Raw genomic sequence first — 53304 nt, forward strand, 5'->3', positions numbered from 1 at the left:
GAAAACACCGAGAAGAGAAGATTTGAAATCCACATTTTTGTTAATGATGAATGAAAGGTAAGTCAGGACGTCTTGTCCAAAATAAATTCTAAGCCCAATCAGGCAACTTAGATAACACTTTCAGTGTGTTTCATTAAAGAAATTCAAAAGAAGAAAAAGTTTAAGTACATCCCAGCAAACCAATTCAGTCTGGTGCACCATTCAAAAATGCAGTACAAACATTGCTAAAAAAAAAAAAAAAAAAAAAAAAAAAAAAATCTGAAATAAAGTAAGGCTGAGTCTGAAATAGCCACTTAAGCAAACTAAATTCAAAATGAATACTAAAACTAACTTAATACAGCAATTTAAAATGAATACTACAAGTATAACATGCCTCTAAATGAGACAACAGTTCCATTCACATTGAATTGCCACCCAAGTGTGCTATAATTAATCTTAGATTAATTTTTTTAGTGCACTAATTTGCAGTGTAGTTAATTAATCTAATTAATGCACTAAAGTGACAGCCCTAAATATGGACAATTGTTACTTACCTGATTAAACTTTAAACAATAAATATTTGTTTTCTTTGTCTCAGCAATGGTCTTATGTAAAGTAATTAAAGCTGCAGCTCCACACTCAGTGTTGTGAGTCATAATGTGGTACTTAAGTCTTGTTTATCTAATATGAACAATGTGACTGAATGTGTGTGTGTGTGATCGGTTTATGTGGTTTCTTTCTTCTCATTCATTTTGTTTGCCATTTATGGTTTTATTTGCTTTCCCTCCCTTTGTTTCTATTTGTTCCCATATGAGTACCGTATGTGGTAATCAGCATGAACAACTGGAGCTAAACGCTGTCCTGAAACTGATCAGGGAAGATGTGAACAGTGATGAGTCAGACCACCTGTTCACCTGTTTCCTCTCATAGGAAAAGTTTAATCAAAAGAAGCTGCTTGTTAAGCTCCTTGCTGGTTTGTTTGTGTTCTCTGAACTCTGCATACGGGTTCAAGATGATTTTTCCAAGCTGGACAGGTAACAAACACAAGTGACAGGAGGAGCTGTAAATGCTGTAAATTATTTATTCTTGGTTTGTTTATTCTTCTAATATTTGGTGTGGACAACATTTCCTCTAGTACTCTGGCAAAAATAAATAAATTAATAACATTTCCTCACAGGGAAAATATGAGAGTCAGTCAGCCTCAAGCCAAACATTTTTTTTTTTAATGCATTGCTATACGATGAATTGTTATTGCATTAAAATAAGATGCAAGCTCGTCTGCAGATCCAGAAGGGAGACAAATGCTTCCCTTTTTGTTTTCACGTGATTTTTCTCTGACATTTCTCTGATTGCAGAGCACAGTGATCTCATATTATACTCATTCAGACTGCTGCCAGGGAAAAATGGTTTGGTCTGAATGGAACCACTGTTCTGTTCGGCTCAGTTCTGTTCTCGCTGGACGTCTCCACAGGACTCACGGATGCTGGATTCAGAGCTACTTTTGTGGCTTTTGACTCGGCTCCAAGGTGCGGTCAGGAGGTATTTCCCCTCTTTTCCGTTCCTCCGTCTGATGTGCGCTGCAGACACATGCACAGACTGTCCCTGCACTCCCCTGTCCGTGCCGCCACACACCTTCCCTCGCCGTCTCATTCATGTTGACACAAACAGCATGTCCAGCTCACAAACACAAGTTGTTTTTTATTTCTTTTTTTCCACATAACAGAGGCATTCACAGCCTGGAGGGAGCGCTGGCTGTCTGTCAGTATTACACTCAGGGCCGTGAAGCTCAAAAAGCTTACAGCTCTCAGGAATAGCCATAGCGACATGTTACACCTTTGTAAACTCGCAGGGCACTCTGACATCGCTATGCTTATAAACAACTAAAAGCTCTGCATGATGAAGTCAAGCGGGTCATTAGAAGGTCACCGCCCGTACTTCCTCATAAAGCGTCTTGCATTTGCACTATTTCTGCTCCATTTCTTTGGTGCATATGGGGGTTTGCCCATATGCACAACTATTATTAACTTTTTTATGGGTTCCTAAAGTATTTGGGCGATGGCTTTCCAGACGAAGGAAAAGAGGAGGGGAAACCTCTCAGGAAATACTCTTATCATTTGTGGGAATAATTTCTATTCTTTCCATATACTGATTTGTGGTTCTTCACCAGCAGATCATAAAAACCCAAAAAACACACAGTGAGTTCGGCCTGTTGAGAACAGTCTGTAATTAAACAACAATAATATCAGAGCTGGAGCTTCACTGGAGCTCATGTTAGAGGAGATTCTGAACCAAAGCTGCATAATAGGACCACAGTCAAAGCTAGAAAATCCCTCCTCAGTTCTGGTTTCAGTGCATTTCAAAGAGAATTTTACATGTTCTCCTTGTGGGGGATTAGTTTCCTTCGTAGTTGAGACGTTCTTGATCGCCTCCAGGCAGGGCCGGCCCGGGCTTCTCCAGCGCCCTAGGCCAGCCCGACACGAGCGCCCCGTGCCGAAGTGCGGTGCTCACACGGACCATCAGAGCAGTGCTCACACGGAGCGTCGGGGCGCCCCCCTGTACGGCCACGCCCCCCCCCCCCGCCCCCCCCCCCCCCGCCCCCCCCCCCCCCAGTACGTGGCGCCCCAGGCAGGAAACTGCTTCGCCTGTAGGACGGACCGGCCCTGCCTCCAGGACTCAAATTTGAAGCACTAAATAGAGTGGACCTCTAACTTTTAAGTGAGGGGGACTTCTAACGTTCACATTAAGATCTACCTACAAGCTAAAAGAAGTTATCAGTCCAGCTCAAACAACAAACCCCAACAATCTTATCTCAGGTGTTTCCTGTTACTCAGATCTTCTGGTTGAACCGGAACACATATGACAGAAAGTGTTTTGTGGTCTCTACAGATGAATGGATGGATGGCTTTACCCTTTTACATCCACAGACTCAAGAGGCAGGAAGAAAAGATGAGAGACAAAAATATTCTGCTAAAGCACATCAAACATTGTAAAAGTTGTGGTAATTAGTCAGATACCTGATGTTTTTGATACTCACGCCACCTTAGTTTTTTCATTCTTTTTCTTGTTTTGTGGTTTTTTTTGGGGGGTGGGATTTGAACAATTAACATCTGATTCCTCAGCAATCATAATTTAAAGGTCTTTCATTGTGTTATGTAACAGTGATTGTGAAATCACATTTGGCCATTAGAAATCAGAATATTCCAGAGACATCTGCCCTGTGCAGACTGACCGTGCTGTAAATTCATCACCCTCAGACAATGAGGGGAGATCTGGCTTTGGAGAAGATTCATATCAGATGGTTCTGGGATTTTCCCAGTCCTGCACCTGTAAGAGTCTTAAACTTGTGTTACAAAAGTTTGATGTATTTTCTTAATCAGGTCCAGCATTCTGCTTGATCAGTCTTTAAGAAAGCAGTTTTTATGGCTGTTGTGTGCAAAGATGCTCGCCTCTGCAGGAGACTGAAACACTCTGGCACCGAATTTCAAGATCTCAGTATCCGTCCAACCACTCTCATCAAGTTTTTTTTTCATCCTCCCTCAGTTCCCACAGTCACTGAGAATGGCCTCGATTTTTTTTCTTTTTTTTTACAGATTGTTGATTTAGTGCCTTTTTCACACCAGATGAGGAACACATGTATTTGACTTTTAGTTCCTGTGTTTCCCTTTGCATGTATCTTTTCATGAAAGAACAGTTGTGGAAAATGGGACAATTCGCTTTTGTACTAACTTGAAGGATACAAATAAACAACCATAAAGAAATCTGGACTGCTGCCTGAGTTAGACCATGCATTTGTAAACAACTGTGAAATGCTGACGAAAACCCTTCTAACTGATTTATGTTCCTGTGCAGGGGTTTACTTGGGAGAAATGGCTAATGTCATTGATAAGTTTTTATACTTTTTTTCATTACATTGATCTCCACAACGCATTAGGCTTTTACACCCTGAGGAATCAGACACCATGCTGGTTCCTCTTGATCTTATCTCCACCGTCAACCACGATGCATTCTGTCATACTTCTTCTACAGAATGAACCCTGCTTTTCTATTTCTCGTTCTCATTTGCTAAAAAAACCCCCACAAATGTACATGGTGCCTATACAAATATATTCAATTTATGTGACAGTGCAAGTTCCAGTCCTGCGGCTCCCTGCGTTCTATCTTGGCTACGCTGAATGTGTTCTGGAGCAGAGTTATGCAAGTCTGTGTTCTAATCCAGCTCCAAAATGTCTTTTAAGTAAGCAGGACCAGCTTATGCTCCCCCCCCCATGCCAGCCTCGTGGCTTTTCTTCCTGCCAACCATCAGTAACTATTTTCCTGTTTGGCAATAAAAGTGAAGACAAAAACCTCTGCTGGTCTCTTTAAACCCGACGAGTCTGAAGCTACATGAAGTGATTATACAATATAAAACTTGACACAACTTTAGGGAACATAATGGAGTGTTTTGAAATAGAGACCTCTGCAGATTTTTTGGGACAGCTGTCTTAGTACATAACAAACTCCTTCATAATGAAAATATGAGAAGACGGAACAGAACAGGGGGGCAGCGTGCCGACAGAGGCAGGGAGGAAATGGATGACTGCAGGTCAGACGCCTGCTGGGAGGCTACTGGTGCTGCTTCTATAAAAAAATACAGAGCTCTACCAGCTTACCTTAAAATGCTCAATGTGGATAAAAGCCTATTTTTCTTCATGATGGCAGCAATGGACCTTGCGACCTTGAGGGTATACAGTGCGTGACTGCTGTTTATTTTTAATTAGAGTCGGTCTGGAGGGATGGAAAAGTAATGAAAATCCCCCCCAGGCTTTTTCTAAGACACTCTGTGTCTCAGCTGAAGCTCCATGCTCTCTGGCTGGCAGTAGCGGCTGTATTTTGGTCTGCTAGCAGCTTCCCACAGGGTGTTTTCACACCTGCTGTGTGTAGGTTGACCCAGTTGAGTGTGTACCAGTGTGTACACCATCTCCTTCATGTTCTCACAAAGAGGGCAGCCATAGTTTGATAAGCTGTGCGTTGTGGCTCACTCTGTGACTGTAATCAAACATGGTGAAGACAAAACGGAGCCGTCCACTGCGTAGTTGGAGCCTCGACCTCACTCAGAGAAGTTAGGCTTCGATCACTCCGTGGAACCGACCACCAAATAGTATGAAAAAAGTAATGTATTTTTGCATGCTGATATATTTTTTTGTTGCAGTTTCTCTTCCAGTTATAAAGTCACAGCACCCTACAACACTAAACTACACATGTGGGAAACGGAATGAATATATACAGTACTTACTATTGTCATGTTGCTCATATGGCTGCGATGTTTGGTTTTGATTTAGATTTCGATACCGGTGGTCCAAGTGAGGATTAGGTTACATGTTGCTGACTTATTGAAAGAACATGGGAGAAAACAGCCTGTATATTTCAGGCTTGTCGTTTCCTTCAGCACCATGTGGTTCCAGTGGCCTGATGTATGTTGTGTTCATATTTTCCATGTGGTCTCAGTATGTTCTTCGGTTCAAAGGTGCTTTAAGTTCAGGCTTCAAGCCATATAGTTTATCTGAATTTCCCTTAAATCTTTGTTCATTTCTAGCTTTATCTGTGCGTCTGTTTCTGATCAAACTCCGGCCCCGAGACTTGAAACTATTATAATGCATTATCTGAAATAATCAAAGTACTCTTCTGCAAACTATCCCCACTGTTCTCTCCAGATGAGAAAAGCCGCCCCCCCCCCCCCCCCCCCCCCCCCCCCCCCCCCCCCAACAGTTAAAAGACAATGTAAGTCAGTGGCAGAAATCATCTGTCATCTTCAGTTATCCGCAAAAACAAGAGTGAGAAGGAAAAAAAAAACGGTGAGCCACGTCACACCCAGCGGTGCTAAATTAAAGAGGCAGACAGCTGACCGGGCTGCTGAGCTGGCTTCCTCTCATATGTGTGGAAGAAAGCACAAGAAACTGAAAAAGGGGGATGAGCACAATAACGCACAAAAGGGGGACTTTCCACTTCTCAAAGCGAGAAGCAGCTGGGCCCGACGTCCCCGCAGGGAGAGCGGAAAGAAACTGTTTACCTCTGGTGGGTTTCTGACCAGAAAATGTATGGTTTTTATTTTTAGAAGTCACAGTCTTGCTGTAAAAGTTTGTTTGGATATGTACCTCGCACTATATTACACAAAAATGAAAAGACAAAGAAGTGTGGAAATGTGTACTTATTGACAGGATCTGACCTGTCTGGCATATATACACTGGCTCCAGATGAGAAACGCATACAGGTACACACACTTCTTTTTTTCAGATTGGTCCTGCAGCAGCACAGATGGAAACTGTTTTCTGTGTTTAGCAGAAAGCTTGGCTGGAAGAACGACAATAAAAATCAATACCATCCCATTCCCCTGCAAGGTTCCTGAGGTTTTCTTCCTGTAGACAAGATAAAGCGAATCCCAGGAGTGTTATTTACCATTCAGAACTCAAGGCCAATGCATTACGTTTTTACTAGTGTACTTAAACTTTGAAGTTTGAAGGTACATTATATGTGCCTTTTCCGTCTCACGGGATAATAAGAACACAAACAATGGAAGTATTTTTTTCTTTCTGTCTTCTTTTTTATGTGCACAATAATTTATGTAAATTTCTATTACTTTCTACTGTTAATAAATCTAGCAGTCATTATAACTGTTAATATAAAACTTCACTGAACCAAATGTTATCAAAGAAATTGCTTCCCACACCCCGGTTACTCATGACGGCGCCAATATTCTCGACATTTCAGTGTTATTCTTGTAAGCAAAATGCGAGCGTGCTCGTTGTCATGTGATCCACTCGTTTGATGGCTCAACTGGTCCATTTCCAGTGCCAGAGTTGGAACTTCAATCCCCCCATCTCGTCCTGTCCACGCGCCAATGGGGTCCTTGGGGGAGACACTGAACCCCGAGTTGCTCCCAGTGGTGTGCAGCTGCTACTGTTGGCGGACGAGACGTGTGAGTAAAGACCCAAATATGCTCAACGCTAAATACACGGAAGAGTACGGACGGAGCCGTCTGCTGGGAGTTTCCAGGGAGGGTGCGGATGGGGAGCAAATGGGGGACCAGGACCAGATAAAACCTCCTGACAGAACAGGGAAAACAACATCAAAGAGGAAACACTCCACACAATTTACCAAAAAGTATGCAATATACAAAAGAAAAAGCTAAACAGCATAGAACAGCCTGCAGTGTCACATTTATGGGAAACTGGAGAAAACTGGAAACACAGAAGGCTAATCATGCGGTAAAACCACAAAATAAATTCTCAGATGGTTCAAAGGTTACAAAGGCTCATTATTTTGTTTAAAGGGAACCCTGTAACTTCATCCCAACATCACTCCCTTATCAACGATCACAGTCGTATTCGTCGCTGCAGTTGATGCAGAAAGTATCACTCCTTGTCAGGTGTTTCCGCGATTCATCATTTTTTATTTACTTTTTCAGAATAGCCACAGTTTTACTTGTATTTGTGAGAGAACAAGCAAACAGTCCAGTGTAACACACATGTTATCAGATCGTGACACAGGATGAATGATGAGGATTTTCTCCTGAGTAGTTAAACAGTCGGTGAGTCCAGAACTCTGGTGGGTTTTTTTCCCCCTCAAGCCTCACCTGGTGTTTCACCGCGGTTTATACAAATAATGAAAGGATTTCAGTCTCTTTTCTCACAAACACTCCAATGATTTTATCTAAATGAGCTCGCCCTTTGAGTCAGACTGACTTGAAACAGAAAATCTGCCACTTTTACACCTCCCTTTTTTTTTTTTTTTTTTCAACTGTCTAAATGCCGCCACTGACAGCTCAGCTCAGGGCCGGACGGCCATGCTTCCAGCCCCCCCCCCCCCCCCCCCCCCCTCTCCACTCTGTGCTCTCTAGGGTGCCAACTGCTGTTCTCATATTTCATGCAAACACACTCACTTGCTACCCCTTTCACACAGGAGATCTTGCACACACACACACACACACACACACACACACACACACACACACACACACACGCACACAGTAGAACTAGTAAACCACTTTCAGGATGATTCATTCCCTCGATCATTAGTCATTCTTACCCATTAACTTCAAGCAGACTTTGTCTCAGACATCAAAGATATATGAGACGTTTTGATTTTGGACCCCACGAAGTCAGCAAAAAACAATCGCACATGTCATTTCTGCTTAGAAACACACTCACTTCCTGCAGATTCCACCAACGTCATGAACTCCTGCTCGTCTAACTCCGGCCGTCACGACGACCTTAACCTAACCCCACCCTTAATGTCACATCAACATATCTTGGCGCTTGCTTTTTGTCTCCATATGGAATGCAAGTCAACATATTTTGAACCGGTAAACAGATTGAGGTTCCCATGGCAGCGGTGAATGCGCGCTCGATGAACCTCCAGTTCCAGGCACAGATTCACAAACCGTGCAAACAGGACCGCGGCAGTGCGCTCGCAAATTCACACACAATGTTTGTCTTTCGCTCACACGCTCTCACATTCGCACACCGTCGCAGACTCGCAGCGAGCCCTCATTAGCCTCTTGACCACGCTTCATGAAACGCTGAAGCGCAGATCCATTCTCCCCAAAATTCTGCTCTTTGTTTCTTAGCAACATCATCTAAACTAAGTGGCTCTCACTAAGCAGTGACTCATTATTTTTCATGAAATATTTAATGTTCTTTGGTTTCGAGGCTCGTAACTTTTGTGGAGCGGCAGAAAGTGAGACACGGTTTTTCAATTCCAACTGTAACTTTACGACATGGAAAAATCTCACAACAATATATTAGTCGGGAGAAAGAAAACACTCCCGGGAGCAGAAAAACAAGTCCGTGTGGCCTCATGATGGCTGTGATGTTCTGCAGCGCCACAGCAACCGGGACACAACATATCAGCGGGGTGAGGATCCACCTCGCAGCGACACTGGACACTACAGCTGGCTGAACAGCGAGGGACGTTCTCTATAGGAGTCTGGCTGAGGCCGTGCTAATGCAGAGGCACCCCGGGGAGAGTCGGCTTCCCGCTTGGCTCCCCGTGCGGCTGCTGCCGAGCCTCCATTGTGGCAGGTTTTCCTCACAAGTGGAAGAAGACAGAAGCGATCCAAAAAGGCCGGGCCTGGCAGCGAGTGCGCGGCCAGGATTAATCGGCAGTCATCTCCTGAACTGAAAATAGCCGAGCTTGCAAGCTGGCAAAATTGAAGCCGCTTGTCCGCGGCGTACTGATTGGCGGCGATGCTGTAAAACTGTCAGCCCCAAGATTAAGAGACAACAGATTTTCGCTATTACGCCAGTGTTGCTGTCCAAATGCGATAGCTACGGGGTGTACTTTTTTTTTTTACGACTTTTTAGCTACTAGCAAATGTAGCAGCTAATTAGTAACGATGGTCGTGCCGCTAGTCGGTAGTAACTTTATTCTAAATGCATTTAACAACAAAATATGTTGTTATTGGAAGTTAGAACCAGATTACGAGCAGAAGCGTCAGTCACGTCTTCATTTAAAGGCCACATACAGCCCACTTTCATCTCCTCTTCGAGTGGGCCGCACTGGTAAAGAAGTGCCATCATAAGCTTTAAATTTAAACCTAAAATGTTTCCTTAGCTGCAGAGCGGTGTGTACGTGATGAAAATATATTTTTTTTTTTTCGTGAAACCAATTAATTACTACTGAAAATGACTACAATCTGTGTATAGATCCGATTTTAATGATACCGTTTGGTGAAACGTCTGAAAAACTTCACTTTTTCATTACGCATGTTTTTACAAGCTAACCTACATATCTCACCTCAGGGTAGTGTTGTTATGGCTATGTTGAAAAATTAGCACAAAAAAAAAAAATCTAACTTTCCTATGAAATGTTTCTCATTTGCTTGCTGGTTTGTCAGGCTGGGTTGGAGCCTCTTGCAGGTCGTTTTTGGCCCATGATCCTTGTGTTTGACGCCTCTGAGTTAAAAACTTTCAATTGAAAAAAAAAAAGTTTAGCAAGTCTTCTTTGAGCCTGGAACTGTTGCACCTGTTACTCATGGGTTTTTTTGTATTTTTTTTTCTCACTTCAGCTTTGGTTTGATAATCCTAAATTGCTGGAGTTAAAAAATGTATTTTTGCAAAGTCATACTACTTTAGTTTTTTTCTTAATTAGAATTTCTTCTTAACACCAACAACAGCAAAACAACACTGGTAAAACTGGTGTGACTCTACAACTATTCCTTTGAGGACTTGATAATGTTTTGACATTTTTTTCAAGAATCAAGTGCTCTGTTACTGCATGTGTTTGTTCTTATTATTGTAATCTATGTAGAATGAATGTAGAAAACATCAAATGTTATTATATTATGGCATCTTCCGTCAAAGCTTTTTAGTGTATTGATGATAGGATTTTTCTCAATAAAGCCTTACTGATGCTGCCATTGTGACAACAAACTTACTACATAATGATTTAGCACAGATTTGCAGAAAAACAAGCTAAACTTTTCTTCACCCGTTAGTCGAGGGTGGTTCTCTCAGTCTTTACGGTTTATGATGTGATCACAGTCGTCACATTGTATTTGTTTAGGTTCTGATCCTCAATAAAAACCATCATTGTTATCAACACATCCACACTTTGTTATTAGCTGTTAACAAAAAGATTCTTGGTACCAGTTGACCACCACGCAGATGCTCTCATAAAGCAAATGCCGACTTGCCCAATAAATCTGTTCTCACTCGCTTTAATTCACACAGAGCTGAGGAGCGGCCGCCGGCCCCCGGCCCCCGGCTCAGTCATGTAAATGCAGCGAGCACCGCGGAGGTCAAACTCCTCAGATACTTGAGGCTGGACGAAACATTTACGCTAATGAGGAACCCTATCGAAGAGCGTCCATGTTGGTCGGGCCATGACAGTGATTCACAGCCCCGTCTTTTTAGGCTCAGCTGCCGCCCGTTCCCAGAGACCACCCTGATCCCAGGCCAGACCCCCGCTTCCCTCCGCGACCTCCGGGTGCAGCTCCTTTGGATTTGGGGCCCTGAGAGAGTGCCTGTTGCACGGTCACTCTTAAACCTTCCTGCTATCTTGTGTCAGAATAGCTCGCAGGTTGTTGCCCACCCCCCCTCACTCTATCAGTTCCAGTTGGGAGTGCGAGCCCCCCCATCCAATGGCCTTTTGTTAATGCAGTGCCGTGTGAGAGCAGCTGCCACCACAGCCTGTTGCTGAGCAGATAAAGGACGGGGCGAGCATAAACACTGTACAGAGATTGGGCTGAGGGGGCTTTGATGGCTGCGATGGACGCATAGCTGCAGCGGCGGTGGTCTTATCTGGAGTGGGACGCCATGCCGTGACCTAAAGCTGACCCGGCCTCGTCTCGTTTAAACCCGAGCTCGAGTGTGGTACACTTGTCATTCTGCGAGATTCCTCGCAGTCTTCAGGTGTGGAGATTTACGGCTGAAACAACAACAAGTGCATTTCCAGGAGGCTGTTTGCTTTCACCAGAGGCTCTTCGACAGAAAGGCGTAAAACTTTAGACCGTATGGGAAAACTCTCCATTAATATCAAATCAGTAACTGCAAATACACAGTGATCTGAGATCAAACAAGAACATAAACTTTGTGAAATGGAAATAGTTGCTTCCTGTGGTGAAGAATGACTTCCTTCCTATGACTAAACCTGATTCATGCATTTAATTGAAGAATATGAGAGACGATTTTTTTTTAAACGTGCTGGAGTAAAATCTGTAGCGTGACCCTTTTGAGATTTTTGTTTTAAATAGAATTGTATCATGTTCCATTTATGTCATTTTAATGCTTTTGAACAGTTTTTATTTCATGGCAATGATAGAAAGTATTAAAATACACTTTAATTACACTCTGAGAATTGAACTCAGAACTTTCAGGTACTTTGACTGTCACCTTATAGAAGATTAATCAGTGTGATTTTTTTTTTTAATATAAATAATTTGATTTGTTTTTTTTCCGTTTCGTAAATAGAGTCACAAATGTGACACCTCCACCTCCTCAGCAGACTTCAGGGTGAGGAGATAACACACACATCAATCAAAGCAGCTTGAACATGGTGTGGAAGGAAGGCTTGGGGAGGGGGGGTAGGGGGGTGGTTGGGGGCAGATCAGCCATACCAGGTGGTGCAGCTATTCCCAGAGAACCAGACTGACTGAGCACCACCAGCCTAAACAGGCAGAAAGCGCATTTTATTCATTCTCCACTTGCATTCGGGTCATCGTCGTCCACCACAAATTAAACTCCTGCGTTTTCGCTCTCTCTTTTTTTTTTTCACAGTTCATTCTGTGAGAATTTATTTTCAAACCTGGCACCGCCGGACATGTAACTGTGCACGGCCTTGCCGACACATCCCTATAAATAGTGACCACTAATCCCCAAGTCCCATTTGAGAAGTTCTACACACTGCCACAGAATGACGAGCACGTCCATTTCTCAAAAATCCAAAAACATAGAAACATCAACACAATAAAAACGTGCATTTTACTTTTAGAAGCAATTTTCGATTTACCCAGTTTGAGATTCTGCAGTTTCCTGCTTTTAAACACCGTTTGAGGTCAGTCTACCGTGGTGCCAGTTTCCTCCATGCTGCAGCGCTGCACCCTCTTGTGGGGTTGATGAATACAGCTTTTAACAGCAGACTCGTGAGGACAAGTGCAGGAGTAAGATATGGAGTCAATGAGGTCATGTTGTCAAAACTCGCGCTGGAGTGTCGTCGAGAGTTTACATCTTACTCAAGGCAGCTTGGAAAGCTGGGCGCTGCATATTGCGGTTCCACCATTATCAAGAAGAAAAAAACAGATTAATGAGAGAGGAATCAATAAAGCGGTCTTATGCGTGGATTTTCACAAATATGTTTTTTTAGAAAATGTCACTTTCTATTCCCTTTAAAGGTCTGGTTAATCGCAGCAGTTCCCAGAGTGCTCAGGGCTTCCGTCTGCATGGTGATTTATTCTTACGCGGCTCACCAGGAGGTAGCAGACACGACCAGCTCGGATGAACTAATTGCAGTTTGTTGATATAACAGAAGCCGCTGCAGTTACTCCTCACAGCGGGGCTCCGAGACGCGTAAATCACATAAATTCTACGTGATTGTCAGAGCAGCACAACTTGACGTCAGGTAGATGGGGACATAAATCGTATTTGTAATGTATCTCGGCCGCATGGCGAGGACGCATCGCGCCAGGCCTTCTCCACGCCACGGGATTATAGTCAAAAGGAAGGGCCACCGACTGAGCGGCATGTGCCCCCTGTGGGGATTTTGTAAAAGGAAACTCAAAGAGAAATGGACAGCTGAGCCAAGTGGGATGCCTTGTGTATCAACTGTTAGGTCTGTTTTCCTGTGGTTGGTGTGCGTTCGCTTACATGACTTTCAGTGGGAATTTCCGCTCCGAAAACCAAAACAGCCTTGAGCCTGCAGGGGAAAAGGAAATAAACCAAAATACAAAACATTCTGGGGCTGCAGATTAATAACAAATGATCAATTCCCTCCCCTGTTCCAGATTGATGAAACCGAGAATGAATAATGAGTGTTCTGTGTGTGAACTCATCATCATCATCATCATCATCATCAGATGCTCCGATTCCAGATTTATTCAGGACAAAGGTTTGACTGGACCGCTTGTCTTTAATAAGACTTTCTCCAACTGACCTTACAGCGCACATCAAAATATAATTATAGCATATACACACACATCAGCATTTCAAATACCTTTGAGTTCATGAAATCTCAATGCAAATGAGAAAACTGTGTCATGCTTGCACATGTCAAAATAACAGAGAGAGAAACAGTTCAGGCTGTTAAACGGTGGACTAAATCCTGGTTTATGGAGATCTGACCTTGTTTGACATCTGGTTTGATAACCGGCAACTCCACTCTACATCCAGTTCTTCATACAATCAGTCAGCAGCGCTGAGGCTTCAGCATCAGCTGACAGTGTCTTTATCCAGTCAGACGTCGTCCCTTGTGAATTAAAATCTTCGGATTTTCAGGTTAAATGTACTTGTCGCAGGCAGTTTTATACAAAACAAGTGTAATAGCCGCTTCTGTATTTAGATGATCTACTCATGTTGGATAAAACATAAAATTACTCCTTTATTACACACAGCTTTTATCCACAGACCGTTTCCTCCTTCGTCCGACACTGTCGCTTCATTTACACTATTCACAAAGAAGTACCCGGCTCAACTTAAATAACTAAAGAACAGAGAGAACAAACAGCTCTTTGTCAGCGTAGCGTAACGACCACCAAGCTGAACTGTACAACGGATGATACTGTTGAGTATTAAGGTGCAGGGATTCAGTGCCACGAGGATAACATTAATGCACCTGTGCTGCATGCGGCAACACCTTCCGTCCTGTTTTGTTTTTTGTTTTTTTTCTTCTGTCTCTTGCGCGTGTCCTGACGCTCGGTCGTCATCTTCATCTTCAGAGAGAAGCCAGTTTCCTCCTGGGAGCTCAGAAGACGTGTAGTCGATTGGCACAGGTCGCGGGGCTCGCCGTGCGAGCGTTGGCAGGGTTAGGAAAGGTCAGTGGGATAAGGCGACGAGCGCTTCGGGCCTGAAATATGTCACAGGACCTCTGCGGAGGAGAGGAAAGAGTTAAAGGTCAGGAGGGGAGATCCATGAACGCATTCCAGCAGATAAAAAGGTAGTCTGTGTGGCAGAGAGAGAGAGGGAGAGAGAGAGAAAAGAGCCAGTTTCGCTGAAGTGAGTAACGAGCGGCTCGGTAAACCTCTGACCTGTTGACGATACTAAATGTAAGAGGGTGTTTAACATGTCAGAGGCCAAGAACCCATAAACCTTCACTGTGAGGTTTGCATGCTGCACGTGAACAGATGACGGCACTCGAGGGAAGATATTTTAGCATCTCTGAGTGATACTGATCAATTTGTACACTTTAAACAGATTTCGTTATCGATGAATGGAGCAGAGTTTTTTAAGGGCTCAAATGTGAAAATATCTCCAGGTCTGCTTCTGCGGCACTTCGGGGTTCTCAAGTGTTTTAATATTAATCATGAAATGCAGTCAAGGTGTGAAACGTCTCAAAGGACTGAATTGTATAAAGATACAAATAAACATTTGAGTTGAAGCCATTTGTCACTACTTTATTCCTGTTTGATGATATTACCGATCGAATTCAGGTCAAACTGTGATGTTCGCTGCCGGAGTTAACAGAAAGCAGAGTAAAGAGCGCAATACTCATTGAAGTGAAACTTCAGGGAAAAAGTAATCATCCTCCGATTACAAACTATTTCAGACTTCTGGCAAACGGGTGAAGGTTAACGTCGAGCGGGGGGGGGGGGGGGGGCACAGGGGGTAAGGTGCTGCTGACGTGGCAGCTGGCAGGGGGAGGGGTGAGAGGTTATGGGGTGCTTAATTGCTCCGGAGTCCGATTTCTAACCCCTGGCAGCGACGCACTCGTGGATAGAGTCTCTTCATCGCCTCTGCCATTCTGGAGATTCTTCGCTGGGTCCAGGCCCAAGTCAGTGGGGCTGCTGAATAAAACCTGTCAACAGTATAAAGATATCCCGCCTCTCTTCACCCTTCCCTGCATACGGCTTCTCCGTGCTGCACCTTCCTCTCTGAGGATTCTCTCTTTACCAGAGGTGATGACCTGTAAGATGGACTTCTGCTGTAAGATGAAGAAGGACTTCAGCAGCGAGTGCTGCTGCCAAGTACAGCGGCGCTCGCCGTGGTGCTGCGTGAGACCAGTCCGAAAACCAGATTATGAGAAAAAAGGCAGCCAGTGGCCGGTTTGTTAGCGAGTCACTGATCAAACTAAACTTAAGCCGTGGGAATGGCAGCCAAAAAACAAAAAAACTGCTGTCTTCCCTGGTGGAGATGTGTGTGCTTCTTTTAAATCCTTCATACATTTTCTAAACATTTTTGGAGCTCTTTGGTATTATATAAATACCACAAGTGGTATTTATTTACTCCAGTCACCACTTTCATTTATTCTCGAACTCGTCTATCCCAGCGTGATTCATGCTCGTCAACTCTTACTTTGACTGTTCTGGTTCCAAAGCTGATCTGCTGTTTGGTCGTGTTCTGAAGTATTCTCATTTTGTTTCTGCTGATGAATTGAGTTTTGACTGCAAGAAATTAAAGTGGCTAAATCTTGGGGCGAAAACAGCATCCAGTATGTCCAATTATCATTTTATTTGACCTGCAGTGTTAAAGCTGGAGGTACATAAAAGTACATGAAACTGAACATGTAATGAAAATGTAATGTTCTTCTTTGAGCCGGGCCACATGAGTCAAAGCAGTAAAAACATTCAATTGTTCTCTGATACTTCTCTATTTCATTAAACCTGCTTTAACTTCCTTAACATGTCAGCCAGTTTCCCTGTTTTTAGGGACTTTTCAAATAAGCCTCACACCGCCTGGATGTGTCAACTTACAGTTGTTAAAAATGTCACGTTTTATTTCTTCAATTTCACATTTCATATTGTGTAAAGTACTGAAAGTTTACTGTAATAGTATGAATGCCAGAAAAAGTAAAGAAAGCTGGACTAAACTGTAACGTTTTCACTTTCTTCTATCTTTGGTACATGCCGGGAATCAGAGACAAAACTGTCAGAACAGCTTTAAAGCACATAATGTACCATTCAGGTTTCTCCACTCGATGAAAACCTCTCTAACTACTTTAATGTAAGTCAGATGTTGCCAGGGAACAAGTTTATCTTTGTGAACCGGCTGGAAGTATGTTGGGTTTTACAGGCTGGATCAATTTCTTTCCCTGTTGGGAACATTCCAGGTCAGGCCCACACTGCCGGGACATGTTAATCTTTAATACACTTTAAATATGTTTGTTTCTTGCTATTGTACTGACTGGTGTGTGTGTGTGTGTGTGTGTGTGTGAGAGGCAGTTTCAATGCGTTTACCTGCGACATGCTGAGGCTTCATCGGGCCTGCCTTTTTCATGAATGAATCCTCGCTTTCAAACGAGAGGATGGGCTCAGAGGCCATGCAGCTGTCGGACTTCTCCCGACCGCCGTTGGTGCTGTTGCCGTGGTTGAGATGGATGATGTCCTCAAAGTGGGCGGAGTCTCCTTTAGTGGACAGACCGTTTTCGTGTCTGGAAGGCTGCACTCCATTAACCACTTGGACCGAGACGCCGCTGGGGGGGACGGAGGGGAAAGCACAATGTGTTTGTACTCATGATCAGTCCCAGTGACTCAAGCAACTAATGAATCATCTCACCACCGTTAAATTACGGACGGCTTTTCAGATTTGCCCAGAAAACATGTGTTCGGATACAAAGAGTAAATATTTTAAGAAACAGAATCTTCCTCCCAGTGTTACAACTGTTTATTCTGAGCCGTAATTGTGTGGCTCCTCGTGTTTTCCATTGAGGTTTATTACAACAATGCAAACCTCCAGCAGACTGGAAGGGTTGTCAACTCCTGGCATGGCACGTACCACTCAAACTTTTTAGTGTTACTGTATCAATGTGGGGGGAAAATGGGGAGAAGCAGCTTTAGTTTTACCTTTCCTTCACATTGGCTTGTCCATTTTCTTCCTTATTATTGGGCAGGGCGACCTCTGGCTTTGGCTGATAGTCAGCAGACGCTGGAGGAAACGAGAAGTAAAACAATGTTAGCCAAGCACAGCAAGGCGGCCACAAGTCAACTTCACACCTGACCGAGCACGAGGAACCTCGGGGTGGCAAACACCAGTAACGATCAACCATGCTGTGTCAGGGTTACTTTAATGAGTTGGCGAGGGATGCCAGAGCCTTTTGGGGTATCCTTCTTGTGAAGTCCAGACCACCCCCGACTCTTACTAAGCTCCAGTGAGGACATGGCCGCGGTTGAGACTGATCTCCACACCCCAGCTAAAACGGAAACATGCCAGCCAACCACATCACTGGGTGGCTAATGTCTTCCTGCATTTGGGGAGCTGTGAGACGAACGCCATGCCTAAGATCACTTTCGTTCCATTCGTCTCACTCTTTGATTGTCTGTCGACTCTTCAAAAAATGTTCATAATAAGTCTTAGGTGCATGAGTGACTGGATTGTACTCATGGGAGAGTGTTTAATAAATGACCCACTTTTTGAATTTTGGGTAAAAACACCATTCATCTCTTGTGGCTTTTTCCACAAGCTAGTTTTACAACCCAATAAGCATGAATGACACACAGTACATACACTGATGTTGGCAAGTTCAGCTAGCTAACTTCAAAGTAATCTCATGTTTTTCTGCATATCAACCCTCTGTCACACTGTGGTCTATTAAGCAGCTCTCACATCAGTTCATTTTTGACCCACTTATACATCCAGTAGTTAAAGTTATTTAATGACGGCAGAGTAGCGAGTAGGCAGGAGTGAGAGTGAAACAGCATCACATTTATTATTCCATGTATCAAAGCGCTGCAGGCTGTGACCAGAAAGCGGCTCTTCCTCTGCAGCCTCTGAGGCCCAGAGAACACAGACCAGGTCAGCACACATGGGTCCTATTCTGCTGTGAGGAACAACTCCAGCTACAGCTGTCCAGGATATGAGGCAGAGGCATATTCTAATAACACCTTTTATTCAAAATGAGTCACTGCGACTCTGACTCACGTGGGAAATGGGAATCAAAGCACAACAAATAATGTGAGTAGAGCTCATGGTAAAGATAAAAGAAGGTGTCAAAAGGCAGCATTTAAAACAGTATGAAACGTTAGAATAAGTTCATTAGAGCCACACAAACTTTCTTGTTGCGTTTGAAGCCGGAACAGAGTCTTTAAATTGGATTCCGAAAACCAGCTGGTTACAAAACATCCCATTTGTTTTTAATGGCTGATCGATTTGACCAATTATCAACTATTTCAATTGTCCTAAAGGATTCCTGCTGTGAACCACTGTTCCGTTACTTAAGGGTGTTTTTCTCAAAAGCAGTCGTCTGTTCTGCTTACCTTTGCTGCTCTCCGCCTGTTTGTCGTTGCCGTGAGTGGGAGGGGAGGTCTTCGTCTCCTTCTGTGAAACAGCGTTTCAGGCACTTTTAGCAGAAGAAAAAATGCAGTTTTGGCTTCTTGTTTTGGTCAAAGGTGGAGAGCACATGTACCTTGTCGCCTCCATCTGTCTTGCGTGTCCTCTTCATGATCTCCTCCAGACGCTGAGGAAGCGGCACAGACAGGAATCAAACCCGAGAAAATACCGCAAATATCTAAATGCTAACAATAAAATCAGTTTGAAGGAAGGTGTCTAAATTTAATCTTCAACGGTAGCAGACAAAAACTTGCTATTGCGTAGCTTATTTAGGTGGTTTTGTTTGACTGAGTTAAACTGGGTTGGCTGGACTGAGCCCACACACTTCGACGGGCTGTTTTAACACAATCTGAGGTTTCACATTTTTTCTCTTCATTAACTCTCGTCACCAGTAAAAACGCTTTCACTTTTTTTCATAAGTCTTGGTTTGAAAAAGATTATTACACTTTGAGTAAACAGAGGCTCTCTTTCTTTCCTTTTTTTTTTTTTTTTTTTTTTTAAGGTGGAGATTGATGTCAGTAATGGTGGCCGGCCACGTGTGTATTCAGCTGCAACAACAGACTGTTGAAGGCGGAGCTGTGATGAATAAAATACAGCAGGAGTGTGCAACTCTGGAGTTTGGAGTTGGCTTTTTAACCAGACTGCAACGACTTATTGTGGCTCTCAGATAATAGCATGTACATAAAGAGTTACTCTTCTTTTTCATTTCATTGACTCCAGGTCACACGGTGTCGTCGTGGTTAGCAGTCTTCCCTGGTAGTGAGAAGGTACCCGGGTTCAGTGCAGGTTGGGCATGAGGGCCTTTCTTTGTTGAGTCTGACTTGATGCTACATATGTGGATTTTCTAGAAGTGCTGTAGTTTTCTCCCACAGTCCTAAAATATTCATTTAAGATTAAACTGTGCCTCTTTGGCCTGTGATGGACTAGCGGCCTGTCCAGGACCAAGTCTACCCCATAAACAGTCGAATACTGAAGCAGGATGGAGCAGGCAATCCTTCAAATGGACTCTTTCAGTTCAAGCTGGGAAACATGGCACAGAAACAGACGGCACATCACGCAATTTCACCTGGCTGGTGCCGCTAAGCTAAAAAGGTTTTGCATGAAATTGGGGGTCTAAAGTGTACAGATTTGATTTCACTGCTACTTTTACTGGCTCACATGCTTAATAGATGTCACAAACAACAAAATTATCATCATCTTCAAAGAGCTGAAAGGCGAAATCTATAACAAAACATCAACCCTTTTATTGTGTATTGTGTGTATTATTATGATTTTTTTTGTAGGGGGTAGTTTTGACCTGTATTTAAATACAAAGCAAAGTTTCATGGCAACTTCTTCTGCGTACAAGCGACCTCCGTTTGAGGACAGCGGCTCCACAATGGGGCAGTCTGATCCGGGCTGCAGCTGCCACTCATAAAAGTGAGGCATTCTTATCATTATTCATGCAGAACTCCACAAACTCTTGAGATCTCACACTGGGCCTGGGATCTATTTTAGTTACAAAACAGTCGCGCTGAGACTTTTTTGTTGCTGTAATAAGATGCTCTGCTGCCCCCTCGGGACATGTTTTAACCACTGGCACCTTGTTTAAGCAACAGCAGGCGTGACTCAGCCAGTTTTGGTGGAGGACTGCTAGACTGTATACACTACAATGTACAATGTGACCCACAAGCGAGTCTTCGGTACAGAGGACACGCTGTTCTTGTGGGCTGAGTCCTGCAGAGAGCCAGACTTTAGCTGGCTCAGGCGGGCCTGGCACGCCTCGATAAGACGCTTCTTCACATGGACAGAAGATGAGGGGCAGGAAACAAAGGCTTAGCCAGAATACAGAGGCATGGGCTTATGTGGGTGGCAGACTTTAGAGGCCCCAGGACGTGCACGTACGGGCACGCATGTGCAAGGAGCCGCACAGAAACCACACGAGGATGACTGGCGCATCTATCACCATTATTAGTGTTTATATATAGCGTCATGCTCACACACATCGTAAGCCCTGTTAAATTGCGGCATGCAGACAGCCGATCCAGGATAAGCCAAAAACATCATTCATCCTGGTTTCAGGGACTCAGCTTACAAGCCCGCTTTTGTCATGTGAAAAGACAGACCATAGAGAGAATATAACACCACCGCCGAATGAGCACGGCTTTTCTAACTCCACTACAGCAGTTATTTAAACCGATGCCCTGCACCACACCAATGCACCAAGAGGAAAAGTGAAATATGTATGGAAATATTCACGTATTATCATGGATTTTTAAACTGCAACAACATGCACCGAGTTCTCCTGCATTGCCTTGTTCAATTAGGGATTTATCCAATCGTAAATGCAATTTTTTTTTCATGCTAATGTTACTTTATTAGTGTTAATAAAGCTGCCGTTCACTGTTAGTCTTTTTGCATTGCATGGTTCAATTGTGGGACTCAGTGTGATGTTTTGTTCACCCAGTGGACATATGAGGATAAATAATGACTTTAAAGGAAAAACTGCAAAGTCATGACTGGTTTGGATCCTCTGATTGGCCAGTTTTGGTCTGAGGGCCACATGTTTCACAGCCCCACTTTAAAACCAACTTTATTGGTTTATGAGTAAAATATTACAACACCATATAATTCATGAATAATCACCAGATTATTGATCTTTGATTTGATATATTATGTTATACAAATAACAAAATGTTGAAAATTATAGGCCTTGAGAAACTAATATGTGTTTTTGAGAGAATAATGGTGAACCTTAGCCAAGATTATTTTTCCTGAAATTCACACAGTGAGGCCGGATTACTAACCACCACAACACCTTTTTTTTTTTTAAATTAACTTTAAATATTGGAAAGCCTAACTAGTAAATGTGTCTGACCACACATAATATTGTATTTTCAGTGTGAAACGGTGACCTGGCTGAAAAAAAAAAACAGGGAGTACAGATGTGTTGCCCTACCCGTTTCCTCTCCAGCCTCTCCTGCTCCTCCTTCTGGAAGTGCTTCTCTCTCTCCAGGCGCTGCTTTTCTGCCTCCTCCCTGGCCCGAGCCTCAGCTTCTTCTTTCTGTGAGACACACAAGTGAGAATCCAACCACAGTTTTAATGCCAGCAGGAGAGGGAAAGAAACTCCGGCCAAAACAGAATTCCTGTTACGTAACATGGGTGTGGTTGCGCTGTGCAATTATTGTTTACCACCACAGAATGGACATTTTCCTGTACATGTGAGCCAAAAAGGATCTATTTTCAACATTTACTGCCTCGTGAGGCCCATTCAAAGTGAAACACAATACGGTAGCCTTTGCATAATTACACTGGATCACATTTAACCAAACATCACGTTTAGTGAAAGGCCACAAAGGGGTGGCAACGCATCAAGATCAACACAACATTGATTAGATAAGTCAGCAGTACAGCTATAGTACAGATCTATAAGGTAAACACACATTGTAATGAATGGACACATTTTCAACCTCAGAGGAAATCTGTTTCCACTTATCAAGACTTGCTCAGCTTTACACACAAACACAGTAAGTGCCAACACTGGTGTGGTTACGCCAAAATTAAAAAGTAAAAAGAACCATAGTTTTTCCGACTATGAACCGTTTGGATAAATCTCTGCTTAAATCTGACTTACACTCTTTTCCTGAAAAAGAAAATGAAGGTATAGGTTTTTAGGACTCCTCAAATATCAGAAAATTTCTGTGTAAGGTGAAAAACTAATGAGAAAAAGCAAAATTGCTTCTTTTTTTACAGCCATGGGAGAGAGTATCTGTCGATATTTAAATATGCACATAGCATCTTTGATATTTCCCAAATTTCAACAGAGAAGTCAGAATTACTGATCACTGTGGTGTTCAACTGCAGTAGGAAGTGAATGTTGCAGCTACAGCATCGCCGTCTCATCCAGCTGAGAGGAGCAGTTCCTATGTGATGTTTCTTTCTACTGTTGTGCCATTAAAACAACAAAAAACAAATAAAAAGATGAAAAAGTATCTAATAAAAGCTTTAGTGTTTGAGGTGGGCTTTAATGGTCATGATTGTTTCATGATTTTCTGCAAATGAGGAAGGGAATCAATATGAAGGAGCAATTCCGAAACCAGTCACAAGAGGGCAATGAAGATATTTTTGCCTCCTTTTGAGGAAGCTCCTGCTCTGTCTGTTTGTGTCTATGGTTAATTAGACCTCTCCAGTGTGATACAAGTAAAGCATTTTTTAGGCTGCCTACCTGTTTCTGCAGGCGGAGGTTCTCCTCCTGCTCGGCTTTGGCTCTCTCCTGAGCCTCCTTCTCCTCCTGCAGCCGCTGTTCTTCGTCCCTCCTCCGCTGCTCCTCAGCCATGGCTCGAGCCTCCTCCTCCCTGCGCCTCCTCTCCTCAGCCTCCCGGGCTATTCGCTCCTCTCTCAGGATCCTAAACAGTTTGGAAACAATTCAAGATTTTAGTTTTTTGTGCACAAACTTACATCTAAAAACTTTAAATGAGGTTTCAAATGTATTCATATGTACTGAATTTATTCCTTGGGGATTAAAAAAGTCATAAAACAGCCACATCAGCACGTTCCACTCCAGTCAGTTCACTAAGTCTTTACATTAAAGTGTTGGAGGATGAGCTCCAAACCCACACAAACCAAAAGGTGGGAGCGCAGCACAGGAATTGACATCACTGACAGATGTGTTCAAAATTCCTCTCCTCTCCTACACAGTTCAGGGATTCAACACATCTTCGGCGGGTCAGACCACCGGGTGACCCTCTCCAGATGAATTCTGAGGCGTGTGAAAGCAAGACGAACTGACCGCTCCTTCTCCTCCTGCTCGCGGCGCTCCTGCTCCTCGCGCTCCCTCTGCTCTCGGGCCTGCCGGCGTTTCTCCGCCAGGATGCGGGCCGCCTCCTCCGGGTCGTTGGTGCCGGCCATGGGCTTGCCCGACGGGGAGGGAGCGGGCGACACCGCTCGGACAGAGGCGGCCGGATGGGCCGGCTCGGGGGAGGAAGAGGCAGCGCTGGCGGCCGTGAGCGTCGTGCTCGGTGCAGGTGCTGCTGTGGCGGTGGAGGAGGATACTGCTACGACGGGAACCACCGGAGACCCTGCGCAGGAAAAAGCACCGTCAAGCACAGACAACAAACATTACCAAAGTCCAAAGTGGCTATTTATGCTCTTACGAGTTTTAAAGCGGTGCTTTCTGAGAGCGTGCCAGGTCATCATTATTAATTGCTCTCTCAGCTGCAGATTTTCTCTTTGCATGCGCTGTCAAATAGTCTGTCTTCAGCAAATGGCAACTGTGAGCAGTCATAGCTTCATCTCAGTAATTACATAATTAGGGCTGATTAGCACAGGCTCCAAGCGCTGTGTGTGAGAAGACACAGACCATGAATCTGTGTGTGGCTCACTCCATGTGCTCCCTTTGTTTTCACAGCTAATTACGTTTGATCGTAATCTTTGCCTACTGCTTCTAGAAAGACATGAAGTCCTTCCAGAGGCAATGTCACTTTTTCCAGTGGATCCATTAGTCTGTCGAACCGCAGGAATTGACTGAGAACAGAGAATCAGACCGATAAAAATAAACTGCGACTCAGGAAGAGAGGGAATCTCCCCAAAAACCAGACATGTACTTTGGGCTGGTACAAAAGGAAATGATTTGTGTGCATTAAGAGAAGAATGATATTTTGCTTTAGAAAACTTCAATAGCATAGCAAGAATACAATTCATTTATATTTTTTAAAAAAATGTAGTGATCAGCACACCACTTCAGTTTCTACTCACTCTTTCTCTCTGGTGTGGCGGGCCTTCGGGACTCCTTCACTCTTTCCAGCGGGACAGGAGAGGAGTTCCGGTTGTCTATCCTTGCAGGGGTCCTGGCTCTTTTAGGCCGGGCTTTAGGGGTTGAGGGACTCCCGCGTGTTGACGGAGGCCTCGGGGAGGCGGCAGGGCTGGGGGAGGCCGTTCTTCCCTTAGGCGTGGCTGGGGATGCCGGCCGTTGTCTTGATAAAGGACTGGGACTGGAGGAAGTAAACAGGAAATGTAAAAGTGAGGCTTTTTTAAAAAAAAAAAAAAATCAAGCTGACCCAATTATTCATTTAAAACTGGGCTGAAATGTTTATTTAGAAAAGCAAAATGTCCTGAAAAGACCTAACTTCAGCGAACAGAACAGCACTCTAACATTGCGTCATCCCTCAGAGTGCATTATCAGTCAGCATCCCAGCAGAGCAGGCGACACTCGGAGGGGAATCATCCATTATGCTAAAGACTTTCTTTTCCTTGAGGCCTTTGGCGTCGACAGCTCTGGTCAGCACTTACTCAGATTTTTCTTGAGTAAAAGGAAAAAATGTTTTCCTTCCATTTCATTCGGGGAACATATTTATTTGGTGGATTCGGTATCAGAGGGTAAATTCCTCGCTGTATAGGTTAAAGCAGCGCATGACAACACAGGCGTAAACAATGTTGACTTGACTAGAAAGAACTTTACTGGTCAGGAAAAGAATATTTAGTGTGATTTACAAAGTGTTGAAGTAACAATTTCTAAAAAACTGTCAAAACAGTAAGTAAGCAATTTAAAATGCATTCACAGAGTGAATGCAGTTAATAGGTGGATAAATTACTACAGATAGATGCATTTACCTTGGATCAGGTCTGTGTCTCATACTGGGGAGAGACTGTCTCTTCTTCAGCACTTTCTCCTTAGTGATGGCACTTTTTTCCTTCTCGTTTTCCCGCTCTTTGTCTCTCTTTTCTTTTTTGTTCTTATCCATCTGTGGGGTAAATAATGTAGAGATTATTGTAATGTGAAAATCAGCACCTAAAATCTGGAGAACTAATCACTTCCCGTTGCCTCTAACTGCACCGAGCTGTCGTTTAATACTCAGACATACAGGTGTGGAGCTCCGTCGATGTTGACGCTGCGCGATATCCGGTGTGCTGGACGTCACCCTCCAGCGGTCAGAGCAGCGGTGGTGGGGTTGGTGGGCGCACAGGGTGAGGGGGCTGGCCGAGGCTGAGCGAGGGCAGAGAGGAGAGTCTGGAAAGGAGAACAACTTATTAATTACTTCATGTATGTGTTGTGTGACAACTGATGACAATTCATCTGAAATACAACTTACGACCGTCTTTGCCATTGCTCAGGACACTGGCAGCACTGCGGCTCCGAGCGAGGAAAGACAGTGTTGGCGTCATCAGCCGGTCGACTATGCTGCTCTCCCAGGGACTCAGAGCAAGGCTACGGGCTGCAGGCACGAGAAAACAACTTAATAAGCATCTTTTAAAAGTATATGTTTCGGACGTACAGAACTACTAAAGTTATTACGGTAAATATGTCAGATCAAAATTTAAGCCTAAACCTGAAGTACAACAGGAACCTGTCTGTCCCTTAACACACACAGATAAAGCACTGAGTGTGTGTTTGTTGCAAAATCGACGTGAAAAGAAAAGCTTGCTCATCTACCAGGCATACAAACTTGATGAATTGGACAAGATGTTATTAAGTGCTAATCATTGCCACCATAAGATTTATGAGAATAAGAAGATAGAGGGGAAAAATGAGCTTAGAGAGCGTGTCCTCGATGACCTTCAGCTGTATTATGAGTCCCATCAGAGAGAGAGAGAGAGAGAGAGAGAGAGAGAGAGAGAGAGAGAGAGAGAGAGAGGGATGAAATGCTTGTCTAGACAGTTATTTATAACCACTGCCATGAGCACAGAAGTGAAGGTAGAGGAGAGCAGAGACTCGACCGCATCTATTTGAATTAGAAATGATCTTTGTATAAAATGAGGGTGTAGGATGAGAGACGTTCACCAGACTGTTAACAGTGTGCCATAAACTCCTGGTAGAGGTGAGAGAAATACAATAGTTTTGTTTTTGTTTGTTTGTTTTTTCCTTTTTCCTCCTGCAACACAGAGGAACACTTCCTGCTCCAGGGTGTGTCCAGAATATATTATCACCTAAAAAGGCTGACTCATTTACTAAAGTCATTTTTTTTTCTTCAGACTTGGTATTTTCTTGTCCTTTATAAAAGTACACCATGACCGTGTTAACAGCAGCACCAGACAGGAGCTCTTCTTGAAAATAGAGGAAAGTTGTTGATTCAAAAAGAAGCAATCACATAGTTACCACATCACCAAACAATAAAACATTCAGGACAACAAAAGACCAAATGTATCCAGGTTGTGATGGAAATGAGCACAAAAAGACTTTTACACTGCAAACACAAAAGGAATGAAATGGCCATTAAAACACAATCAACCCACCAAAGGATAGTAGAAACCGACATCAAAATTAAAATATGATCCTGCACAGCATGTCACAAAAACCAGAAACAAAACAAAATAAAAAAAAAAAAGACCCAACCCAGAGTCTAAAGGATAAATCAAAATGGACAGAAATGGGTCAACCATCAAGCACAGGAGAGGGTCCAGGTTCACAAAAGGGAGAAACTGAAAAAACCAGACAATGATGGACGGGTTCGGAGGTGTTGGCAGAGTGATGGAACATTGAAACAGGAGCGGGGCATTCCAGATGTTGCCTTACTTCTGCTGGGGGAGTTCCAGAGGGTGGCGGAGGACTTGGAGAGACGTTTGTTTATAACAGAGTCCACGTGTTTGGGCAGGTTGACCGTTGAAAGAGAGCATCTGCCTAAGAAGTCAAAAGAGCGCCACACAGATGTTCACACAGGTCACATGGTTGAGAGGAAGAGCGGGAACTTCTGTGGCGTCACCATAATGCTTTTCTCCCAAATATAAACCAACGCTGATTGAGAAAGCAACTGCACTAATGCATGTGTAACGTGAGCCGCCTCCACCAGAGCCAATCAGTGCACTGACCTTATATATAGAAACATCCTCTGCTTTGTAGTGCAGCAACGCAACATCTGTTTACATCAGCGGGGCTTCAGGTGTTTAGACAAACATTCACCAGGCTAATTAAAAATCTGGCTTTCAAGACACTGTCGATGTTTTGTGGTCCAGTCTCTGACGTGCAGTACTGTGCACAATAATTTAAGCAGTTTTAGGTGCAGAAAACTGCTAAAGTGCTTTCCAAAATGAGTAAATAATTTATTCTTCATGCATTTAATGCAGACTGCAAAGTGAATCAGCACAAGATGATTCAGTAATTGATGTAACCGCCATTTGACTACAGGGCATCACACTTGAGCAGTTTCTGTTTTTTGAGGAAAAGGCTTGAAAAACTAACGCAGATCATCCGTCCTTCAGAATCCTCACATCAACCCACATGATACGTAGAGATATCAGCACCTTGTGGGGACCAGTCAGGTCATCACTTCCAGGACACATTGTTCTCTGCACTGAAGGCAGTTTTTTTTTTTTTTTTTTTTAATATACTGGTTGATGTTTGCTGCTGAATTAAAGGTGTGATAAGTTGCATAATATCACACCATGTAAAATGATTGCACAGCACCGTACATGAGGAAAAAAACACTTCTGGAGCACACTGATGTCTGTAAGAAAAAAGATGCAAACATCTTTGATTTTGTCTGAACAGCATGGTTTTAAATGCAAAACGGCTTGTTTTTCCAGAGACCTTCGCTATATTACGGTGAAAGATCCAAGGAACACCATATTTTCCATTTCCACATTTAGTTTCTACAGAAGTTTTTCCAGGACAAAACTGGCATCAGTTGTGTTGGTGAAATATCAATAGTAACCTGGACAACCTGTCTGGAAAAACAACAACAACCCATAATCGGAAAGTTTATACGTCACTTTTATAGCTCATAGTTCACCACACCAAAGACATTTCAATCTTACTGACACGAAAGTGAAAATAAACATGTTTTTATTGAACCTCGCAGATCTACATCTAAAACGTATTTCAGAAAGTCCACTGCAAACCACATTTACAAATCACCAAACACAGGCCGAGGAGAGTTTAATGAAATAACCAACCTAATGTGAAATTACCACTCCCATCTCAAGGCTGGCGACGGGAACAGGCTCTCCAGACAAGAGCAAAACCTTGAGTCTCAATGAGAGTCTGCATCCATCTGAATTTAAAATCCTTGTTAAAGCAAACCAAGCATGAATGTTTAAAAGCACAGAGCCAGTAAATGATGGAGTAGCTTCTTTTGAGAGCGGCCAGAACAGGTCCTCAGCAGCAGCGATTCTTTAATAACATCCTGAGCTCTGAACCCTTCACTGTTGCACATGTTTAGCCTCATCATCTGACAGACGGCAGGCTTGAGAGGAGACGAAAGAGGAGAAGATTGATTTGAGTGTCAATAACTCCGCTGGCATGTGGCAGAGCCAATTACATGACATGAGATGAAACCTGGGACACTTCATATTTAGAGCTTCCTCTCACGGGGGGGACAGCGCAGAGGACTGAAGTGTCTAAGCACTATTTACAAAGCTCAAGGAGCCATTTAAGACTCCAATTTAATTGGATCTGGAGCTGTTATTCATTCAAGTTGAGCATTTTTGCTTTTTTTCTACAACAAATTTGAATACGCTGCTAGTTGACAGAACCCTGTTGGTTGCAATGGCTGTAGAAAAGTACATTTTCACTTTGATCAATACAATCCAGTCATGAGCATAAGCTAATGACCCTTTGACCACGACTAACACAGTGATGTGTGACGCTGCAAAAAAAGGCACCGTCGATTTACTGAATATGAGACAACTGCAGGGCGGAATTCCTGAATGCATGTGCCAACATAATATGCCAACGCCAGCACTGCGTGCCTAACTAAGCCATCTACTGCGAGGTCTGGATTAAGGAGACGGCGATAGAATTAATTCTGCTATAATTAATCTGGACAAGGTGATAATACATCAATTTCATGCTGCAGTGCTGCTACAAGGGGGCCGTGATCCGCAGCTTTCAGCTCCGCTAAGATGTGTTTGGTGAGAGGATTTCAATGGGAATGCTAAAAGTTTTCCATCTTCAAATTATGTTCTGCTCTGGGAAACCAAATAGGATCCTTATATTTTATTCATTATAAACCACATTTGTCATTTATATGTTCTGTTCTGTTCTGATCCTTGAAGTTTATTCTTGATAAAAAGGGAAGTAGTTTCCTCCCACTTGCTCACATGGAATTGTTGACATTGTTGGGCTTTATTGCTATATTTTGTTTATAAGTAAAGTGGCATGACAACAATGATGTAATTGGTGCTCTATAAATAAAATATACCGAATCAAGAAGTTTTTCAAGTTTAAGACAGTGTGAGACAGTAGAGATGTGTCATTAGGCATGGATTCAGTAGGAATCTGTGTTGCTTCCTTCAAATAATATTTGTGGATTGAAAAGTAGGTTAGTAAACATGTTTTGTGATAAGATTTAAAAAATAATATTCCTGATGATTCATTCAATATAAATTGCTCATGTCAGACCTGGTTTATTGAGGCTGTGAGTAGAGGACGGGTCGGCATACTCACTTTCCTTCTGGCTGGAGTTCTGGCTCAGTGCGCCGGCCCACGACCATCTCTGCTGACGAATCTCTGCCCACGTCTTCTTGGTTGACCTGTGGATGGCTGCCTCGTAGCGTTCCTGGGGGGGAAACAAAAATCCGTCTTTCAAGCATCTGATGTCTCGGTCTGTGGAGAGGGTGGTGTCATAGCACAGAGGTTTAGGCGAGACCCTTCCAACATTCTGCTGCAGCTTTCTGTCTTTACACAAAACCTTGAATCTTTTCATTTGCAGCTGACTGTTCCGGCAAATAAAAAGGAAACAGGAAGCAATGTTTCCACTGTAGATTAATGCAATAAAAGCTTATGCACGAAACCTTTGTTTCCACCCAAACCTACTTTGTTCTTCTCCAGTTTCTGTTTCTGCCTCTCCTCCAGGGCTGCTCGTCGTTTCTCGGCCTTGATCCGCTGCTCCTCCAGTTTCCTGCGGCGCTCCTCCAGCTGCTGCTCCCTGAGCTGCCGTGCCTTCTCCTCTTTCTCCAGCCACTGGGTCTTTTTGGCAGCTAGGATCAAACAGGAAACACAGTCAGGAAAGGAAGACTTTTTCCCATGAAGCCTTGGACCAAAGAGACCCATCCTTTTTCCCTGTCCTATCACTATACCGTCAATATCTTTGTGCTTTTTATAAAAGCTGTGTCAGTTTGGAAATGACTCTGTTTAATATTAAAAGCTTAAGTTTGAGTAATGCAATAATTTAGATGCTCAAAGTAAAAATACATCAAAACCCATGCAACTCTGATGTTTACATACAATTTATTTAGCTCAGTAGCCTTTTGATTTTGAAAAAAATCAATTTAATTATTTGACATTACTACATAAAACTACATCTAAGGGAGACAATACCTCTAAAGTGACACTTTTATGTGTCACTAATCGCACGAAGCCTTCGTAAACCACACACTTTGAAATGGAAATAGTGTCTTTATCCCTGAGCCATTCAAAGAAGGCGTAAAGGAGGCCTTTGCAGCTGCCTCGCTGTGTACACAACTCGCCATATTTCTCTAAACTACAAAGTCAAAAGCTCCGTGAAGAATCGTCCTCTGAAAGAAGGCGAAGCTCAGTTCTTTAAAGCACTTGATGCAACTAAATCAACTGGTTGTGGAAAGCAGATCACGGTGATGGATAATTGCGGAGATGCTCGGGGGCAGAGAGGTTAGAACTGCCTGTGAGGTGCTCCATTTAGCTTTTTTTTCTGAGAATAAAACAAAAAAGCTAAGGAGCTGCTTGCTGGCACCTCGCACTTGCAAGAATAAGGGAGAAAATCTGTTGCAGTGCATACTGCAGCTTTGATTCGAGGGATGGCTGAGTGCTACCTTACAGTAACACGAAGCTTAAAAGGCAATGGTCGTCTCTGTTCGTGCTGCGGAAAAAAGCTTTATAATTCACCGATCCTGATGTAACGCAAACAGACGAAGAAAGGAACAGCCGTGATCGCCTATGAATATAGATGGAATACAGTTTTCCACATCCAGAACCCAGTGTTTCCTCCCTCCTCACAGCGCAGCTTCCTTAAGACACACGCTGAAAGCAAAGTGAACCCGCGTTTTCTAAACAAATCAAGTCTTTGACTGTTTCTGACTGAAACTATGAATGTGCCTTATCTAGCAGAATTTTTTCGTATTAGCTTTCTCAGAAGAAAGGTACTGATTGCCGTTTCTCACACTTTAAAATATGTCATGTATACAGCAATTTATGGCTTCTAAATAATAAAAAGATGAACAGATGTTTGAATATCTTCAGCTGACTTTGTTTTTGAAATGCATTCTTCAACTCTGTCCTGACAGTAATCAGAGCTGACAGGTAGCATCCAGACCTACTACGGTAAGATCATTAAATAGTAATCACCAAAGAGCTGCTCTGAACCAGGAACATAAAGTATTCATATGTTCCCACCAAAGGCAGACAGGGCAGGGGAGCTGAATCGGATGTTACTTCAACAGAACAGATCTAACAGGATGAAAGCTTCAATATGCAGAAATCTGTTTGTGCCTCTACTGCTCGAAGCACGGCCAGTGATGAAGAGTGATCGAACTCGCTTTTAAGCCGATATCGTAAACACGAGCTTTGGGAAGGTCTCTTCTCTTATCCCAGTCTGAGAGTATTAGATCAGACCCGCACCATCTGGCCGGCCCCAGTGATCGCCCAATTACAGTGATCCACATGACCGAGTGTGTCACATTCATCTCGCCGCCGCTGAACACACAGCGCAGCAGGACTGAAAGGACATGCAGGATAACAGCTAGTTAAAAACAAACCTATGCCGCGTGAGGATAAACACTGAGGTCAAGAATTTAATCAGATTTTTTTTTTTCTTTCGAGAAATACCAAGTGATTTGAAGCACAAGCTGCACAAGAAGAGTTTCTATATAAACAACTCGGCTATGCCTGTAAACAAGAGACACATATTCAGTCATTTACACATTGCATGTTTCAAGCAATGCGTTAGTTTGGTTGTCTGTTCAGGAAAATGTCTTTAAAAATAACAGGAATAAAGACAACAACTACTTCAAAAAGCCTTCAGTTTCACCAGTAATATTGTAATCAAAGAGTCCTGCTGTGCTTTGTGGTTGAAACATGCTATCTTAAATCTCAAGAGCCACAGAGTTTTGCTGCATCAGCAGCTGGAAGATGTGGCGAACAGAGTTCAAATGTGGGGCAAGTCACATTTTATACACCAACATTCAACCTTCATACATGAATGATGGACAGATGGTTGATTTTGAGCTAAATGATTTTGGTGAAAAGTACATTGATGAAGTTTTAGAGAGTGGAAAGGCTACAATTAGTTAAACTTGTCCACAAAAAAAAAAAAGAGACAAGAACCACATTGAAAAAAAAGACGGGAGAAGGCATCATGTTGATTAAATGAATCAGATTTAGGGCTGGGCAATAAGACCAAAACTCAGTATTCAAACTCTTAAACGTAAAGGTACGTCAGGTATCTCTAGTGATAGTGAAAATGTACATGTAGGTGTGGAATATGCTTTGAAAACATGTCAATACTTAATTACATGTTAATTATAAAGACTGATATGAAGCAGTGTATCACTGTTTGTGTTGATGTCCATATTTATATTTGGTATATTACCCAGCTCCTGTTCATCTACCAAACCATATTAGGTGAAAACAAGATGGTCATAAAGGGTTTTCACCACCACCACCACCACCACCACCACGGGAACACAGGAGCTTGACTTACCTTGAAACTTGCCGAGCTCTTCTGCAGGAGGAAAGGTCAAAAGAGAAGACAGAAGCAACCGTCAATCATGCAAAGCAGTGCGCGACCAGCATGTAGCCAGGTGATAATGTGACAGCCGTGTGTGTTGAACAGAAAAAAAAAAAAAAAAAATGACGGGGTTGCAATATCAGCAGACACCAAGAAAAAAAAAAGGCCGAGCTGTGTCATCTGATCAAACTGCAGAAGTTGCAGGATGAACTGCAGAAGTTTCTTTCCATGCTATTATGAGTATTTGAATTCACATATGTTATTTCAACACTGTTCCAGTAGTTTTAGATTGCTAAGTCAAACAACTTAGAATAAGCAGGCGTTTCCGCAGTGCTCAGGGCTGTTTCAGCTTGCATGCACAGAGAGAAAATACTCTTTAAATACAGAACCAGTTGCTTGATCTTCCTCTGATTTTAGTCAAATTTGTGTTGAAGCACGAACTGGTCTTTTACCCTCTTCAAGTGTCAAACATTTGCGTGCTATTTTCAGCCGAGAGACAACACAAAAGCAAAACCACCGCTAACAACAGCCTCTTCCACCCCAACACCAGGGGGAGGTGTCTTTCTGTGTAAAAGCCCTCGTCCTCTCATGGACTGTTTCCACTTACCAAGATATTTGGCCTTCTCCTCCCGGCGCTCCTTTGCAAGCTTCTGTCGCTCCTCTGATTTTATGATGTCTGGGAAGAGAAGGACGGACGGAGAAGAGAAAGAGAACGTGAACAAGAATTGTAAACTCAGATCATATCACATGTTTTCTTTGATATCTTAAAAGTGTTATGAGAACCCTGAATGACAAGAACAAGAAAACTGGAGTTGAAACTGATCTTTTTCATTTTAATTAATTGTCACAAAGTCAGATACAAGACAAGCTTGCACAAGAATACACAATCATGATTTTGTCATTGTGTCATTCATACTATATTACTATAGCGCCTACAAGTGTAAAATGAACGCAAACATATTTGTTAGCCTGAGCTACTCCTGCAGCATGTATACAGTGAGAACTGGAATGGGCCGCACGGGAGCTTCACACCAAATCTCGAGCAGGAAATGAGTTAGTTAGCACGTAAAGATGCAAACGGGACCTCAAACGGGACCGCAAACTCCACCCCCTCCACTCTCTGCATTTTGGACATACAGGCTGAAGAAGTGCATCTGGCCACCTGGCAGCACAGACATCCACTCTTGGTGCATTCATATCAAAGACAAGCGTAATTAAAAGGTTTAGCCGAGCTACAACACCCATAGCACAACTAAGCTGTGCATGCAATATGAGCATATGTTTTGATAAGATTTTAATCTTCTAAATGAAAAACTATAATCTGATGATCATCGTAAACAGGATTTATTATTTTGCATTATGACATCAGACAGGTAGACTAATGAACGGATGACTGTCTCTGCACTTCTGGACATTTTGAGAACGTTTCAGAGTGACGCTCATCTGATCTCTGGTGTTCAAGCAGAATTCAACATTTCATGAGAACCTCTCGCTGTGAAAGGTTAAAAACTAGATATTTTGTTGTCTTTTACAAGTCTATATGAATGTGTTACCTGTTGAATACATTTTTATAAATAAATGACTAAAAATAAAAAAAATACAAATAAGAACAGACATTAAATTTCAGCACAATGCAGCCAAATTTGGAAAAATGAAATAGACTATATCACTTAACTAAACAATTATTCCATTCATTTAACATAACATTATGAAAAGGTATAATGTACAAAATTACACAAGATTTGACAAATTCTTTATTCTGCAAGTTAAAGTCATAATTTTATGAGATAGCATTTTAAAATTCAACAGTAATAGAAACAGATTTACATTATTATGTGTCACTCGTTTATCTTTTTTTTTTTTTTTACATTTACTTAATTACGAATACAATTTAGATGTTTGCAAAAACCTGCCTACAGTAATCTAAAGTAAGGCTGAAAACAATGGAAAATAGTTTAAATTTGACAGTCATTGTTCAAACAATTTAATCAGTGACAATGAACACCAAATTAATGTTTTGACATTTTGCAGAAAATACACATTATATTAATTTTCTGATAGCCATGAAATAGCATTAATTGCCTCAGCTGAGAGAGGTTGGGAATGCAGTTGCTATTTTAAAAACTGACCCGAGGTCATGGTGACGCACCTGCACCCAATTAACAAACATACGAATAAATGTTTCCCTTCACTGGGTTTGACTCAACATGGTGAAGGCTCTGAAAGCTGAAACGTTAAGAATGACGGTAGACTCTGACAGGGAAACGTTTTCACAGTACACATTGTTTTCAGCTGCAGACTGAGTATCCTATAGGGGAATTAATACAGATCATATTCTTTTAGATTAAGAAAATCAAAGAAAAAAAAAAGGAAAATTCTGCACACAAGCCAATTTTCACACAATGAAATCTGCAGCATGTGGCAGGCACATTGAGTTTCCTGCGTGATTTGGAAGTGGGTGTATTTTTGACTCTGTTCTGTTATGGCTTGAGGGGGAACATTATGCACACTGTGTTTTCCCTCTGTTAAAGTTCTGATGTATGCTCAGACATACGGTTCCTTCAAGATACTACAGGGGAAGCAGAGATGTGTAGTATAAGTGGAAAATGTTTGACATCATTTGAAGGATTCAAACTACATCCTTTCTTAAAAGCTAAAGCGACTTCACTAGAAAAATCCTTAAAGAATCTCAATGAAATAGTTTACAACTACCTCCTGAGAGATTACTGAATTTAGTCAATGAGTAGAATTCGGTCAGTGAGTACCATCTATCTGTTCATATTCTCCAGACACATAGAACTAGTCTCCTGTAATTCCTCCCGCTATCCTGGGGAGACCCCAGGTTGTTCCCAAACCAAACAAGAGATAGCATCTCTCCTGCGAGTTCGGGACTCACCCTAGCCCCCGCTCCCAGTTGGGTGTGCCTGGAACACCTCTAATGGGAGGTGACAGGGCGGCAGAACCGATCAAAATCGATTTCCAGTCTCTTCTGGATGGTCACACTCACCACTTTAGCATTAAGTGTGAAGCCTTCCACACAGCAAGGAAAACTAATTTTAATTTTATCCACTTGCTTTTGGGTGAGAATGCAGATGTAGACCAACCAGTACATAGAGAGTTTCTGCCTTGCAGTTCAGCTCTCTCTTCACCACAACAGTCCAGTACAGTGACTCCATTACTGCAGCTGTCCACATCTGCAGCTGATCTTACAATCCCCGATCAATCACTCATGGCCCCATGACCCCGAGATCCTTTAACACCTCCACCTGGCAAGACACATTGATTTTTTTTTTAATAATGAAAGAAAGTCAATCTTTTAAGGCTGCTCATTTTTACAGGATCACTACAGCAAGTCTTTCCTCAGCAGTTATCATGCCGGCCGCCCTTCATGCCACAAGTGGGATGTGAATCTCGGTCTGCAGCACCAAAGATCAACATTTATTCACTGTGCTGCCAGAGAAAAAATAAAGAAAAGGTAAGAATCTGTTTTCCAAAAAAGCACTGGCCAAGAATGGTAGCAGAACATTGTTTCAAGATATTCCAAAACAACAGTTATCAAAGCACAACTACCACTTCCAGCAGAAATAAATAATGAAAGCAGGATCTAAAGAAAAAACACACAAAAAAACCCCCCACATAAACTAGTTAACTACAACATCATCAATTCAAACTTTTTACAACCAGATTTTTATTGTCTAGAATCGGAGCTGCATTTTTTTGTTGTTTTTGAAAGGACATTGCATTTTTTACACCTAAAATACAAAGTCCAAATAAACACTTCTAAAATGTGGAGCCCTACCCAGCATCGTGAATATACCACTATAAACAGCATGCAGGGACCCACTGACAGACAGCAGTCATGATGTGTCTTTAATCACATCATCCCCCGCGATCTTCTCAGTCCAGATGTTCAATATCAAACACAAAGGAGCTCGTCATTCGGCAGCATCTAACAGGGAGGCGAGAAAACAATCTGCCATGCAGCCTCCTCCAAGAACAACCCCTGACCTACTTTGATATTTATAGGCTGATTGAAAGGCCATGTGCACGTTCTCAGCCAGTGTGATATGCTGCAGTTCAAAATTCACCTCCATGTTCATCAGAACATCGCATGCACGGAGCTCGCCGCACAGAGACGGGCCGACCGAGACAAAGCTGCGCCGGGCAGCATCTGGAGCACACGTGTCCTCCTAAAAATGTCAGCGCTGGCATTCGTTTGCCACTAAATGAGGGTACAAATGGCGTAGCGCTGCTCATGGTGGTAGGAAAGTCAAGGGAACACTAAAGAGACGCAGAGGAATTCTACACTGCTAACCCGACCTCTGTGACTATTTAAAATACAATGTGGCTCCTTCAATCTAAACAGGCGATCTCTGACGCCACCTACACAGGAAGGTCTGAGGAGAAGTGAAGCAAATCAGTGCTGTCATGGGAAAATGTCTGAGAAGCGACAAAATATCGGCCGGCGAGCACAGAGTCCCAGCTGGACGACGAGCCTCACTGTCTCACGTTACTCATGAATCAAGTCCCAGAGTGCATCCCTCTTTATCGCATCCTTCTGGGTGTAGTACAGTATAAGTCATATCATAATGAGCTTTTTACAGTGAGAAAATAACATTATTTTACAAAGAATCGCACGGCCAGAGGCAGCTGAAGAGGAGAGATTGAAGTCAATCAGCAACTCATTTGCAGCGTTTCACTTCTTGGTGCTGTCATTGGTGATGATTTTTGACTGAGTCGTTTGATTTATGATAAAGGTTCATCTCAAAAAATCTGGATACAAATGGGTGAAAAAAAAATGCTTTTCATCATTTGATGTAAACTGTAATTTCCATACATCTTAGATGTTTGTGATATTTCTGGTTACAGCTGCACTGTTGCAATTTGAAGATCAGTTTTTAGAGGGGTCCAGCTTTATCCTCATCACCTTATAAAATAAAGGAATTAGGTCTGTAGTCTCAGCAAAAGGATTAATGGCTAAGGAATAAAGAGGGGAAAGAAAAGAGGCTTAGACTCTAAAAACCCTCAAACATTTTCCTTAAGAGTTTGCATGTGCTGATAGTCAGTGACAGCAATAGCTTTAAATAGGAGGACTCTAAATGTCTTAGTACAACACTGAAATGGCAGATGTGCTCAAGTTATTTTTTAATTTTAATAAAGGAACATTGCATTAGCTTGATAAGTCATCATCCACCATCTGAACAATAACGCACCAAATATTACAGAGCTGCGTCTTCCGTAATTTAAATCCCCCTGTAACTTGTAAAGCGCAGCCTCAAAGTTTCCCCATAACATCTTGTTCCACTTGCGTATCAGTCGTTTCAGATAACCTGCATCCGCTCTATTGGATTGTACTTCAACCCTGAAAGCATGTGGCCACTGTTCCTCTAATACGACCTCGAGAGGGTTGACTTAACTGCAGCAGAGTGCAGATTTAATTGCACCATTATGAGAGGACTGCCTGAGGTCAGGCCAAATTCTGCCTCCATTACCAAGTTTTAACTTGAGGCAACTCCATCAAAACAGTCATTCTTAAAGAAGTTCAAAGTTTGTTTACCTTTTTTTGACCGGGGAACGGGTGAAGCCGGTGATCCAGGTGATCGCGACATGACATCGGCCTTCGTGGGGGTAGCCAGTCGTCTGTCTGTGGATTTCCTCGCTGGAGACTCCGTCCTTCGGGTGTCATCTGTGGGCACGGGGCTGCTCTCTCCCTCTGGGTCCGGCCTCGTGGGGTCCATGTTTAGAAGTGAGCAGGGAGCTGGTGAACGACACCAGATAAACAGGTAAGTGAGGGAAGGTGGAGGCGGAGGGTAAGTCTAGAGCAGACGTCAACCTGTTCATCTTCATTCCATTCGCCGCGGAGCCTATGAAGAAACTCAACGTGACGTAAACTTCCTCGAGTGATGAGGTGGAGTCTAAAGCTATGGCAAGAATTTAGCTTACGCCGCAACACAGTAACAAAGAACCCAAACACAAACAGTCAAAATGAAACACGACTAAATGTCTCAGTTTCTAACCAGAGCTGAGCAAAACCATTTGCACAGAAATACAAAAGAGATGGTTCTAAGTTTCTGCTGGAAGCTCGACACATAAATACATTTCTGCTCTGTGCAAGCAATTTATTAACAAAGCGGCCTGAGCAAGTGGCGTGAGTCCCTGGCAGTAATTGCTTTTTGGCATTGTGGTCACTGCATTGAGCTGAAATTAATTGCTTGGGAAAACACAGTCAGAGTAAACGCCGACCCGGAGACAGTTAAACTTTTTTTTTTTTTTTTTTTTTTAATGATGAAGAAAAAAATGTAATAATAGCCAATTATAGTTCACCGGTGATCTGTCCTCTGGAAGATTATACCGATGGAAGAATAGCGAGGCCGGCCTTTTAGGAGGGAGGCTTCACTCAAAGCACCATGACTCACTTTTTGGCAGGCAGCTGAGCTTGAATCTCCTACTCAAACATTAGTTCACCCAGGCTTTGACGGCCAAACAAAGACCCTTATGGGAGGGATGCTTGGCTTTGTCCACTCAGCACTGTATCTCCGCGCTCCCCATGGAAGCATGTTGGGGCACCGTTTCTTCTGCATAGTGTCTGAAGGTAAACACTGGGGCAACACGCTGTAAATTATTCAGGCCTTGGCTAAAAACAACACAGACAGTAGGGGGGCCGTCACACTAAAACAGTGAGTGCGCTAAAGATTTACTCTACAAATGCTCCGCCTGTTCATCAGTTTGCATAGAAAAAGCAATAATGAGCAAAGTCGTGTGGTGCAAATTTAAAAAAAAAAAAAAAAAAGAAGTGATGATGGTTTTCTAAGGTTTGCATTTGTATGGGCAGTTCTTAAGTCTGAACAGCTGCTCTCAGATGAGTGAAACTTCCAGTAATATTAAACCCCGCTCAATGGTCTGTATGAATCTCTTTGAGTCAAATAAGCATCTCTCACTGCAACTACTAAAAGCCACCGAGACAATAAGTCCAGAGTGAAGGGCGCCTGAGCTCATCTTGGCACATGGCGGTCCGTGGCATCAGTGCAGGAAATGGAGGCTGTTCCTCATGACCCCGAGTTTGACAAAGCCTGATGGGCACTAAGAGTCTATGAAAGAGTTCAGCTGGGAGACAAGACGTTGTGTTTCCATTGTCAAAGCATGCCACTATTAAATAAGCATTCCCCGGGCGGAGATGTGTGTGACAGAGAGGGGCCATTGTTGTCGTCTCTGCATGGCAACCGGACTGCAGCCAAAACACCGCAATGACAGCAAGAGGGGAAAGCAAGGAGGGGGAGGGACAGTGGCAGTGAGATAAACTGAAGGGGAGAAGGTGAACACTGGAGTCTGCTCTGTGGCAGTTTTGTAAATGAGTGAACAACAAAGTGAAGTAAACTGAAAGCTAAATCATATGCAAAAAGGAAAAAAATAAAAGGTTTACTATCTTGAAAAATGCAACAAGCTACCAGTGGGGTTCACAATTAACTTTATTTTAACTAATTATAGCAAGTTGTTCCTCCTCCAGTAACCTCTGTTATCTGGCTTTGCATGGTTTTTAGTTTTTGAGAAAAAAGAGAGATTTTCATGCAATGTATACACAACCAAACTACAGCTCTTTGCAAACAGTTTGACTTCTCAATTAACTCCCACAACCTGTCACAGGATTTATAATTCGACAGCACGGTCTCTTGCATGCCAGTGGACACAGTGGATAACTCTAATACATAGGAGTAAGTGCAGCTGCGTGGATGCATATCAAGTTGCCTCAGATCCTGTGAGTGCTTTCCCTTCCACCTGGGAGCTGCAGCCACAAAGAAGTGGCTGGCGACACAGCGTGCCGCTGGTCTGGCAATTACTGCGATCCATACTGCCGATGATGAGGAGACTGGGAACCCAAGACACTCCGGTACGTGGGTGGCACTGACAATGAATACAAATGAAACGTGAAGCTCTCAGGAGGAAGAAGAGATGGGAGCCGAGGGAGAGGATCGCTGCTGCAAAGCAAAGGACCACAACAAGGGCTGATTGATGCCACGCCTTGACTGTCTGAGCCGCTGGATGACTAGAAGAGGGAGTATGATTGATGAGTTTATGTGGATTAAAGCATCGCAGGAAAAGGTTAAGTCACAGTTGTTTAGCTGAAAGAAACAATTGTTTCTTGAACATCTTTGCAAGTTGTTTCCTGACAAACAGATTAAATGTGAAAGCCCAAATAAAAAGGGATTTTGAGAAAGAAGTTTTTATCACTCTGTTTGCAAGAAAAGGGCACCTTAAAACTTGAAGTTTCGCTAAAGCTTAGCTGCTTTACTGGGCCTACGGGACTTTTGCCTGACTGACATAGAAATGAGTACAAAACCTTGCCACATATTGACCCCTTTACAGTAAACAAGACGAGGACACGCTAGCTGTGCTTTGAGGAGAACGCTTAAGTAATATTTGCACAGACAGTTGGAAGCAATGACAAAATCCAGGTCACTAATCCAACTCATGAAATGTAATTCTTACTTTCTGCTTGTTCTAAAACACAAAACTAATAACCAAATTACAGAAATTTATATAAGGGATTATCATCCAGGCTCACATAGCAGCCCATCCCTGCTATATTTACACTACAGCGGAGGGAGATTACCTCACGAGGTCACTTCTATCACTCCAGTAACTGCACCCTTGCCATATTTACACTCCCAGCTCCCAGAGGAACTGCACCTGAAGGTGAACTACAGCCAAAAGCCATTAGATCAGTCCCCTGTGACACTGCTTACATTATTCATAATCATAAATCAATGCACATCACCTTCTTCCGAGATGCTGAAGTCTGCACAAAGTCCTGAACATGGAAAAACACTTTGGGCAGTTTATTATTGGAAGACCAGGAACAAAAAACCAGCAGGCAAACATTTGGACAGTATTTCACACACTTGATAAGATCTTACTGAGGTTCAAGGTCCTGATGTTCAGCATCTTAAAATGAGATTTCAATGAGGAGATTATACAATCACTTGGATCACTAACCCTTTTTTGTTAAATAGCAAAAATTTGAAGAATCTTATGGGATTTGAGGTGCTAAAAGGTACAGATGAATCAGATGAATCAAAAATCTTTCAATGGGCTCAGGGTGGTTATAAAGTCAATCAAACCCCAGAGCTACAATATCCTGGTTCAGCTGCTTTGCTCTGCATCCTTCCTGCATTTCAGAGAGGTCAAGGAGACTGAAAAAAAAAACGGGTCAGTTGCAGTTCAGTAATCTGTGGCATGCTGTACATAAACACTGATTGACCATCACACCGGCCCCTCCACCTCCATTCAAGTTGTCCACTCAGTCTCCCTATGCGGCCCCTGCAGCTGCAGGTGTCAAACAGAGCCGGGGGGCAAATAGACGAAGCCATTTACATGCAAAGGTAAAACAATGGATAAGCAAATCAGTGAACGTCAGCAGAAATGGTAAAGAACCCCCTGCAGAAGTGGGTGTATGCATGCATGTGTGAGCACAGTGTGGGAGCAGAGTGGCAGGTTGAGAGTCAGCGTGCAATTAGCACACACTCAGTGTCATTCTCAGCTAGAAACACCCAAACATTCAGTATGCGCCTCTCAAAATGTTTTCAAAAAAACTATTTTACATGCACTCCCAATGCACAATTGCAAGTAAATTAAGACTTTTAGAGTTCGGCTGATGACATTGTGGGTAAAGAGCTGAGTTAAAACTGGGTCAACTGGTAATGCTGCCACGCAAAATGTGATTTAGCAACAATCCAATTTCACAGCATAATACTTTGTTACAGCAGATTTATAAATAGCCACACAGCACTGCCAGTTTCTTCATGTAGTGCCCGCTGCTACTTGGCACACTTCGATAATCACCTCGAGAACAGCAGGGGGAAAATGAACCCTTCTACTTCAACTAATACAAAAAACTATATTGCTTTTTTTCTCCAGTCAAACAATAAGAAGCTAAATGGGATAAGACGTCACACAATAATGAAACGCAGCGGAGATAAGCTAAGCAGTAGTGAAATCCAATAGATACAGCATGTGTGCAATGTAGCTCTGGCTGTTCTTTTTACCTGTCCACCAAGCTCAGGAGGGAACGGTGCATCAGTGTAACAAAAGCATGTGTCCACTGTTGCAGAGCAAAACAGATGACTCACATGGCAGAATCAGCAAACTATGACAACACATACTTATGACAGTGTTTGCTCATTTTAAGCTCAGGGAGGGGTACTTTTAGCTGAGGAGCAGCAGAATGCAGAAAATGTGACACTGTCTCACAAACAACCAAGCAGACACTTCTCTGAAAGCCGACCAGCAAGCTTCAAAATAGAATTTGTTTCTTAACAGTGACCATTCATTGCTGTTCGTTTAACTGCATCCAGAGCTGCCTTCCCCTGGTACAATGCAGAGGAAGAATATAGGGCAAAATATGGAATATTTATGAAGCACAGAGCGTCACTATTCTGCACAACCTTATTCTGCTTAACAGGGAATAGCTATCTCACTAACCGACCACCAGTGAAGCTAACAGCAGGCCTGTAATCTAGACATATCCTACAGAAACACCTGATAAATACAAAGAAAACATCTACGGAGAAATGTAAATAACTCTTGGAAACAGTGAGGAAACTGCTTAGAGACGGCATGTGAAGTTAAAAGGCTGGAAGAGGAAAAGGGCGGCAACGATAGAAAAAAAGGAAAGAAGAGGAGGGACATGGGAAACACACAGAGAATAGTTCTCCATCTCATTTTGGACTGGCCGGGAGACTAATGAACTACCTCACTGCTTACTCCCAACCCATCGCCCCTTCACCCGCTGTGTCCCTCTTGCCTCGAATAGGGTGATGTAAGAGGGCGAGGGGGCCCAGACACACGGGAAGTGCAGTGTAAACAACCAGCGCTGCTGAATCCATGCCAAACCAGGTCCTCTGTGTGTGTGTGTGTGTGTGTGTGTGTGTGTGTGTGTGTGTGTGTGTGTGTGTTTAAAGAGACCACAGCTTTCAGTGCAAACTACAACAGTGTATCTACAACAGACAGCTGCGAATGTAGATGAACATTTAAAAACTTAGAAAAAAAAAAGTTGTATCCTGTAAATTGTTGATAAATGTTCAATGAAAAACTTTGATTGCTTTATTGGGTGTATTGCCATTGATAAATGACAAAAAAAAAAAAAAAAGAAAATCCTCACACTCTGAAGACTAGAAGAAAATACATTTGGATAGTTTCAGATAGGTAACTTGATTCATTTTATCCATTTAACACATATATACCACAACTGAGAAAACTAAGGCTAAATCGTTCCTAAATAAAGCCTGTAAGCAATGCTCCTCCTCAAATAATCAGCATGCTTATGAAAAGAGTATTACACTGCAATTTCCCCAAACATAGGAAGACAATAACAAGCATTTATATCTCAGACAACAAAATGCACAAGAGAACAATTACAAGACAAACCACACATACCGAAAAACATTCTTTTTTTTTTTGCAGAATGTGGTACATTGGATGCAGACTGACATTGTTGCCAGGGTTTCACCCATTTTTGCCACATGAAACCAAAACAGGTTGTGCGTACCAGCCAAAAGATTTGAAGAAACATCAAAAGACAGCAGAAATGCAGTGCATGCCAGTCAATCAGTGAATACTAATGCCTCGGGCAGCGACTGCAACAGCTTTCATTCCATCACCTGGCCTGGGCTGACGACAATGCCAGGCATTTAGTTGCCGCTCGCTCCAGCAGCGGCGTGTGTGCCAAAGCCACCGTGTCGATGAAAGGCTTGGCTGATCTGAACTAGCAGCTACTCTCTGGGCGCCCTGCATCTGCTGCTGCCACCAACATGCTTCCACATAAACTGAGAAGTAACCGACACAGTCTGAGGTAGAGGTAGGAGAGAGTTTTCATAGTATTAGAAGACAAGCAGGACTTTCTCTGCTGCACATGGCTGTTTTCATAACAAAAAAGTAATGTACGCAATTGCTTCTAGCTCTCAATTTGGCATCTGATTTTAGAATCAGTTTTTAGCAACTTGGTTTTCTACCTCTACATCACAGTACAGGACCGATTTAAGGTAAAAATAAAAAGGAAGACCCCATTCATGCAACAACGTTTGCGATGACAAAAGTATTATTTTTTACATTTTCGTAGAAGATTGTCGTTTACATGGCAACAGCTGAAACACTGAAAAAGTATGTAGCTAGCATGTCAAACCAATAGTTGGCACTGTTGGTTCTTTTTGTAAAGAAACCACACACACACACATGCATACAGAAAACAATATGCTATAAACAATAACAATGGTGACTACACAGACGTTTGTATGGACAGACGACCAAGTTGGATTACTCAGGTGACTCGAGTGTCGTTTTCACCCATCTGCATGAAGACGAACGTCAAGCTTTGTCAAGAAGTTCTATCTTGGGATTCATTTTCAAAAAGCTACATTTTCAGTGGCTCCAAGCAGCACTGCTAAAAAGAACCCAAAATGGAACAAAGGTTCTGAGTTTTCACTTCAGACTGCTGACGGGTAAGCAGGACCTCAGTGGTGTCTTCTCTAGACCAGACACTCAGTTAACATTTCACAGTGGGGGTGGGGGTGTGGCTACATTTCAGAATTCTGAGGTGTCTGTTGCTTTGTTTCAGCCTGGTTATTATCGTAAACATTACCTAAAGCAGAAATCAGCCCAAACAGTAATCCTATGACTATTCAACACACAATTACCACCTAGAATTGTTATTAACTGGATTTTTGTCTCCCCACAAAACCTGGATCTTTTTTTGGCAACGTGTTCAATCACAGGTTTGAAAATCACAGAGAAGACAAACATTCATTACCACTGTGTTCACCTAAAAAAAACCCCAGATATCTGAACTTTTTATTACAGTATTATCATTGGTTTAAAGTTTTAGAAAGCAGGCATAAAAACTTGCACTATGGTGGAAGTGTTTCGAGAGGATGTGTATAGAGATTAAGGTGTGTTTACACTATAAGAGGCCTGGCCTTTAGCTGAACAGGGACCGGGGATCTAACATTAGCAAATAGGTCAGGTGACTGGGGCTGTCAGACGAGCACAGAGCACAGAGAAGTCACGTCTGGGGTATTTTCAGACCTGTGAAGGTGGTGGGAAGAAACGACACAATCCAGAGCTTTACTTCCCTCTAGTTGCCCTTCCTCTGATATCCTAGGACAGAGAAGGGCGTTTCAGCATGACTGCTAATGAATTTCGGATCCAGCTCTGCAGCATCGGCCTTTTTAATGAGCCTTAATGTCTAGACGTGAAGACACAAAGGCAGTTAGGGAGAGCAAAGTGAGGAGCTGCACATGTGTATTCTGTATGAGTCTGTCAGGCTGCTACAAACAGAAGGACGCAGAATGAAAATCAGCATGTTTGTCTGGATTTCAGTCACTTTCTTCCTGCTCAGATGCAGCAGCTGTGCAGCATCAGGGATCAAACTTTGAGCGAGATTCAATCCAATCAAGTTTATTTGACTTTTTTTGCACTTTATGGAAGAATGTTCATGGTTTGCACATGACATGAAGCACTTTAATTCCTTCGGTGCTGTGTGCATGTGAATTTTACAGAATCATTTGCTGACTTGCAAAAAAATGAACGGCAGATTAGTTCAGTTTTGCATCAAAACAAGTTTAATCGAAATACAATAAAAGATGTCTGACAGGTCCTCAAACATAGCTCCTTTATTCCATGGAAAAATTCAGAACCACTCTCATGGAATTTCACCTAACTGGAGTGAAAATGATTACACCCCGCACCAAAAACAAACACCACTTTTCACGTCTATAAATCACCAAATAAGCATGGGCTTTGACACTGCTTTTACATCAAAGTAACCCACAGCTGGTCTGGGGCAAGTGATATCTCTCTGAATGAGAGCACAGCATAGCATATCAAAGGGTTTTGTTATAAAGGAGAAGAGCAAAGGCGTTAAAGAGAAGAAGACGGGTTAAACATCACAGAGCAGAATCAAAAACAACCTTCAAAAGCCACACAAGTTGAAGAACCTCATTTTGTGGGAAAATATACTAAAACAGTAGTTCCTGGCTCACGTTTCACACGTGAATAAAAGCGGGTGGAATGGGGTGAATCAACGTCAGTGAATTATCCCAACACAATCTATTTAGTTGTTGGCCGGCATTAAATAAACATCACCTTTAACAATAAATCTTTCAGTAATACTGACCAAACCTTGCAAGCAAAGTAATCACTTGCATCCATTTACCCAGTCCTCGTGGTGTGTGTGAAGGCCAGTAAACTGAAGGGGTTAGGGTTGTTTCACAGTCTGTTAACCTCTCACTCTTCCTCCATCTATGCATTCAAAGTTCACACTGAAATTGTTTTATCTGGCCACTGTGAAGTTCAGAAGGTCAGTGCAGTTGTGCCTTTGACTCAAAACATTCCCAAAAACAAACATGAACTGTGCCTGTCTGCTCATATTGATCATCTCTTCCAGTATTCCCCACCGCAGGACTGCAGCAGCCGAAAGTCTGAACACTCCGAAGGCTGGTTAATGGGAAAGGCTGTCTACACTGTTTGTCTTTCCAGAGAGCTGGTTTAGAGATCCTCCTCTATTCACTTGTGATTTACACCATCAGGGTGCTGCAGAGTCAACCAGCACTAATGTTATTCTCTACTATAGGTCGATGGCCAGGGAAAGTGGTACAATTTTCTTTTCCCTATATTTTCACATCTCCAGATCTCAGTCTGTTTAACTGGTTGAATTGTGTACTGTATATTAAGCCAGACCATCTAAGCTAAAGCCAAAATGAAACTCTGGCAACACATTTGACCAAAGATACAAACAAAAACCTGAACATATAGAGATAATCCATGAGCAGTGCACAAATAATGGGCCTTCCTTTCATTGTTTGCAGAGGGGATTTAGAAGCAGAGTTGCAGAATACATGCATCCATCAAGTGTCTTGGCAGCGGCACAACTTTTAGCGCTGTAAATTATTGGAATTGTGGCAAAACTGCAACTGTGCAGTTTTTGTTCCAACTTTAAGGTTTAATGGTTTTTATGCACAGTACTGCCCACGATTTTTAAACAAGAGTGGCGGACTGTTTCAAAAGAAGACAGTTCTCAACAAAGGATGTGTTGCTATTTTATATTTATCACATTTCATAATGCAAAATGAATGAAAATCAGTATCTCTTTGACCACGCTTTGCATCTCAACTGCATCAAATCTTCTCTGTGAACTTGAAGACAGTCTTTGAAAGTGTTTTGCAGGAAAGTTGTTTCAAAACTATTTCAGAACTGAGCAGAGATCTCATGCTGATTTTAGGCTGACTCAAATTCTTCCGGCTCCTCATGTAATCCCAAACATACTCCATGAATGTAAGTTCAGGACCGTGTGGATGGATGCCATACCAATAACTTCAAGGGCTCCTTTTAAGTCTCAATACCCAAAGGCAGTGTTTAATGACAGTGGTTAGATGACCATTGTCTTCTGCTGAGGAGTAAATCTGGAACAAATCATGTTTTCTTGTCAGTATTGCATGAAGGAGAAGGAGAATCTCATACCAAAAACTTTAACACAGTACTTTTTGCTGGACTCTTTAGGATGACGGGTGTCTTCAAAACACCATAGAATTTTCGTAACCAAAATTATGTTTTGCAAAACATGAGCTTTCCTTGAATCAGCAACTCCGACTGAGTTTGCATCTCAGTTACAAATTCAGAGTGACTGGGCTTAGAGTTCTAATGTGTCAGTGCCTTAGAACAGAACTGTAGCTTCAAAAGCAGACCTCACTTCCACAGCACTGGCATGACATCAGTCAGCTCTTTGTGACTCAGATGTTTGTCATCTTTTTCCTTTTCTCCCGCAAACTTCATACTGGGCAAATGCGCAAAATGTAGGCTTTGGACAAATCTGAGTTTTTGGAACCTGGCAGCTTTTCTTACATCAATTGCTTTTTATGAAATAGCTTGAGAGAAATAATCAGTAATCAGCTGGTTTTATGCTTTTTTAGCAATGTATGCAATCAAGTCAATTCTTTGAAAAAAAAAGTCAGTTCAGCTTTATGTGCTTTTTTAAATCAATTATTCAGATTGGACAGCATGTGTAGATGGTAATGCCGCAGTTGTCTTAACCGCTGGCAAAATATATTCAGATTTCCTGTACCAGTGCATAAATGATTAAGTTTTTTCTTCCATACCTACAGTAATACACAACCTTCAGCTTGAAATGTAAGGTAAGAGTCATGTGTATGCAGTAGCACTGCATCATGCAATAAGATTGCAATTTTCACAAAGAGGACGTGATGTTGCCGTAGTTCAAAGAACTGGTTCCACATGTGGCCAACATATCTGAAGCATCTCCTCCTGACACACTCAACCAACAAAATGCCAGCAATCAACTCTGCATCAAGGCAAAGATTCAACGCTTTTGGCACTGCAATCCATTATTAGGCCATGAATCTAGGAAAGCCCATGGGATTTCTGCCTACTGGAAATATAAAAAGATACTAAAAGCAACTCCGAAAATGGGACTCGGTCACCCGCATTCTCCTGATTACATAACCACTGTAGCTGAAAATTCATTGCTGACTGATCCTTTTCACTACAGAGTTGACAGCCAAAGCTGGTGAATTCTCTCTTATTACACAATAGACAAGGACAACACTGTGATCTGCCATCCCGTCAGTCCGATGAGCATTTCTCTTCTTCACTTTAGCTGTGCGGAAGAAACTCTCCTTTTTATTCTCCTATATCTGGTTAATTCAGAGAGAATCTTTCTGATATGGAATGATGATTGCTAATGAATGTGTAAAGAATTCAAGATAATAAAAAAAACAGATTCATTTAATCTCGTCTCAGCTTATTTGTTCAGGTACAGTGATTAAAGAGGACGAGCAGGCAGATCCGACAGTGGCACAACAGCAGAGCTCAGGGAGAAGAAAGCCAAACAGAATGAAAAGAGGGATTAGGAAATCTCCAAAAGTCCTGACAGCTGATTTTCACAATGCTGGATGAAGCTTTCAACAGCTCCAGTCGCAGGGCTGCTCTGCACGCAGGACAGATCAAGTCAGGCTTTCCTCAGCACTTGTATTTGAACAAGAAAGGTGGAGACTTTTCCAGCCAGCCACCCTTTTTTTCAGGTGTATTATTTAACCCAATGATGTTTTGATTGACATTTTGAGGCAAAAATGTATTTAATGAGAGAGCTGTATTCATACAAGTCAATAGGTATTTGGAAGGAGCATTAAATGTTTAAGGAAAAGTTTTGCAAAGAGAAAGAGATGCATTTTTCAAACCAAGAAACTCAAGCATAGAATATATTTCGATGGTAACATTAATATAAATGTTGCACTTTGAAAAATGTTGATGTACTGAATTCCATTACAACAAAGGCTCAAAAGCAGCATTTGATCATTGTTGATTAACAGAGGAAGCAGAACAGTCTGGCTGACACAGTATCACATGAAACAAGACAGGCTACATATTTGTGAATGAGTCAAAGCACATGTGATGACTCTTTTTTCAAACTTCATGTTTATATGTGCTTCATGTTTTTTTTTTTTTTTTTAACATGCCTTAAAAACACAAAAAAAACTAGCCAACACTGCCATAATGAGGGTGGAGCATATCTCTGCTGCCCCAGGAGCCAAAAACAAGCTGATGTCCCTACATGAAGCCTCCTGTCAGCAGGAAGCAACTTTTTTTCTGCTGTTGTCTGAAGGAAGAAATTGCATTGTGTGTCCTCTCTGCTATTTCTAGTCCAGCATGTTTATTAATGACAAAGCTTGACAAGTTTGATGTTACAGAATAGAAAAACAAACATATTTATCACACAGTTTTGTAATTGCACATACAGTATAAATCTGTATTTAAGCCGATCTGGCCAGTGCGGTGTGGACTCTTTATCCTGCACTTCAGCCCTAACTTGATCTCATTAACATTTTCCAGATTTCAGGAGTTTGCTGATGCATCTCTGCACCAGTAGAGCTGCACCTGTGCATAAACTATGCCAATCTAGAAAAAAAAAAAAAAAAAACATCATGTGGTGGAGGAGACAGGAGGGATGCCAGGCCGCCTGTGACTGCATCACGTTAGTAGTGAGCTAAACATAACATAAAGAGGGGGATGGGATGGGATGGGACGAGTGAGATTACCTCATCTAGCGCAAATTGTGTTATTACAACATTTATAGATGAGCTGTCTGCCATAGAAACGCCATCATACTTTAAAGGGGCAAAAAATAAGCAGCCAGGAGATTATCACACTTGTGTGTTGCATTCTTTTATCAATCAAAACTGCAAATCAATCAATCTCATTTTTTTGTTGCAGGGATTTAAACGTGCCTCGAGGTGTTAATCTGGACAACAACAACAAGCCGAGCGATTGATTTATGGCTCGTCTCTATGCGGACCTCTTAATGGAGTAACAGTCACAATTCTTAACAAATGTGTATCTTTATCCTCATGCAAATAAAACAGGATCTCGGCTCCGAAATCGGCTGTGCAACTGTGTTGCGTTCAAATGACAGAAAAGGATGTGAATGACAAAGCATTGGCGTATTTTTTCCGAACAAGACAGCCTTTTCTATCCTCAAGCACTTACATGTCTTTCCTGGCAGAGCATGTTCCTCCATTCCGGCGGTAATACCCTCGCTTTCTCTTCTTTTGTTCATTCAAAGCAGCGAGTTGGGGCTCTTCCTCTGCAGCAGTGCTCTCATTCCTCAGAATGGGGGGAACTTGGTCGAGCCACTCCACAAAATCCTCCGGAGAGCGTCCGCAGAGGGCAGGAATGGAAGATAAAGAGTAAAAAAAGAACAGAATTCCTGGAGGCACTGGTGGTCGTGTCCACCGCTGAGATGAGGTGAAATAAAATACGGCGTCGGAGGAAAATTTGGAGAGAGAAAGAAAAGGAGGGGGACAAGTTTCTCACTCTCCGACTCACAGCTGATGCTCTGCCTGTGCGGACGATCCCAAACCCGGCTCCACGTCGGACTGTACCATTATCAATCCGGGGGTCAACTACTCAGTATCAAATTATTAATCAAATAAGACAATCATTTAAGCTCAGTTAAAAAGTAAAAAGTGTTTAAAAGTTTGTTTTTAAACGAATATTAAAGCTCTTTGTATGAACATTACAAAAAAAAAAAACCCTTTTTAATCCCCTCCAAAAATGTTTATCCCCCCGGTGTTTTGATCGGTTCTACCACTCACAAAACTTCCTCGCCGGTTCACAGTCCAGATGCAACAAAAACCTTTCAATTGGAAAACAGCGTTTAATCAGCGTCTTTTGAATTGATTACATTGTTACTGGCAAAATAAAGCAAATCCTATTAAAATTTTACCCCGGGTCATAGTCCTTTATCTTGGACTGTGTAGAGAAAGCAGACCTTCACAAATTTTGTCGAGTAATCATTAGAAGTACTGAAAATGTGCACTGAAATACACCTTTAGTCACACTTGTTATAAGTAAAAGTACTGCTGTTTAAAAAAACAACTCAAGCAAGAATAGTCCTCTGATTTAAATCAAATAATTCATTCATTTTAAAAGCTATTTCAGACATATTTTGTCAGATAAATAACATAAGATTACAAAATGATTTTAAAAAATGTAGATTTGAAACTGTAAATATGTCAGTTAAAACAAACAATGAACTGATTGACTTAAAAGAATTCAGATCAAATGTTTAATTAGAGTTGCATTATCAAAACCAAATTAAAATTCTAAGGATGGATAAAGCTGAACATCCATTTAGCATAATTTGAGTGCTATTTATTGGTTCATATAGAAATTATTTGCTTCCACGTGACTTGATATTCACTTTA

General features: G+C 42.4%; 1 protein-coding gene across 3 annotated transcripts; it reads right to left on the minus strand.

The window, feature by feature from the left end:
- Positions 1-14333: 14333 nt before the first annotated feature.
- map7d1a (MAP7 domain containing 1a) lies at positions 14334-52374 on the minus strand. 3 transcript variants are annotated; one of them, XM_030102353.1, is made up of 19 exons: positions 52085-52371; positions 39096-39296; positions 34146-34214; positions 33512-33532; positions 30652-30815; positions 30283-30394; positions 27415-27519; positions 25994-26116; positions 25766-25911; positions 25515-25645; positions 24660-24895; positions 23695-23956; positions 23131-23311; positions 21865-21969; positions 19003-19053; positions 18854-18914; positions 17444-17525; positions 16838-17073; positions 14334-14532 (listed from the first exon to the last, which is right to left on the minus strand). In XM_030102353.1, exons 1-19 carry the CDS (start codon positions 52152-52154, stop codon positions 14522-14524), a joined length of 2367 nt encoding a protein of 788 aa, XP_029958213.1. In that variant the 5' UTR covers positions 52155-52371; the 3' UTR covers positions 14334-14521. The 3 variants fall into 3 exon arrangements, with proteins under 3 accessions (XP_029958213.1, XP_029958212.1, XP_029958214.1); XM_030102352.1 differs by having other exon boundaries at positions 23695-23983; positions 52085-52366; XM_030102354.1 differs by lacking the exon at positions 27415-27519 and having other exon boundaries at positions 23695-23983; positions 52085-52374.
- Positions 52375-53304: the final 930 nt, after the last annotated feature.

This window comes from Salarias fasciatus, chromosome 11 (genome assembly GCF_902148845.1).
Source record: "Salarias fasciatus chromosome 11, fSalaFa1.1, whole genome shotgun sequence".
Taxonomy (NCBI): Eukaryota; Metazoa; Chordata; class Actinopteri; order Blenniiformes; family Blenniidae; genus Salarias; species Salarias fasciatus.

Coding starts and splice junctions, on each gene's coding strand:
- map7d1a (XM_030102352.1), bottom strand. CDS start 52,154: ATGAACAAAAGAAGAGAAAGCGAGGGTATTACCGCCGGAATGGAGGAA. Junction 30,816..33,511: donor AGAGCTCGGCAAGTTTCAAG/GTAAGTCAAGCT, acceptor GTTTGATCCTAG/CTGCCAAAAAGACCCAGTGG. Junction 25,646..25,765: donor ATCGACGGAGCTCCACACCT/GTATGTCTGAGT, acceptor TTTACCCCACAG/ATGGATAAGAACAAAAAAGA.